The 68951-nt window shown below is 37.5% G+C and overlaps 3 protein-coding genes across 3 annotated transcripts; all 3 read left to right on the forward strand.

Annotated features, from left to right (window-relative positions):
* The first annotated feature begins 3677 nt into the window (after positions 1-3677).
* On the forward strand, positions 3678-50624 carry DCDC2C (doublecortin domain containing 2C). The gene is made up of 13 exons (XM_085322940.1): positions 3678-3976; positions 6452-6503; positions 10048-10155; positions 10854-10930; positions 15990-16121; positions 20088-20225; positions 26959-27013; positions 33011-33164; positions 34165-34265; positions 38007-38069; positions 39089-39130; positions 43472-43541; positions 50557-50624. The coding sequence occupies exons 1-13, from the start codon at positions 3678-3680 to the stop codon at positions 50622-50624; spliced, it is 1359 nt and encodes a 452-aa protein (XP_085179066.1).
* A 7531-nt stretch (positions 50625-58155) lies between these two features.
* On the forward strand, positions 58156-59292 carry LOC146585435 (A-kinase anchor protein 4-like). The gene has a single exon (XM_085322941.1). The coding sequence runs from the start codon at positions 58156-58158 to the stop codon at positions 59290-59292; it is 1137 nt and encodes a 378-aa protein (XP_085179067.1).
* Positions 59293-67663: 8371 nt separating this feature from the next.
* LOC146585436 (A-kinase anchor protein 4-like) lies at positions 67664-68806 on the forward strand. Its single transcript, XM_085322942.1, has one exon. The coding sequence runs from the start codon at positions 67664-67666 to the stop codon at positions 68804-68806; it is 1143 nt and encodes a 380-aa protein (XP_085179068.1).
* Positions 68807-68951: the final 145 nt, after the last annotated feature.

Raw genomic sequence — 68951 nt, forward strand, 5'->3', positions numbered from 1 at the left:
AGAGGAAATGTGTTCTGGAATTAGTAATTGGCATTAAGTAATTCCATGACACCAATGAAGGAGAATGAGGGGAGGAACAGCGATGGGTTTCACTGCTTTTTATCACATATAAGAATGCAATAACGTGCAATATGTGAAATTACTAACAGATCTTTTAAGGGTATCATATCTTCTGGTCTGTAATAAAAAAAATACTCAAACAGGGTGAAAGGCAGCAACCAACAGCCAGTCAGAGGGAGGTATGGCGGGACTTATTGCTGTGCTTTGGTTGTGGAGTGTGCATTGTTGAGCTCCTTCAGGAAGAATGAATGAAGTGACACCCTCAGAGGAAGACTGTGGAATTAATGCAGGGCAAATCTTTTATTCTGCCTATTCTGGCTCTATCCCTTCTCTTTTCTGATAGCTGAGAGGCTAATACCTTGAACAAGATCCTTGCCACACAGATGTCATACATCACTGTGGCTTTCCTTCAACACATTTTTCCAAGTCTCCCAGTCAATTTTTCCTCTTGCCTGGCAGATCTGGCTTCACTGCCAGAACCTTTTATGACTGGAGAAAAGCACTGGATTTGGCTGCAGAGATAAACAACTAAGCTACTTACAGATAGAAGGTAGCCTTCAGTGATATTGGCCAGCTCCCTCAACACTTGCAGATACATCCCTTCAGGGCCCGTGGACTTCTGTATGTCCAGTTTCTGTAAGTGTTCCCTATCCTGATCCTCCTCCACCTTTATTACTCCAGACTTTCCCACCAGTCCCAGGAGCTGGGGAGTCCCGAAGCCCAATCTCAGCAGTAAAGATGAGGTGAAGTAGCATTCAGTGCCTCAGCCTTTTCCATGTCCTTTGTCACGAGAGCCCCTGCCCCCTTCAGCAGCCAGTCTATAATTTTTCAAGTCCTCCATTTGCTGCTGGTATACCTGCAGATGTTCTCGCTGCCTTTCATGTCCATCGTCAGATTCAAAGCCAGATGGGCACTGGCTTTCCTAACTCTATCCCTGCACGCTCAGACTGTCTCTTGATATTCCTCCTGGGTCACTGGTCCCTGCTTTCATCTCTTGTACACTTCCATTTTATRTCTGAGTTTAGTCAGGAGAGACAAACCATACTGAATTTCTTCAGTTTTTTTTCTTTAAACTTCTTGTATTTATACTATAAATACTATCTATAGATCTTAAACCTTATTTAGCCCTTCAAATATAAAGTTTCATTTCRAAGCTAAACTTACATGGGGTAATATACACGCGTTGTGAGAGGAATTCTATTTCATGAGATTCATTCAGGAAGAGCTAATTACTAATTAGTTAATTCCTTCAAGTAGTCAAAGCAAAACCACACCACACATTGCTCTTGCCTTCGTCTTTTATGATTCACCAATTTCCTTCTTTTGATTTCAGGCTGCTGAGAAAGGTTCTCTTTTGTTGGAGGAAGAATGGACAATCTTCTGCCTGGCATATGCTCGTTCCATCAAATAGATGCCATTCATGGGTAAAAAATTGATTATTTTGCAGTGTGTATTTTACTGTATATATACTTATGTATAAAACCTGTGTGCATGTGTGTGTGTGCAGGTGTATGTGTGTGTGTGTATTTGCATTGTAGTGTGCCTGGATATATGATGCATGCTTGTCCATCCTGGTGACACGCCCTCACCTGAGATCTTGCGCAAAGCTTCTCCATCTGTGCAGTAAAGGAAGTCTGGTATGGAGCTATTCTTGGTGTAGTCAAGTAGAAATAGTTCTAAGTGGAAGAAATCTTCAGGGGAATTGCACAGGTGACCTCCTATCTTCCTTGAAGCCAAGAGGGGTTTTGTTTATTGCCTTTAACAGGGTCAGGATTAGATTTACAGTGGGTAAGTCTGAATAAACCTAATACAATGGACCAGGAAATCATAGCCTTTATATTAACTCTTCTTACGAAAACAAACCAAATTCTTCTAAGTAATACAATCAGTAATACAACTGTAGCTAAACTACAGAGTAATTCAAACAGAAAAAATGATTTGATTGAATGATTAAATGCAAAGCTATGAATTTAATGTTTTGATGAAATGCATTATGCAGCATTTCTCTACTACTGACCAGAATTACAAAATAAAGTTTGAATAATTCACTAGTATCCATGAATAAAAAGAGAATCATTGTCACTTTTTCTGATGAAATATTTGCAAATGACTTTTAAATGAGATATTCAAGTGATGTTTGTGCATCAAATAATCAGTCTATGATTTGAGAAGTTAGTTACCCAATTCCCCAGATATAAAAGCCATGATTTATTTTATAAATTAGTCTCTGACTAAAATGATTATAATGTAGCAAAAAATGTTATTGTTCCTTATTAAGTAATCTCCCAGACTCTGGTAAACTTGAGGGTTCTATTTTGAACACGTAGGAGGAAAAAAGAATGTGTAACTAAGAAATGGAATTTTAAATAGTATCTAAGATAGATCTTTTTGTTCTCACTTGTAAAGATACATTTACCATAGTTAGATTAAATGATCATGGTCAACCTGGAGAAAAATGGGTAGAATTAATTGACTGTATCTTTAGTAAAACACCAAACAAGGTTAGGGCATGAGTTTGAGCATTTTCACATGTTCAGTTCATACGGCTTAACTGTTGGAATGATCCTTGGTTTTGTCCTAGGTCAGCTAGCACTCTCCCAAACCACTCYGGAGAAGGGACTGGCCATTAACGCGGCCCGTGACAGTCTGGATATGTTCATCCTCTTCTGCGACCGAAACCAGTTTAGCTGTATAGACCCTGCACCAGCTGGCTGCAGAGCCGGACAGCAGAGCTTGAATTACATGACTAATAGATTAAAACATCTTCTTGTTTAAATTTTGCTTTATTAAAGGACATAATTAAGTATGATAATGTAAGGTAATATAATTCTTGCCTTAAATTTTTGTTTAGCTAAAGCCTAGTAGTCACACCAATGCAGGCTGTAATTACTCACGTAAAACTTGCTGTTGTTCCTGACGGAGGAATAAATGGGAAGAGTCTTTGAGTCTTCCCATGTGCTCAGTTATCTAAAAGCAAAGGAATGAGGAATTTTAAGCGTTACAGATGGTAGATTCTTATTCTCATTATATCAGCATAAACATATTACTTAAAATGTACATATTCACTAAACCAAATCTGATTTTTCCCCAGCAAAATAAATTAAGTAATTATAGAAAAACTCTGTATTTGCTTAGGGTTGTATAGTAACAGAGCCTATAATCCTAGGAATACAAGGAGTAAATACACTTTATAAATATTTATTCATATAATAATGCCTAATCAGGACTAGCAACACTCTCTGGGTRGCCACTGGCCATTTTTACTTAATATCAACACCGAGAGAAAGCTGACTGGCTCCAGTAGTGGCCAGGAAATGTCCAGCCTCAGGCGTTACGATGGAAGAACTCAGTCGTTTAAAAAGGAAAAGTAAACTACAAGCTTTTTTCTTTGTTGTTAATGCTCCACTGCCAGCCAGCGGAAAAGCCGCCGCCGCCGCCCGGCCGCTTCCCGCCGGCGGCGCAGCGCGGCCGCGGTCACAATCCCCGCGGGCGGCGGCGTCAGGCCGGCGGCGCGGCAATGGGGGGCGGGGGCGGGCCGGGCCGCGCCGGGCCGGGCCGGGCGGCGGCGGCGGCGAGGCCTGCGCGTTGCGCCGAGCGCCGCGCCGCGGTGCGGCACCATGGTGGCGTCGCCGGCGCCGCCGCCGGGCTGCAGCCGCGCCGACCTGGCGCCGGCCCGCACCGTGCTCGTCTACCTCAACGGCGACCCCTTCTACCCGGGCAAGAAGTTCGTGGTCAACCGGCGGCACGTGCCCACCTTCGAGGCGCTGCTGGCGCAGCTCAGCGAGGCCGTGGCGGCGCCCTACGGCGTGCGGGCGCTCTACACCCCCCGGCAGGGCCACCGCCTCCGCGACCTGGGCGACATCGAGCAGGGCGGCAGATACGTGGCCGCCGGGCTGGAGAAGTTTAAGAAGCTGGAGTAAGTCGGGCCCCGGGGGGCTGACGCAGCCCCGGGCCGGCCCGCAGCCCTGCTCCGGYGGCGGTTCCTCCCTGCAAGCGCAAGACTTGCCTTTCTGGGTGGTTTATGGTTTAACAGTCAACGTGTTTCTTCCTTGTCTTTGCCAGTTTAGTCATAACTTGCCTTGTCATTGGCCCGATTTTATCGTCATAAGTTGCCCTGTATCAGCTAAAATGCACTTGAAAATACAAAAGGGAGAGTGAAGAAAAGGAGGTGTAAAAATACACTTCGCTGACACGCCTCACAGTGGAAAGGCAAACTGCTGTCTGGTGGTGGCACCTGAGCTTTGCTCAGCCAGGCCGCTCCTCTGGGAAGTAGTGCCGATCAGAGGGTCTTTCCTTCTTTATGTTTTAATTAATCACCCTGAAAAGCTGTTCTGTGCTGATTTTAATCCACTGCTTTCAGTCTGCTGTCATGTGGGACACTGTGATGTTGGTTAGATGCTCCTGCTCGGGGAAGGCAAATCTGTACGTTGGGGCCATCAACAGCAGAGACACAAAGCCTGGATTTTTCGCCAGTGAGGGCAGTGGTCCTCACAGTGGACAGTAAATTACAGCAAAAAGGATCACTGAGTTTTTAGGATGCTACATATTTTATCTTGGGCATCTGTGCAAATGATGAATTATCTTCCCTAATGTACAGAGAACTACAGTCTATTTTTCCAAGAGAGAGGTAGTTAAAACCTGTAAGATTTACTCAGTTTTACTGTTGCTCTGAAGAAGAACCTTGAGTACAAGAGATATAGTCAAGAGTCTCATCAGCTTCATGCATCCATTGCTCTTACTGCTGTTTTGGGAAACTGGAGCAACAGAGATGGGCAGTGGCCTTTTTTGGAGGCTAGTGCTAGAACTAATTCACTGCTGTAAAACAGAATTAAGTCATCTGAGTACAGATCCTGAGKGACTGATAAAAAATCACTTATGCTTTCAGTTTTGTCATATTAACATTTTTGAACAAATATTTTTGTTTGTGTAGTATTTAGGGAATAGCTGATTTTTGTGTGAATAGCCATATTCCCAGGAATACCCAGGAACAAAAAGTTTTTCTTCACTGCGTCATTTTGAAAAAATGCTAAGGGAGATAGCTGAAAACTTTACTGCCATGTATTTTGAATGTGAAACTGAGATTCATATGTTCTTAAGGAAATTGATGTTCATATTGCCTATGGCAACAAGCGAAAGGAAATCATGGACAAGTAAGGCAGCCTGGGGCARGCATCTTTGTCTTCTGGGCTGGAGACAGTGGCCTCCACTGCAAGGAGTACTTAGCCATGACTCCCTTGGAATTACGTAGCTGCTTTSATAGCCTTACATACTAGCAACCTAGACAGTTTTATTTCTCTTCATGCTACATCTCATTCTTATGCTTGCCAGTTTTTGCTAGTACTGTTTTTTTGGTGGTCCTTTGTTAGTTTTTGGCATTTCTGGAGGATCCAAAAGTTGCAAAGTTTTGTGTGAAAAGGTGTCTCCCTGCCGTTAAGCCCTATTGAAACAATCACTTTCCTGTGAAATTAGTCTCTTTTCTGCTTGAAAAAGATCAGCTAGTTAGCTGATCTTAACTGGAACAAAATTACTTTAATTAATTTAGCTAGCCAGCGTGAATAGTTGTTTAGCTGTGGTGTGGCACTGTAGATTGCTTGGAAGTTTTGGTCAAATTTTATTGAAAATGAAGACTGCAGAAATAAAGTGTGATGCATTTTTTAGCATAGAGAGAATTTGTTGATGCCTGAACTGTGGATTTAAAAATATCACTGGAATGTACACAATGATGCCTATTACTGTGGTATGTACATAGACAATCAAAACCATTTCAGAATTTGGATTTTAATTGATGACTTACAGAAATCTGTGCTGGAGCTTTGAAATGAATCCAGCTGCAAGACACTTTATATACATAAATATATATATATATATATGTATATACACACACACACACATACATACATAGTATTCTAGACAAGTACATTATTCAGTAGGTGGTTGTGTTGGAGGTAGGTGATACAATCACAGCTATGGTCATAAGAAAATATATAGCAGACTTCAGGGAGAATTTCAGACTTGGGACCCAGAGTTGATCAAGGGGAGTGGATCCCACCACTTAGTGGGATTTCATACAATTATATATGGCGAGTACTTCTTGCTGGCTATCTCCTGACAATTCCTGGCCAAAGAGCGGGTTTTTTTGGTAGGCTTTCTTAGGTGCCTAACTCCTCCAAAGATAGGGAGCCCTACACCTTACTGGGATTTAGGTTCTACTGTGGTGGCGAAGTGTATAAAGTTTAGTTTTCAGCTGTGGCAAGTTGATGTACTGGTACTAGCATCCTTTTTTGGTTCTATCTTTGTCACCAGATAAGGATTTCACAATAAGGCCAAAGTATTTTTAGATTGTCCATTCTCCTTTGATACACAAATGTACTTTGTCTTTTTTCCATTACAGTTATATTGAAATAGGAATTAAAAAGCAACAGGGGAAAAGGAAAGAAGTGATGGTAAGTGTTTAAATTACTATACAAAATATCCACTCATTATTTGTTTGTATCATTTGTATTTAACAGTTAAAATGTAATATTTAAGGGAAGAATATGTTATGGTAGTAGTGTCAATACACTAGATATTCATTATCCTAAATTTTGATACAAAGATATATTAATCTTGAAGTTTCTTATATTTTTTTTGTTTATATCGTCTAACTAATTATCAATTGACTAAAATACATTATTTTCTGCATTTTTCATAATTAAGAGTAATTATTGCACTTCTATTTTCAGTAGCCTGTGGAAGCAGTAGTCCAGATAGTTCAGACAGCATTAGCTATAATACACACATTTAGTGGTTAATCGCAGAGTCATAGAATAGTTGAGGTTGGAAGGGCCTTCTGGAGCATCTGGTCCAGACTAGGTAGTGAGTTGCACTGTAGTAGTGAGTTGCACTGTCTGCTCTTGATCTTGGAAACACCATAAATAGGCCTGGGCAGAACCTTAAGAGTTTATTCTCTATCTTCCTTCAGCTAAGGATTGAAGAAGAATCAGTTATTCCTAAGACCAGTATCTATGCTGAGAGATGGCCTATGTTCATACAGCTCGTGCGATCTGCTGCTGAAAATTTGGCTTTAGTTGGGGAAATTTCCCATCTCTTTTCCTGCTTTGTTCAAAATACAACATTACTAGGCTCACAGTTTATTTTGATGATTCAAGCACGGCAGTCACCTCTGATCTCTAATGGTTTTCATCTCACCTGAAACTTAGGCTGGCTAAGTAAGGCCTTCCATGTTTTATTCCACTCTGAAGTCAAAGAGGTTTTCTTAGACCACATAGGCATTAAGCTAGCTTATTTGAATTTGAAGTGGAACCGAGGATGAGAAAAGTTCAGAATAAAAACCTAATGGTTGTAAACCTGTATGTAATAAGGCTTGATCACACAGAAGACGTATCACCCATTTTTGTAAGACATATCACCCATTTTTGTAGCCTCTTACTTTTCAGAACAGAATGGGTTTTAATTAAATGACACCCATTTACTGTAGCAAGTTTTTGAGGCCACTATTGATACAGATGCTGGGATGCTAAACTGCATATCCTTAGTCATTTTTTGCAGTTTGACCTGCAAGATGTACATTTGTATTGCCACATCTCTGCTGTGTTTGTCTTTATGATAACTCTTTATTGTCTGAAACATAACAGATAAAATGAAAATGTGTGCCCTATTTAAATCCCATTTGAATCCTCAAAATAAGTCTTAAGTGGTATAAAAGACTTCTGCTGGAATTAAAGCAAACATAAGGAGGGCAATTTTAGGCATCCGGGAAGCCGTGAATATCACATGTGTATACACCAGAGTAAGTCTGTATGTATATAATGTGTCCAATATATGCTTTTCAAGTCATGTCCCTGTGCAGGTAGTACAGAGTCCAACTGCTAGATATGCATACTGTATCACTGAATGTTTGATTTTGAGTCCAGTCTTACTCATTTGATATACAACCTAGTCTCAGTCAATGTGGTACAGATTGCGTACAATACAGAGTATGGGCATACTTAGCCAGCTAGACTTATTGATTATTCTTCTGCATAGGATTTTTGCATTCTGTCATACAACACTGAATGCAAATAAGCTTTGGGTTCATAAAGATTAAATGGGAAAGGCCTTAAGTAAAATTTTATGTTTTGTATTATAATTGGAACTCAATTTAAAACAGAGGTTTTCAATAGTTATTTTTTCCCTCTGTCATTATGTTTATAGTAAAATACCATTTGAATGAATTGGATTAAGCTACTGGCTTCACTGAATTAGGCCCATTTGTACTGAAAGTAAACTGGAAAACAGAGTTAGTCCCAGGCAACTTTTGTACAAGAAGGTTATTTCTTGAAATTTTGGGTTATCACTTTGGTATATCTTTGATATAAATTAATAAAATCCAAGTCTGTAAAATGCAATAATAAAGTATATTTAAAATCACATTTTAATTACTGTGTGAATAAAAAACCRCCAGTGAACTTGTATTCTTGAAACTACATTATCAAAGCTATTGTAATGAAACAAACATCTGTGTCTGATTTGGATAACAGTTCTTCTCTTTGTACAGCTTTTTATTGCCGTACTTTATAATACTGTTTTAGCCATAAAGAATATCACACTGAATGTGCCACTTTTGCTATGTTTTATTATTTTCTCCCCATCAAATAGTATTTAGAGTCAAATTCAGTTCGTTCATGTATGTAGACTTAAAGCAGAGACTGAATCTAAGTGATTATAGAAAGGATGACTTACGTATCTGGGACCAGCAGTTCTTGGGATGGGGTGGTTGCTCCAGCTGTGTCCTGCCTATATGTTATGATGAGACCTATGTGTTTATTCTCCTCTTCTTGTACCTTCTATTCAATTGAAAGAACACCAAGATCGTGGGCAGGAGATCTGTATGTGATGGCTCAATTACACAATATCAGAGCATATTTCCCTCTGACTGAATCTTCACTAATACATTAAAAAGTCTCCTAGAACATGTTTGAGTACTGGCTCTTGATAATCTATACTGTTAAATTTTTTGTACGGATCTGACATGCTTTTGGCCTGGAACAACTTGTACACCAATTCACAGTCACAGTTGGAAGATAGAATGGGCCAGAGACCATTCAAAATAGGCACGAACCATGTTTTGCAGACTAAGTGAGCTTAATATTACGTAATGAGTATGTTAAGTTGTGCTGGGGCTGGAGAATAGGTGTCTCTGTTTCATTCACTTGTACAGATACAGCAAGTCCCTGTCTGGGTGGGACTTGTGAGACCAGGTCTATGTGATGCATTGTTCCACAGTATTTGATCAGTCTAAGAGCTTTGTTGTGCTCCAGAAATATTATTTTCAGCTAGGAAATTGATAGCTATAACAGAAATGAGAGGACTAAAAGGAGAAAAATTGCAGTTTATCAACAGTACTTAATGTATACTCTGTCTAAAACAGTAACAGTATTCAGTGGCCACCTTCATACTAGTATGGACAAGGCCAAGATGTGGGCTTGATCCCTGGCATACGATAGAACAAAATTTTAAATTTTTTAGTGTAGTCCCTGATACATTTTTGACTAATGCCAGCTGGCACTCTCCCAGTATCCTTTGAGGTTAACATTTCCTATGAGCAGTATAGAGTATCCCATGAAGAGAGTTTAGGTATGGATATGAGCCATTCTGTGCCTGATGTCCTCAGATCCCTGGACCTTTTTAGTATGTTGGTATAGATATAGCCAGCCGTGAGGCTGATTAAAGGCTAAATATGAAATGAAAGTTAAAATGGTTATTGTGAACTTTTATATCTAACCATCTCCTTGCCATATACATCTGCTGATAGAATCCCATCAGGGAAGATCTCTGATTAACTGATTCTTAGCACCTTTTATTTTTCCACTGCACTTACAGCTTTTACATCTAAGGACAGGTTTAAGCTGGAGAGGAGATTTATGCTTTCCTACTTTTGCCGTTAAGACTAGAAGCAAAATCTTTGTTCCTACTGGTTCCTCATCACGAAACATATGTTGCTGTCAGATCAAAGGAAGAAGGGGGTGTAAAAGAATGAAAGTAACACTCTGGGAGTACAAGGGAATTGTTTGTGTACAGCTCCAAAACCAAATACTTCCATATTGTGTGACAGAGGTGGGTGTGAAACTGAGTAAGATAATGACAGTTGTTACTGGTTTTAATCTGATCAAATTCTATTATTTGCTGTGTCAATATCCACTGGATGAATAGATCAAAATTACATAAAAGTTTATAATCACTTCAGCATCATTAATGATGTGAAGAGGGCAGATATGGCATAAACTGAAACAAAATGTTGCCAGGAATGTCTGTTCTTCAGTAGATGGGGAAAACAGGTTTTAAAATTACTGGCCTACTTACTATAAATATTTACATCTTTATTCCAGTTTGGACTCCTGTATGGAAATCCTTTTTGATTCCAAGTCTCAATTTTTCACTTTTTAGTTTAGCAAGTATTGGAAATGCTGTGGCAGCAGCTTGTTTTCTTTGGGAGAGAGCTTATCAGGCCGTTTGACAGTGACTTCTCTGGTTGATTAAATTGTGTCAGTTGCTTCAGAACAGAATCATCTTTTGGATGAATGGTGAATGAACATGACACAGGTTCTCTAGGACAGAAGACACAGAACAGTGAAAATCTTGGGATTTTTCAAGTATGACAGATTTTCCAAAATACTGATAATGTAAAATGCTATACTGAACAAAGATAGCATTTGAAGCTGGGGCTGGTGTTTATATTTAAGGAATGCTTGTGAGAGTATAATATTTTAAACATCTTGCGTCAGCTAATGATGTATGATTTATTTTTTCTGCAGATTAAACCAGTAGTTCATAGTTCTATCCGTGTGCCTTCCAGATGGCAATGTATGTCTAATAAGCCACGTAATATCAAGTAAGTGTGTTATAAACCAGACATTTACATTTGGTTTTAAGTTTTCTACTCTAATAGTATGTACAAACTCCCAAATATCTATGTTCAGTTAAAAGCTAAATATTTGTAGTGAAGGTCTAGTATACGAAGTGTGATTCAGAATGGTCAAATTCTGTCTGTATTAACATATTTCATAGATCCTACTGATTTAAATTAAATTTGAATAATACAACAGTATGCTAGTTTTCCCCGAAATATTCTTAAGGAAAAAAGAAATGATGTGAGAATGACAGAATATATTATATGCATAATTATTTAGTGCTAGTGAAATATAAAAAAAGAAATACAAAAAAAACCCATTATGTAATATTCCAAACTATTATATGATATAAAATGTGTACATCATGGATAACATGGTACTTGATCTTTCTTTTTTTATTTAGAAAGAAATCTATTGGAATCATAAAGCATTGCAGAGATAAAACAGTAGTGTGTCATGAATGGAGAATAAGAGCAAGTAGTTCTATTAGTTGCTAACGAAACCTGTTTTCTTACAGATTTATGTCCTATATGCCATAAACTCTCTAAGAATAATAAACCAGGATGATAAACCACACTCTGTTCCATGTCCCAGATCACTCTTACTGGGCATGGGAAATAGTATGCTGTGGCTACTGTTCTTACCAGCAAGCTCCATTACTTAAGTCATGTGTATTACAAAATTCAAGTAATGTCACCTCCTTTGGAGATGTCATGCTTCCTACACAGCAAGACCAGAATGGTTCAACCATGCAAGAATGGGGGAGTTAAGCGTTGAATATGAAACAGAAAAGATAATAATACCTTGTGTTTCAGGTATTCAGGTGCTTGAATGCTATATTAAAATTTATTTAACAGAACAGCTGTTATTTAATATGATGAGCATTCAAAGTGGTATAACCAGAGAAGGACCACTACTAGGAGTCTGTAAATGCTGATTATCTAATTTTTAATTCAATTTCAACTTACCTAGTAATAATTCAGGTTATTGTGACAGTGTGCACATGTACGTAACTATAAGAAGTTGCAAAAAAAGAGATCAAAAGATTACAGATTTGCTAGGTCATCTTTACGTTAAACTATTCTTATAGGACCTTTTTTATGGTCACCACATAACAACTTGTCTGCTACAGGAGAAGCTCAGGAAAAATAAATGTGTTTGCATCATTAATTGAGAATCAGAAGACTGGGACTCTAACAAGTGGAAATGTAAAATTAAAACAATACTGAAAGTGGCATGTGTTCTTTGTATATATAACTGGATTGTTATCCTCAAAGCTTTGTATGGTCTTACTTAGAACCGTACTGTATAGATCTTTGAAGCAAGCATGATAATTCCTATTGAAGAGTTTTCTGGTAAAAGCCAGTAATCTTTAAATTGTACCCAGAAATAAATGCAAAGCCATCACATAATTCCAATGTCAAAATCAAGAGCTAAAGTTAAAAAAGTAAATTGAAGAGCATCTCTGATGTTGTATATGTGCTGAATTGCTCCTTTAAGGAAAGGAAGAGTGCATTTATTTTATYGAATAATTCTTGAACACTGTATGTAGCGTAGGGCTACGAAGATGATCAGAGGGCTCGAGCATCTGCCCCATGAGGAACGGCTGTGAGAGCTGAGCCTCTTTAGCCTGGGGAGGAGAAGACTGAGGGGGGATCTTCTCAATGTGTACAAGTACCTGAAGGGAGGGTGTCAAGGGGACAGGGACAAACTCTTTTCAGTTGTCCCATGTGACAGGACAAGAGGCAATGGGCAGAAATCAAAGCACAGGCAGTTCCGCCTGACCGTGAGGGGGAATTTCCTCCCTGTGAGAGTGACAGGGCATTGGCACAGGTTACCCAGAGAGGCTGTGGAGTCTCCTTGCCCGGAGATCTTCAAGGCCCACCTGGACGCAACCCTGTCTACCATGCTGTAGGTGACCCTGCTTGAGCAGAGGGGTTGGACTAGATGATCTCCAGTGGTCCCTTCCAACCTTACTGATTCTATGATTCTATGATTCTATGAATACTCTGTTTCAGTGTATAATCTCCAGGCTTTATATTAATATACTGAAAGTTCCACTAGATGGCCCCAAAGTCTTTCCAAATACAACCTTTATTATTTCAAGATGTTGGTTTAATGTGGCATCCAGACATAAATATTTGCTCTTGGTCAAAGATTGACACACTGTGCTAGGACTTCTCCTAAGCTGTTTTTTTTCAGCTTAAAAAAGTTTGAATACATGTTCTTGAAAAGCATTTTGCTTGCCACAGTGTTTTTACCTATGTAAGTTGTACTTCAAAGCTAAATGGGTGGTTAAAACATAAAATGTGTTCACTTGATCTTCAAGTAACAAAGTATTTCATTGACAGTTACAAAATAAAAGGAAGAGAGAAAGCTGTACTGTACTGAGCATTTAAATCTTTGCTGGATAAAGAATTATTAAATTAATAAATATTAATTAATTGATTTTTCTACTGTTTAAATTATCTTAAGTCCCTTATACTACACAGAAGAAGCTTCAGATTCCTGTTTGATTTACATAGATGATTATTAAAAGTTGGTAGTGAAGAAGGTTTACGAGATACTTTCTAAAGCACCTTAGAGCAGGTTTAYACAACTGTCAGTGCGAAATAGTTACTTTCAGGCTAGACTGAAAATCTTCTTTTGAAACTATATTTTCTGCAACTGTAGATTTTTCAAGGCTGGCTGTCACAAAACAAGGTAACTTGTTACCAACATGCTGTACTCTTGGTAGGTCAGTTACTTTTTCTTATAAGTTGGATCAGTTTCTCAGTTAAGTTAGGCTCTAACTAGTTTTCTGTGGCGTTACTGTTGTTTTGATGGAGAGACTAGATATAATAGAAAATTGAACTTGTAACAATTATACATAGTACAGTATAATTAATATTTGCATGTGTTAGGTGTCTGCTGTGTCACATGTCAAGTTATAAGTTGTTATTAGAGAATTATTTATTAGAGAAAAATGTAATACGTGAAACTGTCAGAAATTTTCAGTTGTAAAATACAATGTCAAAAGAGTGAATGGATTTATTGTGTGAAAATTAGGTAAATTGAATATTAAGATTGATATCATTAATGACAAGAAAGAGAAATATTGTATGAAGTGTATAAAATAATGTATGGACAAGTTGTGAGTTATGAATAATCTTCAGAAGTTATAGAGGAAAAACTTTTGGAGTAATAGAAGTGAAGAAATTCAAACAGAAAGAAGACATAGTCCTATAGGCTGAGGAAGCTTGCCTTACTCCCCCCTTTTTTTAATGGGACAATGTAATTGTTAAAAAGGAGGTTCTAGTCAATGCAGAAGATGAAAGTGATCTAAACATTCTTCTCTTGATAAAGAGGAATCAGGAGTTGGGAGAAGAGTCTGTGTTGAAAGAAGAAAGAAAAGGAAAAGGGAAAAATGGGAAAATAAAATGAGGGTTTAGAGAGTGTTCTACTGGTCACAGAATCACACAGAGTCACAGAATAGTTGAGGTTGGAAGGGACTTCTGGAGATCATCTAGTTCAGACAACTGCTGAAAGCACAGTCAAAGAGCATGCTGCCCAGGGCCATGCCCAGTCAGGTTTTGAGTTTCTCTAAGAATGAAGACTCCACAATGTCTCTAGGTAACCTGTTCCAGTATTTGATTACCCTCACTGCAAAAAAGGAGTTCCTATATTTAAGTGGAATTTCCCGTATTTTAATTTGTGCCTATTTTATACCACTGTGTACCACTGAGAAGAGTCTCATGCTATCTTCTTTACTGCCCTTCCATAAGGTATTTATACACATGGATGAGATCTCGCCGAGCCTTCTCTTCTCTAGGCTAAACAGTCCTAGCTCTCTCAGCTTCTCTTATGTCAGATACTCCAGTCCCTTCATYATCCCTGTGGCCCTTCGCTGAACTTGCTTCAGTATGTCAATGTTTGTCTTGTACTGGAGAGTCCAGCACTGGACACAGCACTCCAGATGTGGTCCTGTTAGTGCTGAATAGAGAGGAAGGATCACCTCCATTGACCTGCTGGTGACACTCTTCCTAATGCTGCCCAGGATGCTGTTGGCCTTCTCTGCCACAAGGGCATATTGGTGGCTTGTGGTCAATTTGTTGTCCACCAGGACACTCAGGTTCTTTCCTGCAAAGCTGCTTTTGAGTTGGTTGTTCCCCAGCCTTTATGGTGCCTGGAATCCCCAGGTGCAGGATTTTGAATTTCCCCTTGTTGAGCTTTGTGAGATTCCTCTTGGCCCATTATCCAACTTACTGCGGCCCTTCTGAGTGATGGCACAACCACTGGTGGTGCTGTAGCAACCATTCCTCCCAGTTTTGTGTTGTCTGCAAACTGACTCAGGGTGCATCCCGTCATCTAGGTCATTAAAGAAGATGTTAAACAGTACTGATCCCGGACTCAATTCCTGGGGCTTAGCACTGGTAACTGGCCACCAGGTGGGCTTTGTGCCACTAATCCCAATCCTTGGAGACTGCAGTTCAGTGAGTTTTCAATCTACCTCATGATCCACTTATTTCATCCATACTTAATGAGTTTGTCAATGAGGATGTTATGGGAGACAGTGTTGAAAACCTTGCTAAAGTCAAGATAAACAATATCCATTCATCTCCCCTTGTCCTTCAAGCTAGTCTTTTCATAATAGAAGGCTATCAGGTTGGGGAAGCGTAATGTCGCCTTCATAAATCCATGCTGATTACTCATTTCTTCTCCATGCTGATTACTCATTTCTGCTCATTTGTGCTGGGGATCATGAGGATATCTTTGGATAACATAGATTCAAACTAACTGAAGTCTAAAGAACAGTATATTTTGCTGTTGACCCATCCATCATGTTAGATAGAAGCATATTAAGGATACAATCCTATATTTTTATGAATGAGTTTTAAAGTTGAATGAAATAGACTAAGATTTAAAATGAATTGTTGAAATACAACTGGCAATACTAATAATTATCCAGACTGCCACATATTGTTGAATTGATACATTTGGTCTTTCTGTTCTTTTTTACTTTCTTTACTAAAGAGAGATACTTTCTTTGCCTTTTGGCAGTGTTTTCACCAATGGAGAGATGATCAAGCCACCTATAAAATTTATCATACCGAAGTTTACTCTGAAAAACTGGAATTGTGTCCTTGCTCTAATTAATGAAAAAGTGTTTCTTCGTTCAGGAGGTGTTCACAGGTAAGAAACAATGAATAATTTAATATGCCCAATAAAAATGCTCGGTCTGGCAGTTTATCACTCTTTTTATTCATATATCGTTCACATAGCACACATCAGATTATGATGTTCCACTGTTTGATTAGCAATATATGAAGAAGCTAGTTATCAAAAGCAGGATTTTTTCAAGCTTCTGAGAGTTAGTRGTCCTTAATATGTATATTACTTTTTTTATTTGTTTGTGACCGCAGTGCAGGCAATCATACATTGACGGAGCCTATGTTTCCAGCCAGCTGGAACCATGAATGCAGTTAATACACAATCATACAATACTGAGCATGAGGACATGACATGATATATCTTGCTCTTATTTTGTAGCAGTTGGTTTATGATTTCCAGAACATTGGTGTATGCTATATTTTAGTTTAAGAAATGGATGTCCAAGTAAACTACAGCAATTAATGTACAAGATTGTAGAAATCATAGAAGAGGTTCTTAYAGTTGCACAAGATAGGTCAGTAAGATTAAACGGGCAAGTGTTATTGTAGTAAAGAGAAGATTAAATACTTTTTCAATTGTGAATGGGATTTAAAATTTAAAACTATGGTGCAAGTTCTTCTTGAGTCAGCTGCTGCTATTAGTGATTATTTATTTTTGATCATATGCAGTTTGTAAACAAAAATATACAGGTAAGTTGCACATGAGTGAGCTTGCGGTATATCACTTGAGAAATTAAGCAAAATGAAAGAAAAGAGTTCTACCTTTTTAGATAAAGCTCTTAATTTCTCAGGACATAAATGAAATTTTGTATCTTTTGTGCCTTCTATCTAAAACCGGTAAAATATCTTTTCCTTCATGTGATCTTTCCTCTAATTGTAAGGATAAGAATCCTTACACTTCAAAGAGTCCTCTTAGGGGAAACTTTTAAGGTGAAAATCTTTCAGGTGTTATTATGTCCATCTTCTTACTTATTTTAACTTCAGAATGGCTCAATGATTCTTTCTGAAGCAACTATCTTTCTGAACAACTGTTCCTTTGAGATCTATCCATATGTTGAAAGTATTTACCTGGTGGCAGAATTGTTCTTGAAAGTTACAAATAAAAAAGGAATATACACTGAAATATTTTCTTTGTTACATTATTTACCCATATATCTCTCGGGACCTATGCTTATTTTGAATTAGTTAATTGTTCTGCTTCTATATCCATAACAATATTTGAAGAAATCAGGACTGCATACTACTAAACCACACATTTACAGCTTGTGAACACATTACTTTCCACAGAAAATACCAACAGAAAAAATTATCTTATAACATTTATTTCTCTTTTGAGAGAGTGTACATGTGTGCAAATACTGGAACTGTTAGCCTTGTTATTCTCTGTGGGGATGCATTCCTTCTCCATCTCCTCTGTATGTGACATGTAGTATAAAAGAGAAGACTTTGCACCTCATCTCCTATCTTTTATTCTCAGCAATACAGTGGGTTCATAGTGATTTTTTTTCTGTGGGTTATACTGAATCTGTGGTCAAGCCCAAGTGCCCTTTCAAAATGCCTGGCCTCATTCATCTGCCATTTCCTCTAAGATGCCCACAACTTCAGTACATCTGTGTTTTTTGGCATGTTTTTCCTATACACAATGCAGTGGGGAATGCAGTTGGAACATGCCCTAAGTCTTCCTTCTTTTAGTGGGGTTTATACTACTGCAAAATAGGCATGGCATATGCTTCCCTTTCGGTTCTCCTCAGTCGATTGGCTTTATCGAGCCACTTTTCTGTGTTTCCTGTTGTGTAAAACAGTTTCATCTTTATTTCTTTGCCTTGATCCAATGATTCCAGCTTGGAACATAGCCTTATTGTTAAGTCCCACATCCTTTGATGTCCTTGGAGTTTTTCCCTGTTACAGAACAGAATGAGCAGGCTTAGCATGTGCTTTAGAAAGAATCAGAGACTTTAGAAAGAATCAAAGAATTTTCCTTTGATATCTTCCTTTTTGCATTGGTTTCTTTTTCTCTAGCAATTTATCAGCTAGAAACATGAGATCTTCCTTGGAACTTCTCTAACTGCATAATTTTTGCATACACAGTGCTGTTCCCTGCTGTTGGATAGCAGGGTGCATTAATTAGCACTCTGTTTGTGTCTTCCTTTGACCCTCTCAGCACTTTCACTGGTATTGTATGCTTGCCTTCTGTCTTTTGGATAGCTTTACCAAATAGCCTAGCCATTTTAGAATCAACTTTTGTTCCTAAAGCTTTTATGTAGCAGAGGGTGGCCATTACCAGATCCTTCAGTGAGGGTGTGTCTTCTTAGTTTCATACCTGACCTTGATGTTGCTTGCAGTGGCAGTAACTTCAAAAAGAGGCCAGCAGGCTCAACTCTGCTTACAGGAAATACAAAGGTTAGGACATACTATTCTATGAGGAATGGCTGTGAGAGCTGGGCCTATTTAGCCTGGAGACGAGAAGACTGAGGGGTGAATCTTATAAATGTGGATAAATATCTGAAAGGAGGGTGTCAAGGGGACGGGGACAAACTCTTTTCAGTTGTCCTGTGCGACAGGACTAGAGGCAATAGGCAGAAATTGAAGCACAGGAAGTTCCGCCTGAACGTGGCGTGAGGGAGAATTTCTTCCCTGTGAGAGTGAYGGAGCACTGGGACAGGTTGCCCAAAGAGGTTGTGGAGTCTCCTTCTCTGGGGATAGTCAGAACCCGCCTGGATGGAACCCCGTCTAACATACTGTAGGTGACCCTGCTTGAGCAGGGAGGTTGGACTAGATGATCTCCAGAGGTCCCTTCCAACCTTACCGATTCTGTGATTCTGTGATACTGAGAGAGGTCTATACTGCTCTGTATTGTGTCAGTGTTTGATGTCAGACAGGATTTCAGGATGCATTTTAATACTCCTACAATTTGAACAATTATAGGACTTCTAATAAGATGGCCTGTGTGGAAAATAGATTACTTAAATCAGGAATGCTGCATCAAACAACCCTGGATGAAGCCTGGTTCATAACATTGCAAGTAGTGGTGAATCAAACCAMTTGGCTTCATTCTTTCAGCATGCTCAGAGAAATGCAACAAGCTGTGGAAGATCTCCCTTTAAGGACCTGAAAGAAAGATTTCACACCTTGGAGTGGATCTGTTTTCCTCAGGCAATTTTAAGTGCTTGTCTGGCAGCTCTGAAACTCATGCTGCTTTACATCCAGATAACTGTTTATGCTAGACTACATGTGTATATATGTCAAATATGGCTTCACACCTACCAAACAGGATGTTGATGGAAGTCTATTCTGGATACGACCTCAACCTCCTTCCAGGGGTTATAGTGCCTGTTCAACATTTGCAAAAGGTTGCCTTTGAGATGTGTATCTCACCAGAACTACATGTTGTACTGTGCAGTACTACCTGCCTGCAGGAATGGCTATGGTGCTTATCTTAGTCGTCCTGTGGTCCATACTGCTCAACCAATGTGCAGCTTCATTTACGTATTAACATTTTTGAGATGTGAAAGGTTTGGAAGGTATGGTGGATTCTTTTCCCCTATGTCATGGAACCTAATGTTTAAGTGATTACCCCTCTAGGTTCTATATAAAAGAGGAGACGAATCTCACCTTCTGTCAGGAGATGAATCTCTGTCACATATCATCAGTTTATTTGCCTTGAAATTTAGACACATATGTTGGAAATTCATACAGTTTCAGACAGTCTTTTCTTGACCGGGAAATATGGAATGCTATGCCTGACGTGAGCTTCTTCCAGGAGCCCTTATACATCGTATGTTGTGTTCATATTTTAATGGGGGTACTGAAGGTGAGAGGGGCAGTATGTGTCGTGGGGGTAGGATAGGCGCTTATCCACAGGAGAACTGCTACAGGACCACCAAAAGTCTCTGGCTCGAGTCCTAGGTAATATGCACATACAGTTTGAAAGGATGATATATGTAATAGAACCACTTATTTACGTTCCTTCTGTTTCTTTTGATAACAGGTTGTACACCCTGGATGGTCATGCAGTGCATAGCTCAGATGGCTTAGAAGATAATCATTTTTATGTTGCAGTGGGCAGAGAAAATTTCAAACCATTACCATACTGGCGTTCCCCTAGAGTTCCATCAGAGGTTCGATGGTAAGTTTTTTCTTGGTACAATCCCATGTCCTGCAAGATGCTGAACACACAAGTCAGCTGTTCCTACCTAGTTTTAGACATTTATCATTAGTTCATGAATTAGGAACTTAGCCTTTCTCAGATCTACTAAGATTCAGTGGAGGATATACAACTGTGTGGAATGAATTGCCCCTTCTGGAGCTGCCCACATTCTCTCTGTTGACTGCAGAAGAAGACTAGAGCAATTTAGATTGTAACTGAGGCATATAAAATCATCAGAGGCAAATACTGGCCTCTGCTGCAAAACAAAGCGTGTAAGCGTGCAATTCACTAGTAACTTTGTTGGTAGTATGTTTGATTGTTGGTTCAGAGTGAAAACACTTAGCGGAAATGGATTTTACCTTTTTTTTGTTTTTCTGTGTATAGTACATTGTCTTTTATTTCTCAGTTCAAGTACTGCGACAGTGGCATTTCGCTGGAAAGTACCTGTCTTTGGTGATATTTTAAGTTGTGATGTATATACTCTTCTTTCTTTGCTATTTTTGAGCATTATTATTGCTAATCTGTGGATTATTGAATGCAAAAACACAGACAAGACATAACTTGGCCCTCTCCTGGACATTGAGGTATATTCTATGTCATTAGCATTAACATATAATGGCAAGTATTCTGTGCTGTTAACTCTGTTTTTACTTAGTTTCATTTTAAATCAAAGAGTTAATAGTATATTTAAGTGCTTTGCTTTAATGTTTTAATTTATTATGAATATTTTAAAATGTATTGTCAATCATGTTTAAGAGGGATTTTCTGTTACTCTTCCAGAATTCTCTTCTTGAAGCACCTGAAGATTCTTTTTATTTAAATTGAAAGGGAAAATATAATACTGAATTTAACTGTTGTATTGATTTTTCTCCTATAATTTTGGCAAGAATCTTCTTAGTTCAGTACAGATGGTATAAATGTAAAGTGTCAAGTATCCATTCCTGATGAATGATTCTTTCCATGACTTAAAAGTTACTGAATTTAACACTTCAGGTAAAGTCTTGCTATTGTGTGTTGTTGATTAGTCTGAACTCTTTGTGAAAATATAATTGTTGTATTAGGTAGATAGTGTTTATGCATTTTCCAAAGACCTTTACTATTATTATTTTCATGCTGGGTTTTCAACTTCATTTTAACTTTTATACTTCATACAGTGTTCCTCAATTATTATCATCAATGGCTAATTAACTGACAGTGCATGACTTCTGATTACTTATTTAAATTAATTAATGAGCCTGAAAGATTTCATGTAGGTTAGATCCAGGAAAAGATGTTTTAAGTCATTATGTTCTTATCAAACTTCTTCTCAGTAATAGATAGGGGACTAATTTCTTTCTTTTTTTTTTTTTTTTTTTTTTTTTTTTGAAATAAGTGTCAGGACATTAGATATTAAACACAAGTCTAATAAAAATGACAGAACAGTGTTTATATTCTATATTTATAGTACAGTTTTTATATTCTGTAGTTGAAATTCACTAGTTGTTGGCATGGACAGCACAAAACTCTCTGTGCTGCAGAATTTATGTGAGTGTWTAGGTACATGCTAAAGCAGCTACCCTTGAGAATTGCCGGGTAGATTGGATGTTAAATACCACATTTGACTGTTTTGTTGTGGCAATGCTCCCATATTGTTTTTATTTATTTAGGATATTTTTGGTTATCAGCATGCATCTTTTTTCTTCAGATCTTATGTTTGCTATCTTACTTGATAATAGTTTTTTTTGGCAGTTTTTTGAGATTTTGTCGTGTCACTGTATGTTCTGTTTTTAGGTATTTATTAGGTTAATGTTCAGTTTTCCTTTAAAATTGCTGAGCTGTGTTAGAATATTAGAGCTCATAAAAAGACTAAATCATTGGATTGTGACACTGGGCATATGAGCAGTATATATGTGTTTTATTAGTTGAAGAGGCCCTGGTTGTGYCCTCCCAGGGAAATTCTGTAATCAATATTATGAGTATGTATGTTTCTAGCTGTGGTGAAATCAGTTAGATGGTAGCTTCAGTAAATTAAAAGAATATATGTAAGAAAAATGCATTTTATTATATAAAATAATAGTTAATTCAGTACTACTAAACTGAAAAGAGTCTGTTTTCATATGTTTGTTAACCTAGGAGAATGAACTTTCTTTCAACTTCTTGTAATGGTAGTATTTGGGCACTGGCTGATTTTCTGCTGCTTTTAAAATTCTATTAGCAATTCCTGAAGCCTTCCAATTTTTATATAAATACTATAATTTAGTAGTAGTATTGTTAAATTTAGCGTACATTCAATGTGTTATACAAAGTGATTATCATCTTGAATTGTCTGAAATTAAGTTGTCATGCATCACAGATTAGGGAGTTACAGATGTAATATGTTTATCAAAAGATAAGCTGGTATATTCTGTTCCAGCCAAAGTTTCTGAATGATTGTGAAAAACTAATGTGTAATGTTATATTGGTCTAGCCAGATACATGGATAGTCATTAAAAACTACTTTTTTATAATGAAAATGCTTATTTTTTTTCCAGTAGAAGGTAAAGTAAAATATTTCTGTCTATCACTACAGAAATGTTACTTCCACTGAAATCAGAAATCATTCTGAAAATCTGTAGGCAGAGGCATCTCTTAAGAGAGGGAGAAGCCATATATGAAGCAAATTACCTCTACCAAAACACCCACTTGTCTTACCTGTACTAAACCTATTTTCAGTCATGTATTTCTCTTAGTTGGATACTGTGAGCATAGAGGACTAGTTATGTCCTAGTCCGATGAAACTCACTTTCATGTCTGCAAATTCCAATATTGAACACTATAACATTTCAGTTTTCTACAGTTGCTTTCTTATGTATTTATTTCCTAGATACTGATCAAATGCATTTGTTGAGCAAATCATTTTTCCCCTCAAATTTGTGAACCATCTGACAATTTCTAAATGAGGGACACGTGAATGTAGACTATCTGGGCTTTCTTCAAAAGGAGCTGTCCGTTATTTTAGTGGCTCAGACCAATCCTTCTAAAACCTACATTCTGACTGGCTAAACATATGAAATTCTTCAGTCATGAAGAATCTTTTCTAAAGCAGAAACTCTTATGAAAATACAATTGGAAGAAACACCACAGTGTACTAACTGTTCACATCTATTATTTAAAAAGTTTTATTAACTGAAGAAAGACTTTACTTAAGTGTCTGTGTCTTTAAGTATTTAATTCTCTAAGCATCTGTCCTATTGGTAAAATAGAACAGGATGCATAGGCAGAACTTCCAGGAGACATTTCTTGTTCTCTGTGATAAAAGAAACTTTCTTTCAGGAATAGGCATCTCAGCTGAACGAAAGCAGGTGGAAAGACATTTAGCTGCCCACGGAGGCAGTGAAAAGTGTTACCAGCTCTCTATCACCATATGAAACCATGTTATAGGACCCTTTTTGTGAAGTAATCAAGCTCTATTTTAAGAAAAATGTGTTTTTGCTCTTGCTGCTTCAATTCCAGAATTTCACTAACCCAGCGGTTAGAAACTTGATTTCCAGCCTAAATATATTCATGGCCATGCTTGAATCCATTTGTTCTTGTGACAGTATTATCTTTTAGTTTTAGCAGTATTTCTGCTTGTTCTTTCAGATATTACTTCTTATTTTTTTTTTTGGTGGATCAAATTTAATATAATAGTATTGCTAAACTGAAGAAAACATCCATCAAATACATTGATTTTTTGCAATTGATCTTGTAACTACTGAGATCAGTTTTACACGCTTTCTTAAAAGCTGCTTGATATAATTTAAATCTAAAGCAGTCCTTCACAATTTGCAGAATCTTGCCTTTCAGCCAATAAATGCATTTCATTTGCAATTCATATTATTTTGGGGAGAATTACAATAGCAAGATGAGGAACTAAATGCTTTTATAAACTAGATCTTTTATAAGAAAGTGACCTTTTGATATTCCTTTTGGAGGAGAAGGTAGTTATTAAGTACTAATACCAATTCACTGATTTAGTAACTTTTGTTTCGGGTACTGTACCAACCTCTTAATTTACTACCTAAACCAGTACATTATTTTTATTTGAACCAATGCTAGCGTTCATTCCTCAGCATAATTTTCTTAGTCATAGAATCATAGAATCAGTAAGGTTGGAAGGGACCTCTGGAGATCATCTAGTCCAACCTCCCAGCTCAGCAGGGTCACCTACAGCATGTTAGACAGGGTTCCATCCAGGCGGGTTTTGACTATCCCCAGAGAAGGAGACTTCACAACCTCTCTGTGCAACCTGTCCCAGTGCTCCGTCACTCTCACAGGGAAGAAATTCCCCCTCACGTTCAGGCGGAACTTCCTGTGCTTCAGTTTCTGCCTGTTGCCTCTTGTCCTGTCACACAGGACAACTGAAAAGAGTTTGTCCCCATCCCCTTGACACCCTCCCTTCAGGTACTTGTACACATTGATAAGATCCCCCCTCAAATGTTTGTCCTAATAAATGAGCTTTCTGCGGCTGCACTGACAAGATGAGGGATTTTTACAAATCCTCTTCCATGGGCAGCTAATTATCAATCAGTGCTTCTAAGAATGGATAATCAAGTATATTCCATCTTGCTCTGATTTAGCTTAGATCACCATTTCTTGAAGACTGGTGAAGTAGCTTATTTTACCATGACATTATGATTCTGGAGCTGAAGGTCATGTTATACAAGAAGAGGCTGAGAGAACTGGGTTTGTTCAGCCTTAAAAAGAGAAAGCTCAGGGGAGACATCATTGCTAATTTCAGCTACCTAATATGAGGGCAGGAAAGATGGAGCCAGATTCTTAACAGAGGCGCACAATGAAAGGACAAGGGAAAACAGACGTAAGTTGCAACATGGAGAATTCTTGTTAGGTGTTAGAAAAATTTTCATTATGAGAGTAGCCAAACACTGAAGCAGGTTGCCTCTTGAGGCTGTGGAATTTTCATCCTTGGAGATATTAAAGATTTAAATGGACACGGTCTGGAGCATCTAYTGTGTGTTGGCCATCCTTTGAACAGGGAATCAGACTAGATGACCTCCAGAGGTCTCTTCTACCTTAAATTGCGCTATGATTCTGTGATCACAGTGAGGGGTAATTGTTGCRTGCTCTGCAAATATCTTTTCTTTGCAAAATCAAGTTTGATTTTCTAATACTCCTTTATTGATCTGGTAATTGGTCATATTGCAAATAATTCAGCCTCTAAATAATAAGTCTTTGAATTTGTTAACTGCTTTAATTCATGGAAACAGATATGCTCAGRGCAAACTACATGTTCTTTTATTTATGTATCTTCCCAGTCTTAGTATAASTCAGTGAGCAATTAATGATAGCATCACAATATCATGTATTCTTCTGGTTCTGAATTAAAAGTTCCACAGAAATTATACTTACTAATAAAATTATACACAGATAACTGTAATAGTAGAAATGGACTGCATAACTGTAGTAGAAAAAATGGATTGCATAATCATTACTTATTTGTAAGTGCATACTTGAGCTGAATAACTATAAAACACATTATGATTTACGGTGGTTAGAGTTTGGTTTAAAACTGCCAATAAGATATTTTATTCCTCTTTTTTTTAGAACAAAAGCATAAATAATCAAGTTTTTATTATAGGAGAGTATTTCTATCTGACTGCTTTAAATACCAATTGCGTCTGCTTTAAAACTGTCGTCTAGTTCATGAGTCTATGAAATATATTCACCTAAATATTGAATATTGATAATTCAAGATTTACACTGTAACACTTCAGACTTACTTGTACGTAAGGAGTGTAAATTTGGGCAAGACTGATGGCACACAAAAGTCACTACCCTTTGGAGGTCTTTTGGGGAACTAAATCAAGTGACTTTACTTCATACTATTTAGCAGTGTTTAAATACTTCATAAAAATACTTCACAGCAGTGTCTCAATAATTCACAAGTTCTGATGTAAAAATTAAAATTACTTTGATTTTTTTCAGAATTTAACTCTATACTGCGGTTTCATCATGTTTAAAAGTATTTTATTATCACTGCTTTGGTAAAATTATGCTGSCTATTTTCGGGAGGACTTTTGCTCAAAAAATAATGGTATTGAGAAAGCAATGATATAAATCTTGTACATCTGCTCATAATTATTTTATAACTTCATTAACGCTATAATATTTAGCCATAATTCAGATCGTGATTAGTTGGATTTTAGGTTGTCACTGAAGATCAAAATTCATTATTTTATCTTACAGAAAACTTGTATTTTGTTTTTATAATTAAAAGCCTCAGTTTTGCAAACGAATGATCTGAACATATTCTTCTTTCTCCTTTGACTCCTGAGGAAAGCAGGAAATATGAGCTAATGGGATTTTTTTTGTTATAATAAGATTCAACAAAGACATAATTGCTTTCAGGCTGACTACCTACCTAACACCTTTCTGGTACAATTGATACAATGGACAATATCCATTTCTTGACTTTGTAAACCAATCACTTAATAGTTCTTTAAGTAGTACATTCAATTTGTAGGGATCAATATTTAATGTTGAAGCTAAACCATTCATGTGCATCTGAAAGTACTACGTTTTAATGTAGTCCCTTGTTATAGTTTAAATACTCCCTCCATGCTGAAACTGCTCAGTGGATGAAAAGAAAGGTTTGACAGCATTATTAGAGTTATTTAATAATAAGAAAATAATGGAAATCCAGTGTAATACTTTTCATTCAAAATCAACAAATTATGCATTACTTGCCTTTTAGCTTATATGGTGAATCACGAGCATCTTCAAGAAGATCTAAAAAGAAAAAGGCAAGAGTAAGTTAAATCATGACTTTTGATATGCATTTTAAATATGTTTCTGGGGTATGTTTTGGTAGTATTTTATTTAATTGATATATTATGAGATATTGTAATGTTACAGTAAAAGCTGACAAGAAAATAAAACTCTTGTAATTTCAATTACAGAAAATCTCAATAGGAATTACAGAATTCAATTGTGTTGATTTAAATATTGCCTTGTAAGTAAATTAAGTGTAGATAGTTGTAAAGACATATGTGTAAATTTTGAACCTGAAAGTAAATTACCTAAATGTACTTTCAATGTTTTTACATTGATCTTCATCCCCAAGTCCTTAAGTCTTAATTCTGCTTAGTCACTCTACGTTGAATTTACTTTTTCTCTGAATTGTACAAGTATGTAGTTTATATGCACTTTTCAAAGATAAAAAAGTTTTTATTAGACTGAAAATCCACGTACCAAAGTGTAAAATTAAAAAATAAATCAAGAAAAATCCCAAACTGTTTTGTTTTTCATGTCAGTTGTTCAGACTTTGAAAGTCTGCATAGCAGAGCTATTTCTGTCTGACTTAGACTGTGAAACACATCACGTCTGTTGGTTAACTGACTGAAATTATCAAGATACAAGTCATAATTGAAGAGATCATCTTATTAAATGTCTGTAAACTACCTACAATGCTACAAGTGCTTTTTAATTTCATTTTTTCAATGAGTTAATTACAATTATTCATATACTCTAAAGATAATAGGAACTATTATGTCAAGATGCAAAGAAGCATGTGAGTAATTTCATCATATTCAGAGTGTAAAGGCCYAGAAAGCAGTGAGCTTAAACTTCATTATGAAATACCATAGTTTAGATCAACTTCTGGAGAGAGAAAAACTTTCTCTTTGTAAGGATTGTTAATTCCTGGAAGAAAATACAAAGGAAATTGTGGAATATCATCACTAGAGATTTTTATRAGTCAGATCCTCACAGCTGTTTGTTGGGAATGGTTTTGTTGCACTTGAATCCACTTGGAGAAAGTGATAGACTTGGTGTCTGTTTCTTTCCAGTCCTTTTGTCCAGGATTTGTGAATCCTTGGTTATCCAATCTGATGCATAGTGTGTACATGTGGTAGATTTTTCACAGAAACAAAATCAAACATCTCCTTTCAAAAGAGATTTCACTGTCTTTAAAACTCCAAGTAACAGACAGTACAGCATTACTGCTATTAAGTTATTCTAGTATTTAATTATATTCACCACCAGAAAATATCATTTTGTTTCAAGGCTGCATTTATCTCTTCAGCTTTCATCCCCCTGGATTTTTTTGTGCCTTTATCTGAAGCTTAAAAGCTCCCCTACTGTCAGATCTCTCTCACATGAATAAGTAGCTAATCTTAAGTGTAAGTGGGCAGGTAAGTGTAAGTGAACTTCAGTAAGCTCAATAGATTGATTTCTGTGAACACACACTTAAATAAAGGCTATTTTCCAACTCCTGTATCTTTTAAAGATCTCTGAGCTTTCATATTCCCATGCCATACCAGRACTGGTCAGAGAGTGCTAGTCATGACCTAACAAATGTTGTTCATCGGAACGTAGTAACTTGCACTTGTCAGCCTTTGTCACGTTGCATCTTTTGCTCTGAGAGTTTTTCATGAGGCAGCCAACTATAGCAACTTCCTCCTTACARTTATTTCCTTCAAATCAAGAATGTCTCTTTATTTTTAGACAAAAATCTTTGTCTGGAGATATGTTTAATCGTATTTGGATATATTAAAACATAMCTACTGACATTTAAGTTAGCTGCAACTATTCTGTAACAATATCCTGCTCTCCTTGTTTGCTATTCAAGTAATCTTTATACTTCCCACAAACTTTATCGTGAGAGATTATATCATCATCTGGATTACAGATAAAATACTGAATATGGTTAAACTAAGAATCAATCTCTCAATATTCAAGACACTTTGAAGTCAGAAATGTTCCAACATGATCATAAAACAGAACTATGTCCTATATTCTCGTTTATGCGAGTCATATCAGTGACGTAAGCAAAAGTGTTGTTCATGAGGAATCCTGGGCTGATATCTATCCAGAATGCTTTTTAAAATCCCACATCAAATTCCCTATCCACAACAAATAATAAACAGTCCTTGRTTCCCAAAGTAGCTTTCATAAAGAATACCATATGGAAATCACAGGGTTTTTAATTATAGATCCATCTGTCCAGTTGTTTCAAAGACTTGGAAGATGGAGCAAAATTGGGATTACTGAATGTCAACAGCTTCCATCTCTTTCTAATTGCTTTTAGATATCTATATCTTAAAACTGGTAGCTTCCCCTGGTGACAGACCCTCTTTCAAGCCTATTATTAACATAAGCTGTTTCTGACATTTGAAAAAGCACAGCATACATTTTAAAGACTGACAAGCACCCTATGTCTTGTATAAATTATCTGGCACTCCTCAGAATGACTCTAAGAAAACTCTTCTGAACACTCTCCAACTAAGACATCGTAAATTGAATTCCTGTGTGCAAGACAGAAGCGTTATTTAATATAAAATGCTTGGAGACTAGCTTTCGATCATGAAAAGCCTATTTTATGTATTAACCCTCATTTTCTTCCTTCTGGTAATACTTACAGAAGCAAGCCGTTCTAGCAATACTCCTCTCATTGAAGGTTACTATCCATGTGAATCTTCCCCTTTTTAATGCCAGCTTATGCCAACATCCATAGATTTGAAGGAAAGATTCTGTGTTTATTACTGCCAACTAAAGGTCACAAAGTGACCACAGAACAATCAGGTGACTAATTTTATAGTCATTCATCTAAGTACCCAGCACAGGAAGATTTTGAGTTTACTTATTATTTTTGATAAAATGTCACATGATGTGAAGGAAGTACTTCACCATTTTGTACATAGGAGAATCCTTACTTCTGAGCATATACTTTTGACCCATTCTCTTCTTTTATATATTGAAAAGTATATTACTGTTTACATTAAAATAAAGCAAAAAGTAGGCACTCCTTTACTTCTGTCCAATTTTCACTAGTGAAATATGTTACTTGATGATGAGCATTTTCTCATAAAATGAAAATTTCACATTTCATTGTCAAATACTGTTTCAGAATTTCACATAATGCAGAAATTAGCAAATTGGGCTTAGGGCTACTGAAGATAAACTACAAAATTTTGAGCAAAGTTGACAAAGGCTCTTGTATCATAGTATACTACAAAAAGCAAAGTTCAGGGTATATTTCTTCATTTTTCAACAGAAAAAATCAGATAAAAAGTGATTTATTGCTATCTAAGATCTGCTTTTCAAAATGAAACATTATTTGATTCTAATCAAAAATGACAAAATATAATTTTAATAGTATTGTAGCTATGGCTCATTAACTTTGATACTCTATTCTCAGTTCATTGACAATGTTCCAGAATAGTGAAAAGAGCATTCTGGATCTTAAATTTCTTGTTTAAGACTTGTGACCAAGTGATGGCTAGAATACTCTGATTATGGTTTCTAGSCTCCTGCTTTCCTTCCTTCCTACAGATACCCTGAGGTTTATAGAAAAGCAGCTCCTTTGAAGACTTTTGGCACAACATCAGATATTCAGACACTGACATGTTTGMGAGAGATTGAGACACTGACACTACTAAGCATGAAAGCAAATAAATTTTGGAGMGCATATATTGGAATTAACTTTCAAAAACTGCTAGTTACATCGTTTGTTCATGAAAAGAGCTAGACTTGAGATACGACATCTAAACAGTGGGCACAGATGAACCACTGTGGTTCTGTTCTCTGAACCATGTGTGTGCAATCTCCTTGCATTTGGAAAACAGAGCATGTATACATGAATGTGTGAGTTTACATGTGTCTGGATTTTTTGCTGGCATGGAGCTGTGATACAGCCAGCGAACACACCAAGACCCAGCCTAGGAGCTGGGACACACACCTTGGTCAGAGTTTCAGATGTAATCAGAAAGCTGGTCATTTTGTGGCAGCAGCAGTGCCACTGAAGAGAGTGGTACCTCTGTGCGTTCCTGCCGCTTGGCTGTGGTCCTGAAAGAGGCTATCACCATCTTAGCTCTGCTGAGTTTTTTGTTTTTATTCAGATTTGGCTGGATTAGTTTAAACAGTTTATATGATAGTTCATCAGAATTCRTTTTTTATATCAAAACACCATCCACTCCAGCCAGTGCAGCTATCACTAGAAGCAGACATGTAAGCAAGCTTTCAGACACTCCATAATGGAGCTCATTACATCCACTGTAGCATCCTACATAGATGATTATCTAGTTGATAGAAAATAGCTGATTTTCTATCAGCTAGTAGAAAAAGCTGATAAAAGGGATTTATCTGAAATTTTGTTACTTTTCTGAAGTTAGGACTCCTTCTGCATTTAAGGAATTGGACCACTCTCTTTTACAAAACACAGGGAGAAGGGGAGTGCAGTGGAAGAGAGAAGTAATTTTCATGAACAATTTAGCTATTATGTGACTTATTTGGAGAATGAGAGAGCTAAGTTTTAGAACCTTTTTCTAGCTTTATGGGTTTCAAATCTGCAGCTGGTACTCCRCTGCTGTGACTATGCTGTAGAGTATTTGAGGATGACAACTATCTTCACTTCACTTCATTAGAGATGGGTAATTGTGGAGGAACATCAGTACTACTTACAGAAGAATTTCCTCCTAAATGTTTTCAATTTCAATCAAAAGTTTGATTTGTATCTTGGATTTATCTCATAAATGTGTTAGATTACAAATTAATATAATTATGTGTAAATGTAAGTCATCCTCTAACTGTTACTAAGCTATTGTATTCATTGTTTCCTTTGATGGTAAGAGTGTTTGTCATATAATAAAAGTTACACATGTTTTTATCTATGTTATAATTTTATTGACTATTCTGCTGTTCCAGAATTAAGATGTCTATGCTCCACTTATTATTTAATATGCTTTTATTCTGTTCCCTCTTCTTTGTATCTTGCCTAAATTTCACAGGTGTAATCTTTAAAATATCCCTTCATGGGAAAGATCATAGTATGAAAATAAAATATATTTTCATGAATAAAATTAGTTATATATATACCTTCAATGTTTTWTGAATATTGAGCAGTTTTTATATTGTGCAGTTGACCTTTTCTTTATTATTTACTCTCTTGTTTTCTGCTAGTAATACAGCAGATGCAGTATGTATGAAAGTTCCACATGCATTAGTCATAATGCATAGTTAGTCACTAGAAATAACGCTGCAATGATGTTACACAAACTTTGRCTACTTGTAATACCTTGAGAAATTAAATCTAAATCCTGGCCTGATGTAGCTCTTGAATTCYTAGCAGGGATTCAATCAAAGTCCAGTCAGAGTGAAAGGAAGATGCAAGGATTCAGGATTGTTTGCMTAATGAATGCATGAGAGCTGTTAGGCAAAGTCCAGAAATAGTTCARGAAGTGGGTTAGAACGCAGAAGACTAATAATCCTCTGCTGGAGAGGAAGGGAGGGCCAAAATGAGATTTTGGGATCATACTGACAATGATGYCCCCTTAAAGTAGATCTTCTGCAACTGTATAGTATGGAGAACTACAGATTTATCAGTATGTAACCTTTAAGAGGATTGATGATGAGGAATTAATGACTTAGCTCTGGAAATTATAGGAACAATTAAGATCACATCATGACATAGTTCTGTATAAAGATCACTTACAAATTTGTAAAAAATATTAAAATAGTTTTTAAAAAGTTACTAATGAAATCTATGCATTCTAGCTACAGCTGCTGATTTTACACTATAACAAAAATATGAGAATATGTGTAGAAAAGCTGTAGCTGCTTTCTCTCTTTTGCAAAATCAAAAGAACTTTTTTAAGAAGCTAAAGTAAAACAGATTGTAGATACACTGGACCTGATGTGTTGCCAACACTAAGTGCTCAAAGGTACAAACAGATTATTTTGGCATGGTTGTCAATGTACCAAAAACTGTTTAATCTCCGTTTTGATATTCTCTATTTATGTTTTGCTAGTCAGAGAAGCCAAGGGCCAGAAGATCTTCCAGTAGACCTCCAGGAAAACCAKTTGAAAATGCAAAAATAAAAGATGAAAAAGCAAACTCAGGTATTAATGGCAAAAGCMAGAAGGCAAGTCCTGAAAGGACTCCAGATCCAGCACTTGCTACAGGTAAAACAGCATAACAAATAGGTGATGACTTAAGGAAATATGAATCAGTTCTGAGATGCTTAAGTATTATGGAATGARCTTAATTCAGCCTTTCCTCTCTGAGCTACTCCCCAGTTTATAAAAATACCTAAGTAATTGAGATAGCAGAATGAGTAGGAGAGAACAGGGAATTCCTTGTAGGACAGCGTTAGCTGCAGGTTGTTGAAMATGTCCAAGAAGTAATGACTAGATACAGGGATAACATCTTCAATTTAATCTACAAAACATTTTCCTGKGTGCATGTATTGATAGGTCTTTATTTATATATCTGAGAAACAGTATATTTTGTCAGTGGGGCAAAATATACTATTTTGTATATAGAATACACAAATATATATAAAAATGTATAAAAAATAGAAAAAGGAGCTGTAGATGTACATTAATGCAAGAAATGCACCTAGCGTTCACAATATATGGCACAACTCCACCTCAAATATCAGTGTCTGRTATTATTAGAAAGCAAAAAACATAAAGTTGTTCTGTGAATGTATTTAATAATAATTTAGTCACTCTTAATCTTCCCAGTTGTCCATTTTTTTTGGAAGTATTTCTTTTGTTCCTTCCATTTTTTCCTGTGTTTTTAGAATGTTTGGAAATTTTACATATCTACAAGGGTATCTTAGATATTGCACTGCGCAAGGAGGAGGGTTCTACCTTCCARATGAACTTATGAGCAGTGCTTAAATCCTGAATTTTTTTTTCAGGTATAGTTCAATGTATTCTTTAAAGTCAGCTCAGCTTAGAGGTAATTCACAGAAAATATTTCATTCAGTTCTAGACATTAAACCCACTTACTTTATTATATGACATTTTCAAGTRGAATTTCGTATTGTAAATTTGAAAGTTCAGTATAAAGGAAGACACTGAGCTTTTTTAAAGGATTTGCTGAGTTTGCTGTTGTGAAAGGAATGTAGAAGCATGTATTTGGAATTTCAAAGCAAAATTTTTCATTAAGTTTCAGCACCAAGTATCTTTAAAGCAGACAAACCAAGAGAAGAAGTTGAAGGWGCAGAAGAAGTACAAGATGACAAAAACGTTCAAGTGGAGATGCCTATTGATCAGGTACCGTTAAGACAGATTCTGTAATGTGATCWCGAGTTGGCCAGAACCCTTTAGATGGAACTACTCATTTTTTCTTGAAACAAGAATGTCCAAAAATATGAAAATTTTCTGTTTTTAAAGCTGTTTTGCTAGAACATCAGAAAAATAAGTTAGAYATTTTAAAATAACCTCACAACTTCATGGTATAAGAGATTAAATAAAAGACTTAAGAAGTTTCCTCTTGATTATTGAGTCTTTGCCAGAGAGATTTATGACTTGACTCTTGCTCTCCTCACTGTCAACATACTAGGAGCAGAACCTGAGCCTTCATCTGTGAGCTCATACAACTTTTTATTTGATTCAAAACCTTGGTGATATCATGGTAGAGAAAAAACAGAATGGTGCATACCAGAGTGCTGCTCAGAAGTGAGGGCAAGAGAACACCTGGATTTTCTTGTGTTTTTTCTCCTGAGGGTAGGAGGGTGGTTTGCTTTAAAAAAATTATGCTCTGTTTCTGTGCTGAGGGAATGTATATACATTTTCTATAAGCAATTAAACTGTCTGACTAAAAGAAAGCTGAACKAATTCTATTCTGTCCAGGCAAATTGACRATGATACTAGATCAAGAACATGTATAGTTCCTCCTTAAAACCAATAATAAACAGGTACATTCCATATGTATAGTTCAGCAAGCCCATAGGAGAAGACTRTGTGTCAAAAGTCATCATTTCTTCTATTCTTAATTCATGATCATTCTGTTTAAATCATTAAATCATCAATTCATTCTATTCATTTATTGTATATAATTCATTTCAATATTTAATTTAATTCATGGGGCTTTTATGGGCATATGCATTTTTACATCACATTTTACATTTACATTTACATTCATTTTATAATAKTTACAATAAATAAACTACTTCTTATAATTTTATAATACTTACTGTATCTATAGTGTTTAAATATCTGAAAAGATAAAAAGCACGTAAAAGGGTCTAACGTAGCTATCCTGAATGGTAGTCATTTTGATGCCGTCCAAGATAGGAGAAACCATGACTAAGCAGACTCTATTGTTTATTAACTTTTTTTAATCCTAGAATTACTATTCTTCTTAGATAGCAATATGTATAAATTGTAGCAATATATATATATGTATAATCTTWATAAATGTATAAACTGTTACAGATATAAGTGAAAAATAATCTGGATGTGGATTTAGACATATGTCATCCTTGTAGGAGAATGCTGTGATTTTGCTTTATGATATGACATAAAAGTTAAAACTAATTTGATTTCTAACAAAAAGATTTTTTTTCCCTAAGCAGTTAGTCAATGAAGGTGATTTTAATATGTATTTTGATATATATTTATCCAGTTCAACAGATGCCTTGTATTTATCACACAAAAAGGAATGAAATGCAGCTGTTTAGTGTTTTAAATATCTCTTAACAATCATGTGCTTGATTCATATCCCAAAATATTAGTTAAAAATGGGGCAGCAGATATTCTAAAAATAAAGAAACAAAGAGAAAAATGTACTAGTCAGGATCCTGTAATATTTTATTGTGGCGATATTTTGGAAGAGGTCAAAATAAAAGAAAGCTTTTATGTTTCCTTTTTGCAAAAACATCTGATGAAAGATGCTAGAGTCTTTCAGTTCTAGAAAGGTTGACCTRTCACCCTCTCTGAAATCTCTCACTCAATTTATCTGTCAAGTCAAACTACTTCTCACACTAAAGTCTTTATTTTTGTATTTTAAAGTGAATGGATAACACAGAAAAGTGAAGTCATCTGTTTATTCATGGAACAGATACTGCTCTGGGAGCAACATTGGCATGAAAGATCTTAGTAGAAAATTCATACAACCTGTGGCATTAARATACAAATTCTCCATAAAGTGCAGATCACAAATGGAAAAAGCAAAACAACATCTGGAAGAGAGTTATTTGCTATTGATACAACTARCAACAGTACCATTTTATTATCTTTTTATAACTGTTGAGGTTTCAACTTTATTCTTTTGTGTATCTGCAATTATCTTCAATCAGATTACTTTTTGCATTTGACAGTCCATTGCGTAAGGTCAGTTGGGTTATGTATTGCCATTTTGTATGCAGCTAGTTTGCCACTGATAGTTTCATTTGTGYACCATCCTCACTACAGAAATACATGCCCAGATGACTAAGCTAGCCAGCAATAAGCTATGCTTGATAGTRTAGTTGGAAAAGACATGATTGAGCTATAGAAAATAGAATAGGAACATAAAAGAAGAGAGAGCATAAGGAAGAAGAGAAGATAATAATCAATTGTTCAAGAGGCCATGGGATAAAAAGATTCAGAAAATACAATGAAAAGAAGCATTAAAGACCTAGGAGAAAGAGAACTGGAAATATTAAGAAAATTTGGTGGTGGGAACAAAAACAATACTCAAAGAGAAAAATATAAAAGACAAGCGAGTTACAAAATAAAGTTGAATGTGAATAAGAGGGCGCAACAAATATTTATGTAAAAACATGTTCATTTTTGGAATATATATGTTCATTTTTGGCATATACTTATCATATAAAATTATGATGTTCATTTTTCTTTAAGTTAAACAGCTATGGGGCTATATCAATATTTTTCTTTGCTTGAGGARTCGGTATGTATAAGATCAATCTTCCAGAAGAGTTGTTTTACATTTGCATTACATCTTCACTTTAAATGAAACTGTCCTTGGAATGCATTTATTTGAGTTTTCACATATTTATTTTATTCATCTAATAMGATTCCTGTAGTTCTATGTAACTATTGCAACACTCCTCAGTAGCGAAGCCTTTTAGTTAATTTTCCCTTTTCTGCCTTTTACCCTTTTTACCCAGTTTTCCATTACCTTTTGATGAAAGCCTACATGTCTACRTTTGCATTTGCAAAATAAAACTTTTCTATTTCTTTAGATAAAGTTTTATAACAATATTGAAAAGAAAACCAAGCATTTGGACAGTGGACCAAAGACTGCTGCTTATTTTCCTGTTAGTGCCAGTGATGTCACAGCGATGGCAGCTTAGAAACACAAACTGGTTGTGGCCCAGCACCAGGCGAAGTTTATGTGCCACGAGAAGAGCGGGAAGGGACAACGCATTTTGTCAAAATACTAAAAAACTGCAGCACTTGTTTAAATTCTTGTAAATTTTAACAAGAGCAAAAGTTAGATTCTAATGACTTGCTTCTGTAAAATAAGTGTTTTCTCAGTAACCCTATAATAAAAGATAAATATTAGCCTTCTTARTTTAGCAGAATGCTTTTAGTATTGTAATTGTGAGACTTTTCTTTCCTATGGTTGTTCTAATTCACTTTCAAACACTGTCATTAATTTTGATTTGGCTAAATTATTTATAAGCCCTGAATTTCTTTGTGAATATGAAGTTAGAATAATTCATTATTTCATTACTTTGAGCTAAATCCTCTAGCTCTTGCTTAAGCAAAAATCTCACTGAAGTATATACTTCCCCCTGAAATAAACAGTGTTGACTTGAGCAATGTCTTTATATCATATCTTCTTAATATGTATGTAAATGCTTTTCTGTATGTATGTGATTCAGGAATTAAATAAATTAATATTAATTCTTTTTATTTTGTCACCAAATATTAGTTATAAATAAACAGAAATTAAGATGAAATTAATGATAAAAGTAAGAATGCAACTATTATAAGGGAAGTTTTAATGGYTAGTATGCAAAGTCTGTAAATTAGGAAGAGCTAATTTGATTTTTATATATGTAGATTCCAGCTGAGATAGTACAAGAGGAAGAAATTCCAGCACCTACCAGCGATACTGTGAATGAGGTTAGATTTTCCTGGTTTTTAAATGTGAGAGTGTACATATTTTAAATGTAAGCTAGATCTATAAAGCAGAATGTAAAGCATTTGCATTTGATTCTGAACATGAAACCAATTCATCTAGTTTTGATTAAAGAGTATAATGCAGACTTTAATGAGCTTGGTTTTTTTTGTTTCGTTCCGATGTGCCTGAAATCTCACTAAACTGTTTATCTCAGGACATCTGTATTATTAAAAGATGATGAAAGTCCTGTAGGATTCAGTAATCAGATTTCTATTGTTGTTACAGTAGTAACTCATCAAATTTCAGTATCATTGAATCAGTTTTAACTAGAAACTTGAACGCATTTGACTTAACATTTAGATACAAATAGTAGCCTCTTTTCCTTTGGAATCAAAATTTAAAATACCATACAGCTAAAAATCTATGGAAGCAATGGATATAAGTCTATTTATGTGTATGTTTGCCCAAATATATTTATTTTGATTTTACTCCGATTAGGTACTTGACTTTTTAAAAAAGTGGCTTAGATTTTTACWCATTCTTTAAAAGTATTGTAAGAGAAAGGGCAAAGCTGAATGCTTTGACAGAAATCCTGATGACATTGAAATTAGTAGAGGTTTTGTCACTGACTTCAGTAGGGCTAATAAATTCGTCTTGTATGAATGCTTTATGAGGTAATGATTAATCTGGAAGGCATTGCTGCTACGTCAAAATCTCTCTATCACTGAACCAGWTGTCTTTCTGCTACTTATGATAAAAGAAATGCCTATAATCCACTTCTTAGTATATTTAATGAAATTAAAACAAAAGCAAATCTTGTTTTAAAACCCAAATTTGTTTAATTATTGAAATATGAAACTTGAAAGAATTTTCAATTAGAACAGTTGCATGTGTGAAAGCTAAATGTTATTTATGTGTTTTCAGTGTGTGAATCTCTAACTGAAACCAACAYTGAAAATGCTGATAATGGGACTACAGTTAAAAATTCAGTGAATTAATTGCTGTATACTTTTTGGTATAGGTTGAAGCAGATGCTCTGACTTCTGAGGATACTCCGGAAAAGGTTTGTTTAAAGAAGAAAAAGAATTAGCTACTGTTTCCTGAATAGAAGTGCCTTGAACTGCAGGYAGTCCTAGAGATTTGGGGAAAATTTACGGATATTTATATCTGTATAAAGAGTGCAGATTCCACTAGAAAGCTGTAGTACAGAAAGCGCACCTTACTGTCTGCCTTTTTCTTGCTCTGTTTATTTTCCACTAATTYGACTTTTCTTTTTGATTCAGAACACAAACTAAATTCAAAATRTTGAAAATAGTATTGGGACAAAAATTCATTTCCTAATTAGTTCTAGAAATTAGAAGCTAAAATCTTGCTTTGTAAGTACAACTGCTATATTCTAAAGTGAGTTTGAAAATATGGTGTCCTTTGGTTCTATGTTTGTTGTTCACTGAGTGAATTCAAGGATGCATTTTCTCATTTTATCTCAGGTGAGATAGGTAATGTTGGCAGGAATAGGCCCTTAATGAGAGATTCTGTTGATGATTTATGGGCAATAATCAGACGCGGGTCATTTTTCRTAGTTGTGCTGTCTTTGCAGTGCTAGTTAAAAAAAAAGGTACAATAACTAGCTTATTTTTGGCAGATAATCAGCAAGCAGATATAATAGGAAAACAGAGCTATTGAGTAAGACTATGGTAGGTCAGCTTCACTAGTCTATACTAGATCCCTTTTAATTGGCGTATTTTCCTTCTACAGCTGTAAATAAAAGTCAGATAAATTGACTCTGCATGGCACCTTTATTTTGGAGTCAGAGAGAGAGGATKCTTCTCTACCTTTTAATGCTGAGCATATRSATAACYGTGTACATCCAGAGAGCAGGAAGGAATCCTCTGCTAGAAAGATCTTAGGATAACTTTGCATTAGAGACAAGTAGAAACTGTTGTAATAGCATCCAACAACTTTATTTTGCAAAGTACTCAACCAGGATCTATTTAAATGCTTGACATTTGATCATTTRGTTCCTCAAATCAGGAGATTTTACTTTTCCTCATGGACTATTTCTGAGTACCAGTGATAATACTTCACATTGCATATACCGTATCAAATTTGTTTTATAGACAGCTAATTAATGCAGTCCTATTTGGAATTTATTAACAAACGTAATCTTGCTTTTCTTTTTCTAGGACATTTTGMTGATTTTAGGTTAAATGATTAGTACTGGATGTTTGCACCTTGTGTTAACATTTGAAAGTCTTATCTTGCTTTACTTATAAAAAGTGTAGAAACTGAGAATGAATCATTTCGATGTTTCTTCTTAAGCCTATGAGATGTATTAGAAAATCAGCATTTGTGATTGTCTCCTGTAGGAATTCTCTTACACAAACTCAGCCGTTGCTTAAGAGTAATGAGTAATTATCCATTGAGAGGAGGCAACTTCTTTACTAAATATAAGAATTTATTTGCTAAAATTTAGGCTATTAGATGGGGTAAGAAAAAGACAAGTAGACCATAGTAAATATTAACATGGATCATACAGAAATTTTCATCTTTCAAGATTAGTAATTTTTTAAACTATGTGTCATAGTACATTAATAATCTTAGGCTGCCTCCAGGAAAGCATCAGTGTTCAGAACATAACTTAAGTGTGTCCTTAATTGTAAGTAWTTAAATTCTGTCTTGTATAGAAAGAGAAGCTGATGTGACACCTTAAACTATTTTGTGTTGCAATAAAAAAAATGTTCCCTTTCTAATCTAAYGAAAAAACATATATGTATAACAAATTTCATTTAAGTTGACACTGGTGCAAAGCTTCCATTTATATGAGAAAATTCTCTTTCCAGTTATTCAGTATCCTTTAGAATTTGTATCTTCTGCAGATTTTAAAGAGTTGTTTTTCTTTTCTCTATTAATCTTCTAATTAGGAGAGGCCCATCAAGAGTGCAGGCAGTAATTCTGTGCTTTATTTTTTTGGAGACATTGAAACTCAGTTGTTGCAGTGTTTCACTGAAAGACTTTGAGCAAAAGTTAACATTTTTATCCATAGTTTTGTTTGCAAAAAAAAAAGTGGTATATTTGGCAATCCAAGATAAAAGTAATAGTTATAACAGAGAAAATGTTATCTTTTTCCTCTTACAAAAATCCCTGGACTGARTGTTGAATAACTACATTAACAAATGTCTAATATATTCACTTGATTACCTTATGGGATTTGACTGGAAAACTCTGTAACAAGTATTTTTTTGATATTCTTTATTAGATAAAGACCTACATAGACTCAGATGGATAGGCTCTATATTTCTGTAGTTGAGAAATTAATACKTACCAATCATTTTAGTTTGCTTTAGATGCTCTGAATCATCCTATTCCACCTCTGAATGTCCACTGATGGCTTAAACAGATTAGGCTTCTTATTTTGGTCCTCTTGAATTATACCTAAGTGAAATGCTTTAGGTAACCAAGAATAAACAGTGCAGCCCCTTATACAAATCTATCTTTTAATGCAAATGATCCAGTAATTTGAATTAAGTGTGTTAAAAGTGTATTGAAATTAAGCCAAATATGTTGTACTAGTGAGAATTAAAATGAATACATTCAGATTTTAAGTTGCAAACTGTAGTAATTTCTGGTAATCTGATTTGTTCATCTCCACCTTGACACWTATTAAGGTTGATTGTTTCATAGGAGATTGGTGCACAGACTATTTTTTGTAAATTGGGCTATTTTGAGGTATCTTGAGTGGAACTCCTCAAAACTAAGGTACCTGATGTTGGTGTTAACATCTTAAAATGTTGGCTCTTGATGATCAGTACCTTTTAAAATTGGAAGATGAGCGGATGAACTCTGAGTCATGCTTTCCTAAAAATCTAATTACTGATTCAGACAGATTTTTGATTTTTTATGTTCTGAAATTCATTTGTTAAAATGTCATTTAAAATTTTTTAATATGTATGTTCTGWGTGTGTGTTCCAAAGGGAGATGGACATCAGAAAAAATGTTTTTTGAACAACTGTTTTATAAACAACTAGWTTCAGTGTCATAGAATTTTTCTTTTATTTTTTATGTATTTATATGCATATGTAGAGTTAGAACAGTATTTTGAGTGAAACAAAATGATCCTAATCCTCTTTGATATCAGACTTAATTTCTAGGATTTTCCTTTATCTAAAAGGGACTTTAGGCWCTGCACATAAAATACTAGAATAATTTTTGGTGTCTTTTGAAGCTCCATATCCTGTAGTGTTAATAGCAATCAAATAAGAATTTATTTACAGTTTTATTTTTATTGCATAAACGTGATAACTAGCATTATTCATATATAGACACTTTTCCTATGTGGTTCTTTTTCATTGTATWAAATTACATTTTTAGATATGAAAATATATGCAAGAACTGTGTGTGGCTCAAAAAGTATTCATAAAATGTATATCTTAAGTGTCTAGCTGGTTTGAAGTTGATGAAAGCTGAGCTACTGCATGAGAAAATAGAACACTCTAGTTATTCAAAGGGCCAGTGTTCATAGATGTCAAAATAAAAGTATAGAAGTGTATCCTTTGTGTACTGATTTAGACTGGATGCACCTGCTGATTACTCAGTTATAGAATTGAWCTGAATTATCTTTGATATTCTGCCTTAAGATGATGCTTAGTAGGTGGTGGTTTGTTAATAACACTTTCTTAGATACAGGTTACATTCTGTTCTTCAGAGTCAGCACACCGAGCTCTTTAACTTCTGTCTGAAAGTGTTTCCCAACAGCTAAGCAATATAGCCAGAAGGCTAAATGTTACCAAGTGATACTGTATGTGCAATGAATGAAGTTGAAAAAAATTGCATAGGTACAAATAAACAACTGAAGGCAAATGACCTGGAGTTGGACATGGAAATGGCGTAGTCCAGCTTATTGCCAGAGCATTTTTATAGTGTTTTATCGAAAATGATTTGATTCTTTTTTTACTTGATAGATCTTATAGTATTTCCATGAACTATTTTTGTGGCTTATCTTACTAACTTGAAGCTTTTAATTATATACAGCCTTCCATAGTTCCATTCAATGCTCATCTGTATCTCTCACTATTCCTGTAAATAATTCTTCTTTATCCTGTGGACCAAGAACTTCAAAAATGTGTTGGAAATTTTCACTCATTTACTGGGAAATATGTTTATAAACAAAAAAGTTARAGTTTATCCTTTTGAACACAAATAAGTAAATATTTTTAGACAGCTAGTGTGGCTATATATTTTTATATATCTTTATATGTGTAAATGTATTATCATATAAATACAATATATTACATAAATTATCTCTGTATGTTCTTTTACTCATTCTTTATAAATCAGTTCTTACAGTTCTGAAATCTGATTTCTCTGGACCTTACAAAAAGCGAAATCTTGGTAACTTCCATTTCAGGAAGAGAAGAAAGCGTGGAGCATGAAAAGTATGTTTGACTTGCTTCGCAGAAAGCCTGATAATACAGCAGGTATGCTAGTCATGCAACTCTTACTGAGTTTAAAAGAGCTCATTTAGCAAGTTTACAAAAAAGATAGTACATTACATTTCTATGTCCCCTACAGTTAGAATTGCAGATTTTCAGGCTTTTCATCTGTAGTTTAGCTTGAATATACTAAAGTATATAGACTAAAACTCTTCAATCTGTGGATTTTAAATCTTATCTGCAGTCTTCAGTACATATGTATCTTGAAGAAGTTACTGAGGGAATGAAGGATTAAATGAATAGTCACTTCACTTCATTCCTAACTCGAAGTGATGAATTCCTCATTAATTTTGTTAGCCATTGTTAATAGAAGATTCTTTTGCACTTGTTGTATAGTTGTTAAATTGAAAGTGACTATTTTTTTGTGACTTTATATTACCAAATTCATTCAGAAATCATCCTTGATAGCTCTGATAAAAAAAAAAATCCTATTTTCCTAAAGACTCTTAGCATGTATGAATTTGATTCAAACATTTTCTACTGAGTGTGTTTATTGGTGGTGAGTTAGAGCTTACACAAAATAATTGTAATAATATTCAATTTGTCAGTTGATTTTGGTAAATGCTTACCATAGGATCTATCAAAGAAATGTCAGGGTTATCTTTAATTAAGTTGAAATATATCAAGCATAACTGAATAATTTGGCCCACTAGTTTGATGGACTGATACACTGCTGTATACTGACAGATCGATTTGGACTGAGAGTGAGCATCCTTTGGACCTTTCCTTCTGGTTCTTGGGAATTACCATAACCACACCTAAATTTTAAAAACCCTACAACTGACTGAACAGTTACTGATCTATTTCAAGTGACCCTAAGTTTTCTAATGTTTTGAAATACAAGCTGCTACGTAGTCCAAGAGCCTCATGTGCTATCTATTTCTAAATTGTGTGGTTTTCACAGAACTTTCAATATTTCTGTTCTATTAATTACCACACTGTTTAAATCTCTTATTGTCATCTCTTGCTTACTACATATTTTGTGGCTTGATAATGCTTTAGTGTCTTTTGTTTCCTCATCTGACTCTGAGGCCACATCCATAAAGCTAAGTAAAACAAACCAGGGACTCTTTTCTGGCCCCGAGGGAAGGTGGCAAGGCCTAGACTAATAAATAACTTTACTATCTTCTCCTTTCCCTAGCTTTTTGGCCTCATGTACACCACCAATTGAAAGAGTCCCTGGCTTGTACTGTGTTCCAATTCATGCCTGGATATAGACTGGGAGAATGTTAGTTGGCATGGGCTAAAAACATGACAAAGAACATATTAACAAGTAAATGCAGTGGACAGTTGCAGGCTAGTGCTTGAGCTTGTGACATAGTCCTGTTTAGTATATTGGTTGGAAAAGATCTCTGGAGGTCAGCTCTCAAAACAGGTCTAACTAGACCAGGTGCTCAGGGCCTTGTCCAATTGAGTTTTTAATGTCTCCAAAGTAGAGATTTTACAACTCCTCTGGGCAACCTGCTCTAATATTTGATTACCCTCCTAGTGAAAATGTTTCCCTTAATATGAAACCAGAATTTCTCATGTGGCAGTGCGACTTGTGTTCACTGCCTCTTGCCCTTTCACTGTGCACCTTTGAGAGCAGTCTTGCTCCATCTTTTCTATACCCTCTTATGCGATTTTAGACAGCAACAAGATCTTGCCATAGGCTTCTCATTGTAARGCTGAATAAACATARTTCTTGCTGCCTTTCATTCTGTATCATTTTCTCCAATCTTGTAATCATCATGGGTGGCTTTTCACTGGACTTGCTCCAGTATATCCATGTCTTTCCTGTACTGGGAAGCTCAAAGCGGTGTACAGTACTCCAGATGCAGCCTCACAAGTGCTATATTGTGAGAAAGAATAACTTCCTTTGACTTACTGACTACTGTCTTACTAATACAACCAGGGTTGCTGTTGGCCTTTTTGGCCACCAGTGCACACTGCTGATTCATATTCAACTTCTTGTCCACCAGGACCTACAGATCCTTTTCTGCAAAGCTGCTTTCTATGCAGTTGGCTCCCAGCCTATACTATTGCATGGAGTTATTCCATTCGAGGTCCAGGACATTGCATTTCCCTTTTATAAATTTCATGGTGCTGTCATCCTGTTTTTCTAGTCTATCCGGTTGCCCCTGAATAACAACCCTGCCCTGCAGCATATCAGTCACTTTCCCCTATTTGGTATCATCTGCAAACCTACAAAGAGTGCACTTCATTCYGTTGTTAAGATTGTTAATAAAGACATTAAACAGTATTGGCCCCAGAATTAATCTCTGAGGGCCACTAGTAGTTTCAAGCTGCCAGTTGGACTTTGTGCAGCTGACTTCTGATGACAATCCAGACAATTTTCCACACATTGTATATATTGTACATTTAATTAATCCATATCTCACCAGTTTGGCTGCAAGAGTACTGTGGAATATGATGTCTAATGCACTGTTAAAATGAAAGTAAGCCTCATTTACTCCTCTGTCCATGTCCATAGAACCAGTCATCTCTTTGTAGAAGACAATCAGGTCGATTAGACATGATTTGCCCTTGATAAATCCATGCTGGCTCTTTCCAGTGACTTTCTTGTCCTTGTTTTTGGAAATAGCCTTCAGGAGGATTTGCTGTGTAACTATCCAAGGGAMTGAGGCTGAGCAGCCTGTAGTTCCCTGCACCCCTCTGCTTGCCTTTCTTAAAGTAGAGGTCTAGCTTGAGACTCCGATTCAGGCTGTTACATATTAATGCAATTAGCCAAAGTTATAACACTACAATTTTAATTATTTTCATGTAAGGAAGTTACACAATGGGTGGTATAACTTGGGGACTGATTACATGATATAGGAAAAAGGAAAATACGGAATGCTTTGGGTTCTACTTCTTTATGCTTCCTTTCATACAGAAAGATGTAGTTCCATACTTGTTCCATACAGGGTTTTAAGTTCTGATATAAAAGTAGTTTTCTTGGATGTCTGCTCTGATATATGGAACAGATTTTATTCAAATCTAATAATAATGAACTCAATAAAATAACTTTGAAATTTTGTATGTGAGTGATACTGCCACATATTTATGTACAATCATAGTAAATATAGATAGACTCTCTGTGCCCTTACATTGCAGATAAGTATTTTTGAAAATATGTCCTGTTTTACCTTAGATTTAAGATTACACCTAACAAGTAGATAATTCAAAGAGCAAAGTATTGAGGATTTTAAAATCACCAGCTCTGATTAAGTCTGTGTTGTCTGTTCTAGAAAGGGCTTAATGGTACGTCTCTTTGCTGCTATATCTGTATTAGAAACACCTCTTACTGTAGCAAGGCTTATACTGGCAGAAGAATATTTTCTTAGTTTGTGTTGTTTTCACAAATGAAGTAATTTGTAATTGTAAAGGGTATTTTACCAATTTAATTTATTTACACTAGGACTTCTGTTAATATAAAAAAGTAACTGGAAGTCACACTTGCACTTCATTTTACAAACTGACAAAGGAATCATGTAGCCCACAGTGAAATACTTAATTTGTTTTGAAAGCTCTTTCATATTTAATATTGGTTATCTTCCTAATTGCTGATGATCATTTAAGTAATTCAAATAGGTATTTGGATGCAACAGATATTGCAAAAAGAGCTATGGGATCGGTGAAGAGACTGACTAAATTGACATTTTGATTGATTTTTTATGTTTTTGAAAAGTTTGTATTGATGGATGTTATTTAGATCCTATCTAATCTGATAGCCACTTCCATTATGCAGAAACAGTCCACTTGAAGTGAAATAATTATATTCTTCCTTTTTTTCACTTTCTTGTTACATGCCTGAAATGTACTATACTCACCTACTTTTCATGTTGCTCCTTTCTAGATAGCATAAAACAGATTAATGTCATGAACATACCTGTTTTATGGTGCAGTTTAGCTCGGAAGTGTGCTAGATGCAGAAGTAGATATGCTTCTATTCTTTTCTGAGAGGCTTTGCTGTACAGAGTGGAAACCATATTTCTGCTATGAATATCTTAAAAATTGATGAAAAGAGATAAGCCTCTGAAGGGATCAATTCAGCTTATGTGAAGAAAGGCATCYGTTACAGAGGAATAAACCTCTGGCATTCTCATCTCTCCTTTGCATACAGAGAAAGCTGGGCCAGCTAGTTCAGGCTAACTTTTAGAAGGCTCAGTTTAGCTGAGGGTGCCAGCCCTCCTTAATTTCCAAAGGGTTAAGCCAAGGAAGAATTTGTGTGGAACAATAGTTATTTTGTTGGGCGTTATACACATTCGCTTTATAAAGTAGCAGGGCTCCCTCTTTCAGTTTCAGGATTATGTTGTGATAGTTACGTAATGGCACGTAATAAGCTCACTGCTTATTAATTATTCCAAATTTACATTCTCTATAGATCCTGAGTATGTTGTGTCTTTAACTGCAGGATGTGGCTTAATCTTCTATGCTCTTTCCACTGGGTGGGATCCAATTCTGTCTCTCTAACCAGTATTATTGATATTTGAGACCTTCATTTAATAATGCAAAGCATGCACCTGACTATTTATGGTAGTGGAACTCAAATAAATATATTTGAAATTAATTCTTGAATCACTGCCTCATTTATATAGCCTTCCAAGTACCTTCAGCCACATCACATCTTAGCAGTATCTGACTTTTAATACTTCATGTGCATTCTTTGTAATTTGTACTATAGCACTGGACACTTTTTTTTTCTAGTGTGTAAACTTATAATGTAATTTGACTCTTTTATTGCTAGAAATACTTTACTAGGAAACAATGCTGGATATGGAATTTGTTATTAATTGTATTGCATTTTCATCAATATAATGCATGTTTCCCATAAAAATATGTTTTGTTATCTGAAGTATATGATGCAATGTTACTTTCGATCTCATTATACCAGGTGTAGTAAGTACACCGACACTGCATACAGGCATGTGTATTGAAAAGCAACACTTCTTTCAAATCTCTTCTGTAATTGTTTTTATGATAGAGAAGTTTAGATTRGGCATCATGTATCATTTTTATACTGAAGACAACAGCTTGTTATATTTAGTGATTATGACATGCATTGATTTGTGAACTCTAGAGTCTACGAGTCACTTTTTTCCYGCAAAAATGAAAACATGTATTTTAATACCTTTTGGTGGTAACTTGTTAATCTTTTACTTAGCTAATCTTTTCTATGAGATTTTTCCAGCTTTACCCTGAATTTTAGCTATATTAGCTATTTACTGTGAGATAGAGCTATGCTGCTTCAGCCTTCCTTAGAATTATTATTTTTGCTATGTTCAAGGCTTTTAAGAACTACTTTGTCAATGTTGAAGTGAAAGCATATTCATATAGCTAGCATAAATCTCTGAGGATCTGGTGAAAAATATTGTGTATCTTTGTCAAAAAGCCCTATATACTGCTGAGCTAGTATTTCTGCCATTTTTCTATACTTCTTCATAGTATTTTTAACTACTGGACATTATAGTTCATTTGTACCTTTCATTTGTATTCCAATGTCAAGAAGCKGTGGTGAGGAGCTCAGTGAGAAGCTGTGTTGTCTCCATTGCTATTGTCCGCTGTAGAGTCTGAACAGGCACTTAGCTAACACCTCTTAAATGCTCGAGGCAGTGTTCTTCCAGTGTTTCTAGTGAGTATTCGCAAAATTGTAAGTGTAATCTTGTGTCTTACAGAACTGTTGAGAGTGTTGGCTGCCTTACCTCTATCTTGTATCTGCCAGACTGTTCTGTTCTTCTCAAATGTAGATTTTGTAGATCTTCAGTCTTTGGATTACCATCTGTAGGTGAGAGCTGATGAGAGAATCATGCCAGAAATGTAGTAGTAAAAACAATATATTTTCACCGATTTCTTACCAAGGTAATATTGTCAGAGAAGCAAGCTGAATATGACCAGGATAATTTTTTGCATTTACTTAGGCAAACTGTGGATGCAGAACACTGTATGTGTGTGTGTATATATATATATATATATATATATATATATTTAATTTTTTGCTTTTCTTGTTTTAGTTCAGTTTTGTATTGAGACTGTTTTTAAAACTGTTATCTGTGGTACCTTTTTAACTGGCTATGTTCAGTGAAATTGCCTATACTACAAGCACCCAAGTGARTCATTTTTAATATGTGTTAATTGTGTTATATGTTCTTGGTCATTACCTTGACAAATCTTGTGCTGTAGGGGAGGAAAAATGCTTCTACCTTTTTATAATAGCACAAAACACATGAATTCTCTCTACTGTTTCTGGAGGAGAAAACTCATGGAGTATTAGCTTAAATGAAAAATTCTTTGAACAGAGGCTTCAGACCCACACAAATTCTGTAAATGGTTACATATATTCTGATTCTGTACAAAATACTAACAAAATGTTTATTGAGTTTGATGATAACTAACTGTTCTTGGAGTTATGGAAATTTAATACACAGGAAAGGGAATAGACAGCAGTGATCAGATCACAATGGTACTTCCTAACTATAACTTTTACATTATTTACATAGTATTGAAATACTGAGTCACAATTTTATTGACTTTGAATATTACTGTATAGAATCTGTGCTTACACGTTACCAGTCTTGGAGACCTCCCAAAAATCCTGCAGTGTACTATGTCAGTCTATGACTGACTTCTAGAGAAGTTTCGGATGCTTTTTGGTTAACAGCAGGAGAACAGAATGGAGACAGAATTTTTTCCCCTAGTCTTTCTTTCCCTGATGGTCTATGAGGAATTAATGGAAAAATAAGTTCCTTTAGTCACATTTGCTCTCTTACTTCAGGTATATTCTCACTAAAACCTAACACTCTTTTCCTTGATCTCTAGTTTTTGCTTTTAGTGGAGATACTTACTAGGTCAGAAAGAAATAAAACATAATTTTAAAAATAGTATCACAGAACTAAGTTATGTTATATAGTGTTTTGTGAATCTTAAAGATAAAATTGCATACTATAGTAAAACACCTCAACTATAAAAGGTACTATAGAGACTTATTTTAAAATTTTTCTCAATTTTATTTTTAATATAGACAGTACGGATAACGAAGGTCAAACTGAAAAGCCTGAAGAAGAACCTGAAGAGGAAGATAACAGCTAAAGTCATTTCAAATTCTATATCTTCTTGTGTTATACAGGTAGGATTAGAAGTTGACTAATACATGTTTTTCCCTGTATTTTTGCTTTCTAAGATGAACTAGATTTGACTAATTAACTTTGATGTAAAATGAAAAAAAAATCTATCCTCTCCATCACACACAAAAAAAGGAAAAGAAACACAAGCAAAACAGAAACTGCTGGAATTTGTCTCCAATATAGAGGGAATTGGTAGTCTCTAAGTATCAACTTTAGTCTGTCATCTAAATTCTTTGTGTAGATAGTACATCCTACTTGTTTTAGACCCCAAGGTTAAAATAGGACAAATCTGTCCCTGGAGATTCCTCTCTCTTCATTAAATATAGAAAAAGCTTAGATAAACAGAAGCCTAATATTTAAGTGGCTGAAAACAGTCAAAATGAATCCCTCTTTCTTTGCTGAAAAAGACCCAACAGAGTAAAGCATGTAGTTCTGTAATGTTGTGCCTAGGAATGAGAAAGAAAAATACTCATAATTCTACTAAAATATTTCACAGTAGTTGTTAAGCGCTCTGGCCTTGATGCTTTGTGCTAAACTTGTCATACTCAAATTGATTTAGAAATGTAAAAGTAACAAAGAGTATATTTGTGGATAATAATCTTAACCTATTTACCCWTACAAGGCTTAGCGTTTTCTGAAAGATATCACCTCTGTCTCTGTGCAGAACTTCATGTTGAGGTACTTGAGCTGACATCCTGCTGATAAGAATGAGAAGGTGTTTGGGGCTTTTTCATAGCTGTATGTTCCTTGATATCTTGAAAAGCGATTACTGTTAGCATTGCTTAGTAATAAGAACAGTGAATGGGGATTCTAGAGATTTGGGTTCAACATTTGGTTCAAAACCTGACTTGGTTTGTTTTACCTCACTTGCATTCAAAAGGAATAATGATAATACCTGTGTGTGTAAAATTACCTGAAGATCTTTGAATGAAAGGCATTACTGACATGCTGAGCATTAGTTCTCTGCAATGAACTGTTTTGAGCCACTATTCAGCATTGAGAGTCACCTAAATTTAGGGGTGTACATGTAGGTGTCTACTTGTGCAGCAGCTATTCAAGTTCCTATTACTACTAATGGATATATAGTCAGCAAGTTTACTGGGTTAAGAGCAGCTGACTGTTGCAGTAGCTTAGGCACTAAAGTATGATTCACTTTGGTAAATGTGGGCATCTAGGGCTATTTCAAATTCTCCAGGATATCATACCAGGCCTTCACTTGGACATTCAGAAAGAGGAGGTCCCATGTGTGGATGTCTGTGTAGATATGCTGTGTAGATCCTGAATCTCATGTGTCAATCGTGTAGGTACTCTAGGGCATCTCAGACGGAATTACATTCCTATATGCAAGCAACTGGATCAAGTCTATGCTGAAACTCTGGACACCAAAGACATCTGAATTTTCATACGTTGAAATGAATCTCATTCTAAAAGTCAAACCTTTAGGAATTAAATGAATTCTAAATGAATTCCTCAGTCAGTTGTACTAACAGCTTTTTGTTTGTCTCCTCTGATAGGGACTTTTGATACACTACTGAACTTCTAGCTGCTAATTTATAGAACCTCTGCCATGAATGAAATTCTTTGTGCATCTAAGTCTGACGTAATCTCTTGGAAGTATAGGGCTTTAAGCTTGAATCCTGCAAAATTTCTGTGTATGTTCACTTAACACATTGAGTAGTCTAACAGAAGCTAATACATGTGCATATGTGCATATGTTTGCATGATCAGGCTTTTGATTTTTTTATTCTAAAAAATTGTTTGGGACTTCATTATTCTATGGATCTGTCACACAGAATGTAAGAACAGTCATCTGTATTTTAATACTGCCTTTTATTTTTTCCATTTTAGAATTTTAATGTAGCAGGCTGAGATACACTTTGCAATAAGAAATATATTTTTCTGGAGGGAGCTGTCTCCCACACCATCATTGAAAATAGTGTTTTGCAAAGAAACAAGCAATACATTACTCGTATTTCTTGCACAATTCAAAATGTAAATCCTGAATGAGTGGCTATATGGTCTTTATTGGAACATATGTGCAAACGTTGTATTAAGCTTTGGTGCGTACATTTGAAAATGAAAGTATTTAATTATTTAGTGGCTGCCAAATATTGTAGTTTTTACTCTATATGTTGGTGATGATTAATTCTTTTCGTAATTTTCTGATGAATTATTTCTGTTTCTGCTTAATCAGCAGGCATACTGTGAAATATAATTGCACTTGAAAGAAAATTATCGTCTCATGAGATGAATAAGTTTGATGATTAAATTACATAGAATAAAGTAATAACATTCACATACCCAAGCAGAATGACAAACTCATCCTTTGTTGTGGTTTGATGACCTTTATAAAAAACAGAGTCATTTTAGAAACAATCACATGTATTTCAAGACAGAATATTTGAAAGGAAAGTTAAAGAATTCTAAATAAGCCATAGTCTCAGGGAAAATGTAAGAATTTCACCTTTGTTAAATTTAAAATACCAGCCTTGATCTAGGTTCAGCCTAACATAAATCACTGAGATTAGAAAAAGCTCTTAAATCTGATAGGAAAACATATTTGCTCCTAAAGTTGATTACTAAACTTGATCAGAAATAGGCTTGCAGCTTGGCATTTATATCAGCAGGAGACAGACTTCTGTACAAACAACATGAAACATCTGTTGTTTCATAAACATAGAAGATAAATCCCTTCTTACCCACATTTTTTGTAATGATAAGCCCCAGTTTTTAGCTGTATCTTTATATAATGTAGTATTCACAAACCCAAAGCTAGTCTTTCTTAAAATACAAATCCTTGATTTACATCCAGGCCCATTCTGATCGAGAACTAACATGCATGAGACTGAAAATTTGGAAAAAAGTTTGGCGGCATTACTCCTTGATTGTATGTGACAAAGGCCCTCATTTTATTCTTAAACATGTATTTATGTGTAGTCCGTAAGAGGGAAGTTCATCATAAGCCAAGTCTGTGCATTTAATATTTGAATGTTGTAGTGAATGAACACGTCTTGTGTTTTCATACTCCAAGGGCAAAGACAGATTCATGGTCTCTCTTAACCCTGAAATGTCTGTTGCAGGAGGAGAGCATGTTGATCCATATATTAAGAGTTGTGAACTTCTGGTCCTTTATGTCCAAAAGGACATGTTGTATTGTGCTCTTCCCAAAAGAGGGGCAGGGACTGAAGAAAAGGCTTTGTGGGGTAATGATCTGCTTTGGCATTGTGCCCAGCTAGTCTTATATACTGGAAATGTGGTAGAGATAGCTTCTCTTGCTGAATTAGATTTCTTAGCAAAAAATTACACTAYTCTCATACCCTATGCAGAGCAGCTGCTGTGTTTGTGGAGATAAGGAAACAGAACCTTATTTTGTTCACTTTGATCTACACATCCTTTTTCTATAGGAAAAGATAGGAAGAAGAGTTTTTCTGAGGAAAAGTCCCATGGAAGACTATTACAGTGGAGCGGATACCTGCCATATATTCTCTCTTCCTTAATGTCTTCTACACTGCAGTCAAGAAATACAGGATGGAAGTRGGTGACTGAAAGGACATGTGAATAAAACAGAGTTACCCTATTATCTTTAACGAATTGTTAAAATGGAGTTTTGGTTTTTTTCATATTGGAAAAGAATAATTTCTGTTCGGATGTCATCTCAAGGTGTTCTCAGTAGAAAACACTGAAGTTTACTTGTTTTAGTTGTATGCTTAGGGATATTTTTGATTCCTTGGGAGTCAGAAATATACAGTATAATTCTGAGGAGGCCCTAAACACAGACAATTGAAAAGAAAACATATGGGATGCACTGTCAGTGCATCGCAGAGGCCAGAATTTTAAAACATAGAGGAACTCTTAAGTTTAGCATGTTAGAACCACTATGTCTAGGAATAATGTCTGATACTATCTGTAGAATTATTACCGGTGAGCAGTTTTCTAGTAAGATAGAATTTAATTTGAATGTGGAAAAACAATACTTTGGGATATGTAATACAATACAATATACAGACACCAGTCTAATTAAGTCTGTGTTTTTTTATAATGACCATAAATATAGCTCTGAAACTTATAACTATGACATATAGTCTTAAGTAACTGTCAGAGCTTGTATCCATATGCATGAAGTACAGGATAGTCCTGATTCAAAGTGGAAATCTTTATTTTTGGATCTTTCCCGTACTTAACTTACATAAACCCAGACGAATGAAGATCGTARTATCATCTATGGTCTAGTCAAATTTGTATGCTACGAGAAGGTCACCCCATGCCTCAGCAAAGACGCAACACAAATTATAGGGATCACAGAATCATAGGATGTTCAAGATGGGAAAAGGCCACTGGAGAGTGTCTGGTCACTACCCCCAGCTTAGAACRGGGTCTGCCAGAGCAGGTTGCTCAGGCCATCTCCAGTCGAGTTTTGAAAATTCCCCAGGATGGAGACTTCACAACCTCTCCAGGTAACCCATTCCAATCTTTGACCACTCTCACATCAAAAAAATTTTCTTCTTACTTTTAAGTGGAATTTTCTGTATTTCAGACTGTGCCCATGGCCTCTCATCCTGTTACTCAGTGCCACTGATAAGAGTATGGCTCCATCAGGGTGGACAGAKTGTCTAAGGGTAGTTGCTGGAGAGCTCCATGTTGTACATATATATGCTTCCCACTAAGGGTCCTTCATCGAGATCATCCAAAGAGGAGAACAGGATGAAGCCATTAGTGCTATTTGTGTTTGTGTGAGTGCTGAGGGTTTCTATCTGTTCGTCTGTGTGGCCAGCTTTGTGTCTATATGTATATGTGTTTGTTTATGCTTACTGGGAATACATGCTTAGCCTTGCTACTGGTTGAATCTGAGGGTATGGAGCTGTGGCAGCCCCACCTATGATGTGCTGCTGGATTTGACAGCCCCTAACATYTGGCATAGTTGRCAGGATCCAGTTGGGCTGTGAGTATTCCCAAAATGGCAAATTCAAAATTTYCCATGTGGAGAAGGGACCGATCCTTTTGCARATGTGTCTAGTGTGTTAGAATTATTTACCAAGCCTTTGGAACATTGTGAGGGAAACTTCTGGTGTAATGGGTAACTGGGTCAAGAACAATCTGGCCTTTACAAAGACTGAGGTRTGAATCAGCTCCTGTGGGTGGAATTGGTTTATTTGCATAAAATGCAAACTTAAGAACACATATTCAAGTTATTTTGAAAATAAGTAGCCCAACACAAATTGAGGCCTAAACTATAATTGCTATAAAGTCAGTAGAGACTCAAGAGAAACAGACTAAGTCCAGRTTCTCTGCAAACCACTCCTTGGAATTTGAGAAATGTGGTTACAAAGAAAATTGACAAGTCGCAAAAGCATGTTGTTAAYTTAAGAGTTTCAAACTTTGTGGAATCAGATAGAGGGCTCTGATTTGTACAGGAAAAACAATGAGCCTTTGTGAGGAACAAAACATTCAAATTTTGACCTCACCTTCCTAGGATTTGATTCTTTTGTCTCACCCCCATCCCCCGCCCCAATCTCTTTCACTCAATACCCTCCTTTAATTCTTTATTTGAAACGGAATAGTAAATACTGTAAGTAGTGCAGACAGTGTATGTGCAAGTACTGTCAACAGTGTGCACAGTGTATCTATGCAATCCCGTGGCAGGGGCCTGGGAACTGAACGCCCAGGGGCACTGGGGACCCTCCACGCCCCTTCCTAGGGTCTGACTTGACCACAATGCATCCATCCCCCTTCACCTTCTTCCTGGAGGGAACAGAGTGATCTAGCTTGCCCTGAGTGCCTGCCTGGTTTGGCCCCATGCTGCTGCTCCGCTACTGGTGGCCTGGGCACAGCCACACCAGCACTGYAAATACTGGGCTCAGCCAAACCAGGCATGCTGGGACTGGCTCCAAACACTCTGTTTGTCTTCGATATAAGGACACTTGTCCCCAGTACAGGAACTGGGCTGGACAGTGACTCTGCTCTAATGTAACTGTGATACCAACCCAGATTCAGTTACCAGAGCAGGGTYGGGGTGCAGGAGTCAGCTGGGCTGGGACGCCCTGCCTAGGCATYCCCATGAGTATGCTCAGCCCATGGACCACTGGCACTTCCTTGCAGGGTCCAGGGAAGAGAGAAAGGAGAGACTGGGCTGCTTTCCTGTCACCTGAAACACCTCCCACATCCCTTCCAATAGCTGTATGCAGTTTGGATCAGAGCTATAGTCATTTGACACTTGTCCTGTAACTTATGCTTTATGAGCTTCTCCATGATATTTCTCTGTGGAGGAAGGTTCCCCATGTGAGATATCTGCTGTTTCCTTGGAAAGAGCTTGGCAATCTGTAAAGAAATGTATCTATAAAACTGCATGCAATTTTTTCAAATGGCGTCGGCTCCTTGCTCACATTTGGTTATACGGGCATCAAAGACATTCATCTTGATTGAAACCTTGGCAAACATGTATCAGAGTACAAGGAAATCGTAGAGCTTGGTCAARGCTTTGCAGTGCATCACTGACTATAGGTGACATCGCTGGCTGTAGGTCTGTGATGTCACTGCTGCTATAGGAACTGCAGGCTGGCACAGCAGAGCAACGCCGGCCAGTCGGGGAGCATGGACAGATGAGAGAGGAAGCAACATCAGCGCTGGCAGCAGCTCAACCAGCAGAAGGAAACTGATTCTTCATGGTCCTGTTAAAGACTCTGCTCTCAGCCTGAGAAGGAGCGTGAGGCAGCGGGGTGGTCCTGGCCTGGCAGGCTTGTGCGAAGGGGACATCTGCCACCCGGCTGGGCAGAAGGACGAGGAATGTGAAGTGATGTTCTGCTAGTGTCACCAGCTTGAGCAAAGAAGCCAAACGTTCTCCAGTAACCAAAGCTGCTAGCCAGTGCAGGAACACCTCTGAACCTTGAAACAAACTTCACCTGGAGAATCTGGCAGAGCAAAGAGGTAATTGTCGTAAAGGAGGCAAGATAAGATACACAYGTAGAACCGCACWAAAGGCGGCGAGGTACTTCAAGGGCTGGAGGAGTGATCTGTTCTTTGAAAGAAGGTTCAGCTGGTGAACTCCACGTTGTGCACCGATTCAAGAAGGACCTTCCAAAACAGGCAGTTGTTTCCAGTCTATTCTGGCCTGTTCAGATGTTCACCAGCATAACAGTAGTGACCAGTCCCTAAGCCATGCCAGCGAGACTTCACTGACGGGCTCCGGTGGCCAAGCAGGAAAAAAAAAGCAATATAAAGCCTCATACTGTGTAAATAAAGCCCATTCTCTGGCTGTGCAAGTGTCAGGCAAAGCCAGAGAAAAATTGGCAAGCAGGGCCGGCAAGTGCATTCACCAGTTAACGGTGGGACGATTCACTAAGTTTCTGTGAGCACAACTGCATTGCTGAAGGTGAGTGAAGCTGCTGAAGCAAGCACACAACCCAAAAGGTAAGCAGCCACCCACAAGGCCACAGCTAGAGAAGGCTAGTAAGAGCAAAAGCAACCCAGATTCCAAGGAAACCTCCCTCTTCTGAGATACGATGGCWAATCAAAACAGTGGCAAGCAAGGAGAAAAACAACTGAGTCATCAAGGAAAAAAATCGGGGCAAGATGATTCTGGAAGCAAGGCTCTAACTGTTTCTGCAATGGTGTCTGTTGCTTCTGACATGGTGTTCTCTTTGCTGGAAACCATGCAAGTACAAAAGAAAGGAGGTAAAAAAATGCCAGCCTGTGTATTTCTGCAGAAAGTTCTCCTGGAACACACCAAAGAAGTCATATCAGATCTGATAGATTCAACCATGAAAAATCTGCACAGTGTTACTGGGGTGCTCATGAAAGACACTGAATTTGTTTCCACACTGAATAAGAATCTGTTTAATGTAGGAAGCCTGAAAGCTGCCGAAATTTTGGAAGCCATGGTGAAACGCCTGCTTAGGGATTTATCAGATGAWAAAGSRCMYGCCRSAKSTCAAAGCTTAGCATTTACAGCACTTAAAGCTAGGTCCCAGTCAGACTTCAAATCTCAAGGCATGCGAATTGCAGCAATGAAGGGTGAAATGCATAATCTAGGTAAGGATAAGGATAGAGGAGCCAGTACATCTCACTCATCAGAGAGGTATTCAGAAAAACATTGCTCAATGGATAAATAYGCAAAAGACCTCATCATGACTGCATTAATGCTGATAAAGCAGCATTTACTGCAGCAGAATAATGGTAACAAAGACTCTCCTGAGTTTGGCAGTGCTTCCTTTGGGTTTGTTCATCGAGATTCTCACTTAGAGAATGCTGGGAYATGCCAAAGCTCAAAATCCCTTTCAGCATATTCAAAAAATGATCTACATGAACAGTCCAGTTTTCAAAAGGGAGATGTAACAAGTAAGCTCCTAAGCCTCATACAGAAGCTCATATGTGAGGCAGGCTTCAATATGGATGAGAGCTCCAGTGAAACACATAGGAGCTCCAACAAGTATGGCAATGCAAGTGAGTCCCAGAAGCAATTTTCATCTGGACAGCCATGTTCATCCATGGATCAGTTAGATGGTGTAACTCAAGTAAATGAGCAATTCATTGGCCAACTTGTTGAATCTGTGATGAAACTGTGTCAACTCATGGCCCAAGGAAATGCTGCYGAGTTAGCAACAGGTGGCTTTTCRGATGATCACAGTGCTGCTTCTTGAAAAGCCTCCACAGCTCTCTCAAAACCTTTGTAACATAATCAATAAAGAAAGAGGAAGGAAGAAAGACCTATGACTATTTTATTTACTGCTTCAGCAGGGCTTGAAACCTAACCAGACACCACCTTCTCAGACCTGTAGTGCTGATACCACATGTTTGTGTGAAATCAAGGGATGTAGAGCAGGGAGGAAAATCAGAAAAGTGAGGAGGTTGGATGTGGCAAAAGGAGGTCTTGTGTTACAAGACCTGCCCAAAGTAGCTTGGAGGAGGTGAAATAGTGGATACTGGCTCTAGATGCAGTTTAATGTTCAATTATGCCTGTTTCATTTACACCCCCWGCTAGCAGCTAGACAGATGCAAACACTCTCCACCTTCTTCCCTGCAAAGAATGACGAGATGACAGGAAAGCGCCTCCTCTTCCCTGCGTCATTCCCTGAGCCTTGTGACTCTCGCCAGCAGGAGCAGCCTGCAGTTAACACAATTCCCTACTTTTGTGGTAGCCCCCTCCGTTGGGAACGGTAGTGACACTGAGAACRGTCTTTCTCCTTTCACCCTGGTATTCAGCAGCAAAGCGACAAGTGGGTGCGGGGGCTTTACACGGCTACGCACAAAGGTAGAAGTGTGTGGGTACACGTAYGTGCATACACATGCGCACAGCGAGAGCGAGTGAGAGGCAACGTGGACAAGTTACTGACTGTGACATAGCTAGCAAATGTCCTTACTACTAAGTTCCTSGAAACCACCAGGTGGCAAAAATATTCTCAAATTTGTTCTTTTAAGAGACCTACAGGCCAGATTATTGTTATRCCCRTCGTTTGATCTGCCAGAATGGCCTTGCTTCCTAGTAAGTTAGACATCCTGAGTGCTCTACTTATTCTGGATCCTTAGTACAAACGCAGTCTGGGCCAGCACGCAGCTGTAGTTTGGGATAGCTCTGTAGTTCTAAGCAGAACTACACCGGTTTGCACTAACAGAGAGAGTGGTGTTGGGCTGCAGCACTAGATCTTTCCATGAAAAAGAAAAAAAATACTCTGTTCTGATTAGTGGTAAATCCAAACCAGGTGTTTCCTCATGGGCATCACTGAACTTTGAATAGGTCCCTTCCATGGATTCAGGCTATAATGGGTGGCTCCTTTCTCTTCCCTTAACAAAAAGAAATCTTTCTATCTCAGGGGGGAATGGGAGGAGCGAGTGTTAGTTGAATTTGGCAGTTCTGGTACAGTTACTATGCCAGTCCTTTTAAGGCCATTTCCCTCATGMTAGAGATAAAAATGAGCTTTCCCTGCAGTTTGATGAGGCATTTGTTTAGGGTTGGCCCTGCAGGTGCAACCATCGTGTCCAGTTGTTCATTCATGCTGTGACTTATTTTTTGGCAATCATAGCCTTTTCATCCTCACTTCCTAAATACTGTTTTGCATCTCTTTGCTTAGAGAGAAATGTTTACACATCTAGTGTACATAATACACATAAGGTGTGCCAAATCTGGCTTCTTTCAGTGCTATATTCCTCCTGTGATATCGTTAGCCTGTTATAGTCAATACTGTTGGCAGCAAGGAGGTGGGCATCTCAAAGATATCCAGTGGCATGGAGAATTTGAAAGCAAGCGACTTTTTGTTTTTCCTTCTTTCTACTTGTCACCTGTAAAGGGAATTGCAGGCTGTTCAAGAACTAAATTCCTTGCTCTGTGTGGTTACAAAGTGACAGTGTACAGATAACAYGTTAACACTACAACAAATGCTTTCACAGCTTGGCTTGTTGATAGTCAGCTCCAAATGGATTCTCACAGGAACAAGTAACACATATGGACCTCCTAAGGAGATGCAGCACTGACAGACATCAGTCCTTGACCACAGTTATGCTACTTCTTGACTTTGCAAGGGTTCAGAACCTCTCTGAAATCCCTGCAGAGGCTTCTGTTTTAAAGAAAATGCCATCTGAACTATGGTGGCAGATGGGCCCTAGATATGCGATGCCTATTACAACCATGGTTCAGTGGGGTTTATGATCTTGAGAAATGCTTTGCTGCCTCTGAAGAATGGGTCTTCTGGGAGAAAATGTTAATACTGACCTCCACATAAATAAAATTCCAGTGTTAATGGTGTTTGTCTCAAGTCAGTAGATACACAGACCTTGAAGGGCTTCACCTTTCTTCCTACAAAATCTGCTCAGTGAATGATAGACTGAACTACAGGCCGATGAGCCTCACCTTGCTCCCAGAAAAGATTATGGAGCAACTCATCCTGGACACCATTTCCAAGCATGTAAAGAACAAGGAAGTGATCAGGTGTAGTCAGCATGGATTCACAAAGGAGAAATGATTAACCAACCTGATAGCCTTCCTTGATGGAATGACTGGCAGAGTGGATGAGGGGGGAGTGGTGGATGTTGTCTATCTTGACTTCAGCAAGGTGTTTGATGCTGTCTCCCATAACACCCTCATATGCAAGCTCAGGAAGTGCAGGCTAGATGAGTGGCCAGTGAGGTGGATTGAGAACTGGCTGAACAGTTGAGCTCAGAGAATTCTGCTCAGTGGTGCAAAGTCTAGTTGAGGCCTGAAGCTAGCGGTGTCCTCCAGAGGTCAATAGTGGGTCCAGTCTTATTCAGTACAGGCTGGGGTCTGATCTGCTGCTGGAAAGCAGCTCTGCAGAGAAGAACCTGGGAGTTCTGGTGGAGACCAAGTTGACTATGAGTCAGTAGTTTTCCCGTGGCCAAGAAGGCCAGTGGTATCCTGGAGTGCATCAGGAAGAGCATTGCCAGCAGGTCGAGGGAGGTGATCCTCCACTGCTCTACTCAGTTCTTGAGTACTGTGTCCAGTTCTGGGCTCCTCAGGACAAGAAATACATGGAGCTCCTGAAACAAGTCCAGCAAAGAGCTATTAAGATGATTAGGGGACTGGAGCGTCTCTTATATTAGGAAAGGCTGTGAGAGCTGGAACTTTTCAGCCTGGAGAAAAAAGAACTGAGGGGGTATCTTACCAATGTTTAGAAATATCTGAAGGAGCAATGTAAAGAGGAGGAGACCAGTCTCTTTTCAGTGGTGCCATGTGACAGAACAAGAGGCTATGGGCACAAACTGAAACACAGGCAGCTTCATCTGAACATGAGGAAAACTTCTTTACTGTGAGGGGAAATGAGCACTCRCACAGGTTGCCCAGAGAAGTTGTGGAGCCTCCTCCTCTTGAGATACTCAAAAGCCATCTGGATTGGGTCCTGGCAGTATGCTCTAGGTGACCCTGCTTGAGCAAAGGGATTGGACTAGATGATCTCCAGAGGTCCCTTCCAACCTCAACCATTCTGTGATTCTGTGGTTCTGTCTCTATAAAGCCTGACTGAAGCTTGAAGATAGTGTCAAACTTAATTCATCTTTGGGGTCCTCTGGGGTCCTGATCTCATTCTCAGTGGCAGCAGTAGTTGCTAAGCAGTAGCTGTAAAGGTGTGCCTAGTGGTGTGCACTTGGCACCTTCTGTGGCTAGCGTGATCCTGAGGTGGGCACTGCGCGTGTGGCCTGAGAGCACAGTGTGTTCCAGGGGCTGGCGTTGCAGAGCCCACTGCTGCCCAGGACAGCTACGCCCTCGCCGTGCATGCCCATCTCGTGGGTGCAGCACGTAACCTGCCTCTTCAAGAGTTTAGCTGGACACAAGTAGGACCAGTCTATTTGGCTGCAAGTGGATAGCAAAGACAAAGGAGACCTCTYGATCTGCCCCAGCTTCCAGTGACCATTAGCTCCACTTATCATTAGATCAAGAAAGCCTTTTTGTAGCGTTCAGTTTTCCTTTTCTTTCTAGTCTTTAGGCCCCGGACGACAGCTGTATGTTGCTTTCATAAGAGCACCATAAGTCAAATTATGTTTGTATGTGCAATTTGGAGACAAACCAGTTGTTTAATTGGGAATTTTTGATATAAGTAAAATTAACATGATCGTTTCTTGCAATTACTAGTAAGTACCCCTAAATATCACTCATCTGTTTTAGGTCTGYTTCCTGGGAGAGAGGGAGAGTTAGAAGTTAATTATTTGAAAAAAGAAAGCATACTTCCTGGGGAAATTAAGTTAAATAGACACATTCAGAGCAAGCTTCCTGATCACACTGGGAAATTTTAGCGAGCTTTGCTTCAGTTAAAATTGCACATTGTAAACATCATTAAAATTGAGTTTCAATATCCCTAAGAGCCTTGGAAGAAGGGGAGATGTGATAGCATATGGCAAAATGCTTAATGTAAATCTTTGGAGACTTCATGATGAGACATTACCTTTAAAACACTGTATAATTTCCAAGTGTAGTATATGTATGTTTGTTTAGTTCTTCTGTTTGGTAATCTAAATACAGTTTTATCTAGTTTCTAAGAACTGGTCCTATAGCAATAGTCTGACTGATTACTGCTTGTGGAAATCTTATTTGTTTTTCCCCGTATCATGTTAAAATTTTCTTAGGATAAGATTAAAAAAATCTTATCCTGTGGCCATCATTCAATAAGAATTGATTGATTATCCAATTGGATAATGCTAGTAAATATATTTTGCTTCTATCTTTACTAAGAAAGTGACCGCAAGCCTTTCTGAATGTTTTTTAAATTGATAGTATGGATGATGCTACACAATACAGCTTACAATGTTCCTATTCAAAGTTAGCACCCAAAATGTGTGGGACACTTTTTAACTGCAGAAGCTGATGTTTCTAGCACCACAGTTTGCAGACTTAACAAGTAACAAGACAGACATACTATGACAGTAAATGGCACGGAATATAAAGAAATCTTTTGGTAAGAAAGTATGTTATTTATAAATGATTGGCTTTTGTTCAATACTAAAAACACAAATTTCCTCCTCATGCAACCAGTAACTAAGTCACCTCAGTTTATTCTAAAGCCATCTCTTCTAATACCTTTATATTCTTCCCAAACAGGTGGGAAGCATTTCAGTCTTAAAAATTGGCAAAGGAGGATGGCTCTATGATACCTCTTCTTTTATCTACTGCAAGCATGGGCTGCTTGAAGGATTTCAGTAAGCAATGATTGATGTGGGCAAGAGAAATGTTTCAAAAAGGGGGACAGTCATAAGATTTTAGATCACAGAACCACAGAATCATAGAATCAGTAAGGTTGGAAGGGACCTCTGGAGATCATCTAGTCCAACCCCCTGCTCAGCAGGGTCACCTACAGCATGGTAGACAGGGTTGCATCCAGGCGGGCCTTGAAGATCTCCAGAGAAGGAGACTCCACAACCTCTCTGGGCAACCTCTGCCAGGGCTCCATCATTCTCACAGGGAAGAAATCCCCCCTCACGCCACATTCAGGTGGAACTTCCTGTGCTTCAATTTGTGCCCATTGCCTCTTGTCCTGTCACACGGGACAACTGAAAAGAGTTTGTCCCTGGCCCCTTGACACCCTCCCTTCAGGTACTTGTACACCTTGAGAAGATCCCCCCTCAGGCTTCTCTTCCCCAGGCTGAAGAAGCCCAGCTCTCGCAGACGTTCCTCAGAGGGCAGGTGCTCCAGCCCTCTGATCGTCTTCGTAGCCCTACGCTGGACTCTCTGCACTAGCTCCAGGTCTCTCTTGTAGTGGGGAGCCCAGAACTGGACACAGGAGACTCAGGATCAGTCCTCCCCAGGGCTGAGTAGAGGGACAGGATCACCTCCCTYGACCTACTAGAAACACTCTTCCTAATGCACCCCAGGAGACCATTGGCCTTCTTGGCCACAAGGGCACATTGCTGGCTCATGGTCAACTTGTTATCCACCAGCACTCCCAGGTCCTTCTCTGCAGAGCTGCTCTCCAGCAGGTCAGCCCCCAGCTTGTCCTGGTGCCTAGGGTTATTCCTCCCTAGGTGCAGGACTCGGCACTTCCCTTTATTAAATTTCATGATGTTCCTCTCCACCCAGCTCTGCAGCCTGTCCAGGTCTCTCTGAATGGCAGAAGAGCCCTCAGGTGTGTCAGCCACTCCTCCCAGCTTGGTATCATCAGCAAACTTGCTGAGGAGGCACTCATCAGGTTGTCCCCTCATCCAGGTTGTTAATGAAAAAGTTGCACAGGATGGGACCYAGTGCTGAGCCCTGGGGGACACACTAGCCACAGGCCTCCATCTGGACTGGTATTCTGGCTTTTCAAGTTTTCGGTTTGAAAGATTAAATTCAAAATTTATAGGAACTGAACACTAACTCTAACACTGGTAATCTTCCTAAAAATTGCTTGTTAAYTTTCCCTCACTTTTGTAAAATATTTCTGTTTGGAATACAAGGGGATATCAAGAACATTTTACAGTGAGACAGTAAGAATGTGACATACCTTTTATCCTTAACCCCGTTTCATTAACCTGTGCACTAAGGGAAATGATTTTTCCATTTAAAGAATCCAAGCTTTTCTACCCCTCTATCCCTTATCATAGAATAATTTCAAATGATGTAAAGAATTTGCTTTCATGATTAGTGTATGTCTCCAGAATTACTATTAATTAGGGATGCAGTGTTAATATGTTGTCTTTCAGAAAAAGGGTCCAAATCAGGTATTTTAGCTAGAAAAAAATAATTTCTGCAAAACWTATATAATATGTGCATGTTAGCAAAGTATAACTCAGTAGATTTTTGACAATTTGAATTCTATTTTAAAAGAAAATATGTCCAGTTAGTTTATTTTTGTTCTGTTTATTCTCAAATTCACGATGCAACTTCAGGTACTGAAGTTATATAAAGAGAGAAGAAGAGAATATAACAACACCGCAGCAATAAAGCTGCATTTTTGAAATATCATATTTGAAATATTTTGCTTAGAGCAAATGAAAAAGTAAAATAAACTCCCTTAGCATGTTGACACAGAAGAAGTACACTCAGAGCTGAATGAACATTCATGGAAAAATGTGGATTAAGCTGGGAAAGGAAGAGGGAAAGACGAGAACAGAAATTTGCACTGCAAATGAGTTAGAGACCATTTGGAAAATTGACAGTTTTATTGAAGAGCTGCACAAGCAGCAGCTCCAAAGCGTGGCAAGGCTGACACAAAATTGTGGTCCATACAATATTCCAACTTGTCCTGTTAAACCAGTTTTAGCTGCACCAGGAATATAATCGTACTGGAGACGAGATTTCTCAGGACCTGTAACTGGAGCAGCATTCAACCAAATGAGGAGCAGGTGCCACGAAGCTCGCCTGGGCAGAAGTACYGCCAGGCTCCACTGCAGCTACGGGTACGGCGGGGGCAGCCGGGCGGCAGCGGGGCCGCAGGCAGGGCCGTCCCCGCCGGGCGCGCGGCGGTGCCCCCTCGCTCAGGGACGTCGGGGGCGAGGCCAATACTTTCCTCTTTCTCCGGGGGCAGCTGATGGAACCGCGGGACACGTGCGTCAGCAGATAGGGAGCAGAGCCGGGTTTAGGCTTTGTGATGCATCGCTGACTATAGGTGACATCGCTGGCTATAGGTCTGTGATGTCACTGCCGCTATAGGAACTGCCAGCAGGGGAGCAACGCCGGCCAGTCGGGGAGCATGGACAGATGAGAGAGGAAGCAACATCAGCGCTGGCAGCAGCTCAACCAGCAGAAGGAAACTGATTCTTCATGGTCCTGTTAAAGACTCTGCKCTCAGCCTGAGAAGGAGCGTGAGGCAGCGGGGTGGTCCYGGCCTGGCAGGCTTGTGCGAAGGGGACATCTGCCACCCGGCTGGGCAGAAGGACRAGGAATGTGAAGTGATGTTCTGCTAGTGTCACCAGCTTGAGCAAAGAAGCCAAACGTTCTCCAGTAACCAAAGCTGCTAGCCAGTGCAGGAACACCTCTGAACCTTGAAACAAACTTCACCTGGAGAATCTGGCAGAGCAAAGAGGTAATTGTCGTAAAGGAGGCAAGATAAGATACACACGTAGAACCGCACTAAAGGCGGCGAGGTACTTCAAGGGCTGGAGGAGTGATCTGTTCTTTGAAAGAAGGTTCAGCTGGTGAACTCCACGTTGTGCACCGATTCAAGAAGGACCTTCCAAAACAGGCAGTTGTTTCCAGTCTATTCTGGCCTGTTCAGATGTTCACCAGCATAACAGTAGTGACCAGTCCCTAAGCCATGCCAGCGAGACTTCACTGACGGGCTCCGGTGGCCAAGCAGGAAATAACAGCAGTAGAAAGCCTCATACTGTGTAAATAAAGCCCATTCTCTGGCTGTGCAAGTGTCAGGCAAAGCCAGAGAAAAATTGGCAAGCAGGGCCRGCAAGTGCATTCACCAGTTAACGGTGGGACGATTCACTAAGTTTCTGTGAGCACAACTGCATTGCTGAAGGTGAGTGAAGCTGCTGAAGCAAGCACACAACCCAAAAGGTAAGCAGCCACCCACAAGGCCACAGCTAGAGAAGGCTAGTAAGAGCAAAAGCAACCCAGATTCCAAGGAAACCTCCCTCTTCTGAGATACGATGGCAAATCAGAATAGCAGCAAACGAGGAGAAAAACAAATAAACCCTCAAGGAAAAAAATCAGATGAAGGTTCTTCTGGAAGCAAGGCTCTAATGGTGTCTGCAAACTGTGTTGGTTCTGACATGGTGTTCTCTTTGCTGGAAACCATGCAAGTACAAAAGAAAGAAGGTAAAAAAGTGCCAGCCTGTGTATTTCTTAAGAAAGTTCTCCTGGAACACACCAAAGAAGTCATATCAGATCTGATAGATTCAACCATGAAAAATCTGCACAGTGTCACTGGGGTGCTCATGACAGACTCTGACTTTGTTTCCACACTGAAGAAAAATCTATTCAATGTAGGAAGCCAGAAAGCTACTGAAATTTTGGAAGCCATGGTGAAACGCCTGCTTAGGGATTTATCAGATGAAAAAGCACATGCCAGAGGTCAAAGCTTAGCATTTACAGCACTTAAAGCTAGGTCCCAGTCAGACTTCAAATCTCAAGGCATGCGAATTGCAGCAATGAAGGGTGAAATGCATAATCTAGGTAAGGATAAGGATAGAGGAGCCAGTACATCTCACTCATCATCAAGCAAGTATTCCGAAAAAAATCGCTCAATGGATAAATATGCAAAGGACCTCATCGTGACTGCATTAATGCTGATAAAGCAGCATTTATTGCAGCAGAGTAATGGTAACAAAAACGCTTCTGAGTTTGGCAGTGCTTCCTTTGGGTTTGTTCATCGAGATTCTCACTTAGAGAATGCTGGGAAGCGCCAGAGCTCGAAATCCCTTTCAGCATATTCAGGAACAAAAAATGATCTCCAAGAACAATTGAATTTTGTAAAGGGAGACATAAGAAATAAACTCCTAAGCCTCATACAGGAGATCTTATGTGAGGCAGGCTTCAATATGGATGAGAGCTCCAGTGAAACACATAGGAGCTCCAACAAGTATGGCAATGCAAGTGAGTCCCAGAAACAAGTTTCTTCTGGACAGCCACATTCATCCATGGATCAGTTTGATAGCATAGCTCAAGTAAATGAGCAATTTGTTGGCCAACTTGTTGAATGTGTGATGAAACTGTGTCAACTCATGGCCCAAGGAAATGCTGCAGACTTAGCAACAGGTGGCTTTTCGGATGATCACAGTGTTGCTTCTTGAAAAGCCTCCACAGCTCCCAGTAGGTGCTTCCTCTTGAAAAGCCTCCACAACTCCCAGAAGGCAATTCCTCCTGAAAAGCTTCAGCAGCTCCCGTAAGACCACTGCAAGATCATCAATAAAAAAAAAAAAAAAAAAAAAAAAAAAA

Source organism: Rhea americana, unplaced genomic scaffold (assembly GCF_003343005.1).
Source record: "Rhea americana isolate MKP2758 unplaced genomic scaffold, rheAme1 scaffold_80, whole genome shotgun sequence".
NCBI lineage: Eukaryota > Metazoa > Chordata > Aves > Rheiformes > Rheidae > Rhea > Rhea americana.

Coding starts and splice junctions, on each gene's coding strand:
- LOC146585436 (XM_085322942.1), top strand. CDS start 67,664: ATGGCAAATCAGAATAGCAGCAAACGAGGAGAAAAACAAATAAACCCT.